Consider the following 72,089-nt stretch of genomic DNA (forward strand, 5'->3'; position numbering starts at 1 on the left):
GCCTTACGAGCATCGTGATTTTGACCAAGTTCAGCTCGATTTCCCGGAACTTGGGGGAGATTTTCCAGTCCGGGGGACTTTAAACTAACTCCTGATGGCCTTGGTTTGCAGTTAAATGCAGAAAGCGTAACTTTTTAAAGGGTCACTTTCGAGCTTCTGGGCCGAAATATAGCCCCACTTTACTTTAAGACTGAAAGAGTAGCCGAGACAGCCTTACGCGCATCGTGATTTTGACCAGCTTCCCTTCGATTTCCCGGAACTTCGGGGATATATTCCAGTCCCGGGGACTCTAGACCAATTCCTGATAGCCTTGGTTTGCAGAGAAAGAGACACAGCACATTTTTTTGAACGCTCACTTGCGAGCTTCTTGGCCGAAATATAGCCCTACTTCACTTTCAGACTGAAAGAGTAGCCGAGACCGCCTTACGCGCATCGTAATTTTGACCAACTTCGGCTCGATTTCCCGGAAGTTGGCGAATATTTTCAATTCCCGGGGAAGCTAAACTAACTTCCGATTGCTTTAGTTTGCAGTTAAATGGACACAGCAAAACTTTTTGAAGGCTCACTTTCCAGCTTATGGGTCGAAAAATAACCCCACTTAACTTTAAGACTGAAAGAGTAGCCGAGACCGCCTTACGCGCATCGTGATTTTGGGATACTTCGGCTCCATTTCCCGCAAATAGGGGGATATTTTCCAGTCCCGGTGACTCTAAACTAACTCCTGATGGCCTTGGTTTCCAGTGAAATGGACACAGCAACACTTTTTGAAGGCGCACTTTCGAGCTTGCTGGCCGAAATATAGCCCTACTTCTTCTTAAGACTGAAAGAGTAGGCGTGAGCGCCTTACGCGCATTGTGATTTTGAGGATCTTCGGCTCGATCTGGCGAAACTTGGGAGATATTTTCCAGTCCCAAGGTCTCTAAACTCACTCCTGATTGTCTAAGATGTGAGTGAAATAGACAAAAATTTTTGAACCCTTACTTTCGAGCTTCTGGAGTTAAATCTAAGCCCACTTTACCTTAAGACTGAAAGAGTAGCCGAGACCCCCTTAAGCGCATCGTTATTTTGACTTACTTCGGGTGGATTTCCCGTAACTTGGGGGATATTTCCAGTCCCTTGGACGCTAAACTAAGTCGTGATGGCCTTGTTTTGCAGTGAAATGGACACAGCAAAAGTTTTGAAACACTCAGTTTTGAGCTTCTGGGCCGAAATATTGCCCCACGTCACTTTAAGACTGAAAGAGTAACCGAGACCGTCGTACGCGCGTCGTGATTTTGACCAACTTCGGTTAAATTTCCCGGAACTTGGGGGATATTTTCCAGTCCCGGGGACTCTAAACTGACTCCCGACGTCCTTGGTCTGCAGTAAAATGGACACAGCAAAACTTTTTAAACGCTCACTTTCGAGCTTGTGGGCCTAAATATAGCCACATTTCACTTTAAGACTGAAACAGTAGTCGAGACCGCGTTACGCGCATCGTGATTTTGATGAGCTTCTGCTCGCTTTCCCGGAACTTGGGGAATATTTTCCAGTCCCAGGGACTCCAAACTAACTCCTGATGGCCATGGTTTGCAGTGAAATTCACACAGCACAAGTTTTTGAACGCACACTTTTGAGCTTCTGGGCCGAAATATAGCTCCACTTCACTTTAAGAGTGAAAGAGTAGCCGACACCGCCTTACGCCCATCGTAATTTTGACCAACTTCGGCTCGATTTCCCGGAACTTGGGGGATATATTCCAGTCCCGCGGACTCTAAAGTAACTCCTGATGGCCTTGCTCTGGAGTGAAATGGACACAGCACAACTTTTTGAACGCTCACTTTCCAGCTTCTAGGCGGAAATATTGCCCCAGTTCACTTTAAGAATGAAAGAGTAACCGGGACCGCCTTACGCGCATCGTGATTTTGACCAACTTTGGCTCGATTTCCCGGGAAATGGGGGATATTTTCCGGTATCGGGAACTCTAAACTAACTCCTGATTGCCTTGGTTTGCAGTGAAATGGACACAGCACAACTTTTTAAACGCTCACGTTTGAGCTTCTGGGCCGAAGCATAGCCCTACTTCACTTTAAGACTGAATGACTAGCCGACACCGCCTTACGCGCATCGCGATTTTGGGCTACTTCGGCTCGATTTCCCGGAACTTGGGAGATAATTCCCAGTCCCGGGCACTCTAAACTAATTACTAATGGCCTTGGATTTTCAGTGAAATGGACACAGCCAAACTCTTTGAACGTTCACTTTCGAGCTTCTGGGCCGAAATATAGCCCCACTTCACTTTAAGACTGAAAAAGTACCTGGGACCGCCTTACGCGCATGGTAATTTTGTCGAACTTCGGCTTGATTTCCTGGGACTTGGGGGATATTTTCCAGTCCCGGAATCTCTAAACTAACTCCTGAATGCCTTGGTTTTTAGTGAAATGTACACAGGTAAAAGGGGCGCACGCTGGGTTTCTAGGTTGTAGGCCGAAATATAGCCCCACTTTATTTTAAGACTGAAAGTGTACACGAAACCGCCTTAAGCGCATCGCAATTTTTAGCCACTATGGCTCGATCTGCCAAAACTTGGGGGATATTTTTCAGTCCCGGGGACTCTACCCTAACTCTTGATGGCCTTAGTTTTCAGTCAAATGGTTACAGGTAACAGGAGCGCACGCTCGGTGTCGAGCTTCTAGGCCGAAATGTAGCCCCAGTTCATTTTAAGACTGAAAGAGTAAACGAAACTGCCGTACGCTTGTCGTAATTTTAAGAAAGTATGGCTCAATTTGCCCAAACTTGGAGGATAGCTTCCAGTCTCGAGGATTCTAAACTATCTCCTGATGGACTTAGTTCTTAGGGAAATGGACACAGGTAAAAGGAGAGCACGCTCGGTGTCGAGCTTGTAGAACCGAAATATAGCCCCACTTCATTTTCGGAGTAAACGAGTAGCCGAGACCGCATTACGCGCATCGTGATTTTGAGCATCTTTGGCTCGATTTGCCGGAATTCGGGCAATATTTTAGAGTCCCGAGGACTCTATGTTAACTCCTGATGAACTTAGTTTTCAGTGATATGTACACAAGCAAAAGGAGCGCACGCTCGGTGTTGAGCTTGTCGGCCGAAATATAGCCCCGCTTCATTTTAAGACTGAAAGAGTAGCCGAGGCCGCCTTACGCGCATCGTGATTTTGAGCAACTTTGGCTCAATCTGTCAGAATTTGGGAAATATTTTCCAGTCCCAAGGACTCTAAACTAACTCCTGATGGCCTAAGATGTCAGTGAAATGGACACAGGTAAAATTAGCGCACGCCCGGTCTCGAGCTTCTAGGTCGAAATATAGCCCCCCTTAATTTTAAGACTGAAAGAGTAGCCGAGACCGCTTTACGCGCATCGTGATTTTGGGCCACTTTTGCTTGATTTCCCGGAAGTTGGCGAATAATTTAAAGTCCCGGGGACGCTAAACTAACTCCCGATGACCTTGGTTTGCAGTTTAATGAACACAGCAAAACATTCTGAACGCTCACCTTCGAGCTTCAGGGCCGAAATATAGCCCTACTTAAATTTAAGACTGAAAGAATAGCCGAGAGCCCGTTACGCGCATCGTAATTTTCATCAACTTCGGCGCCATTTCCTGGAACTTGGAGAATATTTTCCAGTCCCGGGGACTCTAAACTAACTCCTGATGGCCTTGGTTTGTAGTGAAATGGACACAGCAAAACTTTTTGAACGCTCACTTTCGAGCTTGTGGGCCTAAATATAGCCACACTTCACTTTAAGACTCAAACAGTAGCCGAGACCGCGTTACGCGCATCGTGATTTTGATCAACTTCTGCTCGCTTTCCTGGAACTTGGGGAATATTTTCCAGTCCTGGGGACTCTAAACTAACTCCTGATGGCCTTGGTTTGCAGTGAAATTCACACAGCACAAGGTTTTGAACGCACACTTTCGAGCTTCTAGGCCGAAATATAGTCCCACATCACTTACGACTTAAAGAGTAGCCGAGACCGGCGTGCGCGCATCGTGATTTTGACCAACTTCGGGTCGATATTCCGGAACTTGGGGGATATTTTCCAGTCCCAGGGACTCTAAACTAACTCTTGATGGCCTTGGTTTGCAGTGAAATGGAGACAGCAAAACTTTTTGAACGCTCACCTTCAAGCTTCTGGGCCCAAATATAGCCGACTTTACTTTATTACTGAAAAAGTAGCCGAGGCCGCCTTACGCACATCGTGATTTTGACAAACTTCGGGTGGATTTCCCGGAACTTGGGGGATATTTTCCAGTCCCTTGGACGCTAAACTAGGTGCCGATGGCCTTCTTTTGCAGTGAAATGGACACAGCAAAGCTTGTTGAACGCTCACTTTCGAGCTTGTGGGCCGAAATATAGCCATACTTCACTTTAAGACTGAAACAGTAGCCGAGACCACGTTTCGCGCATCGTGATTTTGATCAACTTCGGCTTGATTTCCCGGAACTTGCGAAATATTTTCCAGTCTCGGGGACTCTAAACTAACTCGTGCTGGTCTTGGTTTGCAATGAAACGGAAAGAGAAAAAAGTTTTTGAACGCATACTTTCGAGCTTCTGGACCGAAATAGAACCCCACTTCACTTGAAGACTGAAAGAGTAGCTGAGACCGCCTTACGTGCATCGTGATTTTGAGCAACTTCGGCTCGATTTGCCGGAACAAGGGGATATATTCCAGTTCTGAGGACTCTAAACTAATTCGTGATGGCCTTGGTTTGCGGTAAAATGGACCAAGTAAAACTTTTTCAATGCTCAATTTCGATCTTCTGGGCCAAAATATAGCCCCCCATTACTTTAACACTGAAAGAGTAGCCGAGACCGCCTTACGCGCATCGTGATTTTGACAAACTTCGGGTTGATTTCCCGGAACTTGGGGGATATTTTCCAGTGCCGGGGACTCTAAACTAACTCCTGCTTGTCTTGGTTTGCGGTGAAATGGACACAGCAAAAGTGTTTGAACGCTCACTCTCGAGCTTCTGGGCCGAAATAGAGCCCCATTTTACTTTAAGACTGAAAGAGTAGGCGAGACCGTCTTGAGCGAATCGTGATTTTGACCAATTTCGCGTTTATTTCCCGAAACTTGGGGGATATATTCCAGTCAAAAGGACTCTAAAGTAACTGCTGATGGCCTTGGTTTTCAGTGAAATGGACAGAGCACAACTTTGGAGCTTCTGGGCAGAAATATAGCCCCACTTTACTTTAAGACTGAAAGAGTAGATGAGACCGCCTTACGCGCATCGTAATTTTGACGAACTTCGAATGGATTTCCCGGAACTTGGGGGATATTTTGCAGTCCCTTGGACGCTAAACTAAGTCCTGATGGCCTTGTTTTGAAGTAAAATGAGAACAGCAAAACTTTTTGAACGCTCACTTTCGAGCTTGTGGGGCGAAATATAGCCACACTTCACTCTAGGCTGACACAGTAGCCGAGACCACGTTACGCGCATCATGAATTTGATCAACTTCGGCTCGATTTCCCGGGACTTGGGGGATATTCTCCAGTCCCAGGGACTCTAAACTAACTTCTGATGGCCTTGTTTTGCACTGAAAGTGACAGACCAAAACTTTTGAAACACTCATTTTCGAGTTTCTAGGCCGAAATATTGCCCCACTTCACTTTAAGACTGAAAGAGTAGCCGAGACCACCTTACGCACATCGTGATTTTTACCAACTTCGGCTCGATTTACCGGAACTTAGGGGATATTTTCCAGTCCCGAAGACTCTTAAGTAGCCCCTGATGGCCTTGGTTTGCATTGAAATGGATACAGCAAAACGTTTTGAACGCTCACTTTTGAGCTTCTGGGCCGAAATATAGCCCCACTTCACTTTAAGACTGAAAGAGTAGCCGAGAAGGTCTTACGCGCATCGTGATTTTGACCAACGTCTTCTCGATTTTCCGGAACTTGGGAAATACATTCCACTCCCGTGGACTCTAAACCAACTCCTGATAGCCTTGGTTTGCAGTGAAATAGACACAGTAATTTTTTTTGAGCTTTGAGCTTGTGGGCCGAAATAGAGCCCCACTTCACTTTAAGACTGAAGGAGTAGCCGACACCGCCTTAAGCGCACCGTGATTTTGACCAACTTCGGCTCGATTTGCCGGAACTTGGGGGATATTTTCCAGTCCTGGGGACTCTAAACTAACTCCTGATTGTCTTGTTTTTCTGTGAAATGGACACAGCGAAACTTTTTGAACGCTCACTCTCGAGCTTCTGGACCGAAATATAGCCCCACTTTTACTTTAAGACTGAAAGAGTAGCCGAGACCGTCTTGCGCAAATCGTGATTTTGACCAACTTCGGGTCGGTTTCCCGGAACTTGGGTGATAGATTCCATTTGCGCGGGCTCTAAACTAACTCCTGATGGCCTTGGTTTTCAGTGAAATGGACAAAGCAAACCTTTTTGAGCACTCTCTTTGTAGCTTCTGGGCCGAATTAGAATCCCACTTCACTTTCAGACTGAAATAGTAGCCGAGACCGCCTCACGCGCATCGTGAGTTAGACCAAGTTCAGCTCGATTTCACGCAACTTTTGGGATATTTTCCAGTCCGGGGGACTTTAAACTAACTCCGGATGGCCTTGGTTTGCACTGAAATGCGCACAGCATAACTTTTTGAACGCCCACATTGGAGCTTCTGGGCCGAAATATAGCCCCACTTCACTTTAAGACTGAAAGAGTAGCCGAGATCGGCTTACGCGCATTTTGATTTTGACCATTTTCGGATCGATTTCTCGGAACTTGGGGGATATTTTCCCGTCCAGGGGACTCTAAACTAACTCCTGATCGCCTTTCTTTGTATTGAAATGGACACAGCAAAACTTTTTGAACGCTCACTTTCGAGCTTGTGGGCCGAAATATAGCCACACTTTACTTTAAGACTGAAATAGTAGCCGCGACCGCATTTCGCGCATCGTGATTTTGATCAACTTCGGCTCGCTTTCCCGGAACTTGGGGAATATTTTCCAGTCCTGGGGACCCTAAACTAACTTTTGATAGCTTTGGTTTGCAGTGAAATGCACACAGCAAAACTTTTTGAACGCTCACTTTCGAGCTTCTGGACAGAAATATAGCCCGACTTTACTTTAAGACTGAAAGAGTAGCTGAAACCGCCTTACGTATATCGTAATTTTGACGAACTTCGAATGGATTTCCCGGAACTTGGGGTATATTTTCCAGTCCCTTGGACACTAAACTAAGTCCTGATGGCCTTCTTTTGAAGTGAAATGGACACAGCAAAACGTTTTGAAGGCTCACTTTTTAGCTTGTGGGCCGAAATATAGGCACACTTGACTTTAAGACTGAAAGACTAGCCAACACAGTCTTGCGCACATCCTGATTTTGACCAACGTCTTCTTCATTTTCCGGAACTTGGGAAATATATTGCAGTCCCGGGGACTCTAAACTAACTCCTGATAGCCTTGGTTTGGAGTGAAATGGACACAGCAAATTTTTTGCAGCGCTCACTTTGGAGCTTGTGGGCCGAAATAGAGCCCCACTTCAATTTAAGACTGAATGGGTAGCCGAGGCCACCTTAGGCGCATCGTGATTTTGACCAACTTCGGCTTGAGTTGCCAGAACTTAAAAGATATTTCCCAGTCCCAGGGACTCTAAACTAACTCATGATGGCCTTGGTTTTCAGTGAAATTGAGAGAGGAAAGCTTTTTACACGCTCACTCTAGACCGAAATATAGCCCTACTTCACTTTAAGACTGAAAGAGTAGCCGAGACCGCCTTACGCGAATCGTTATTTTGACCAACTTCGTCTCGATTTCGCGGAACTTGGGGGATATTTTCCAGTTCCGGAGACTGTAAACTACTCCCTGAGGACCTTGCTTTGCAGTGAAATGGGGACAGCATAACTTTTTGAACGCTCACTTTCGAGCTTCTGGGCCGAAATATAGCCCGAGTTCACTTTAAGAATGAAAGTAAAGCCGAGACCGCCTTACGCGCATCATGATTTTGACCAACTTCGGCTCAATTTCCCGGGAAATGGGGAATATTTTCCGGTATCGGGGACTCTAAAGTAACTCCTGATTGCCTTGGTTTGCATTGAAATGGAGAGAGCAAAACTTTTTCAACACTCCCCTTCGGGCTTCTGAGCCGAAATATAGCCCCACTTCAGTTTAAGACTGAAAGAGTAGCCGACACCGTCTTACGCGCATCGTGATTTTGACCATCTTCGACTCGCTTTCCCGAAAACTTCGGGGATATATTCAAGTCCCAAGGAATCTAAGCTAACCGCTGATGGCCTTGGTCTGCAGTGAAATGGACGCAGCAAATTTTTTTTGAACGCTTACTTTCGAAATTCTGGGCCGAAATATAGCCCCACTTTACTTTAACACTGAAATAGTAGCCGAGACCGCCTTAGACGCATCGTGATTTTGACCAACTTCGGCTTGAGTTGCCAGAACTTAAGGGATATTTTCCAGTCCCGTGGACTCTAAACTAACTCATGATGGCCTTGGTTTTCAGTTACATTGAGAGAGAAAAACGTTTTGAACGCTCACTTTCGAGCTTCTGGGCCGAAATATACAGCCACGTCACTTTAAGACTAAAAGAGTAGCCGAGACTGCTTTACGTGCATCGTGATTTTGACAAACTTCGGCTCGATTTCCCGGGACTTGGGGAATATTTTGATGTCCCGGAAACTGTAAACAATCTGCTGATGTGGCTTGGTTTGCGGTGAAATGGACACAGCAAAACCTTTTGGAACTTTCACTTTCTAGCTTCTGGGCCGAAATATAGCCCCAGTTCACTTCAAGAATGAAAGAGTAGCCGAGACCGCCTTACGCGCATCGTGATTTTGACAAAATTCGGCTCGATTTCCCCGAACTTGGGCGATATTTTCCAGTTCCGAGGACTCTAAACTAACTCCTGATGGCCTTGGTTTTCAGTGAAATGGACAAAGGAAAGCTTTCTGAACACTCTCTTTGTAGCTTCTGGGCCGAAATAGAATCCCACTTCACGCCCACTTAGACTGAAATAGTAGCCGAGACCGCCTCACGCGCATCGTGAGTTAGACCAAGTTCAGCTCGATTTCACGCAACTTTCGGGATATTTTCCAGTCCAGGGGACTCTAAACTAATTCCGGATGGCCTTGGTTTGCACTGAAATGCGCAGAGCATAACTTTTTGAACGGCTACTTTGGAGCTTCTGCGCCGAAATATAGCCCCACCTCACTTAAGACTGAAAGAGTAGCAGAGATCGCCTTACGCGCATCGTGATTTTGACCATTTTCGGACCGATTTCTCGCAACTTGGTGGATATTTTCCAGTCTCGGAGTTTCTAAACTAACTACTGATCGCCTTGCTTTGTTTTGAAATGGACAGAGCAAAAGTTTTTGAACGCTCACTTTCGAGCTTGTGGGCCGAAATATAGCTACACTTTACTTTAAGACTGAAACAGTAGCCGAGACCGCATTTCGCGCATCGTGATTTTGATCAACTTCGGCTCGATTTCCCGGAAGTTGGGGGATATTTTCCAGTCCCGGGGACTCTAAACTAGCTCCTGATGGTTTGGTTTGCAGTGAAATAAACACGGGGAAACTTTTCAAACGCTCACTTTCAAGCTCCTGGTCAGAAATAAAGCCTCATTTCACTTTAAGACTGAAACAGTAAGCGAGACCGCCTTACGCGCACCGTGATTTTGACCAATTTCGGCTAAATTTCCGTGAACTTGGGGGATATTTTCCAGTCCCGAAGACTCATAAGTAACCCCTGATGGTCTTCGTTTGCATTGAAATGGATACAGCAAAACTTTTTGAACGCTCACTTTTGAGCTTCTCAGCCGAAATATAGCCCCACTTCACTTTAAGACTGAAAGACTAGCCAAGACCGTCTTCCGCGCATAGTGGTTTTGACCAACGTCTTCTCCATTTTCCGGAACTTGGGAAATATATTGTAGTCCCGGGGACTCTAAACTAACTCCTGATGGCCTTGGTTTGCAGTGAAATGGACACAGCAAATTTTTTGCAGCGCTCACTTTGGAGCTTCTGGGCCGAAATAGAGCCCTAGTTCACTTTACGACTGAAAGAGTAGCCGAGGCCGCCTTAGGCGCATCGTGATTTTGACCAACTTCGGCTTGAGTTGCCAGAACTTAAAAGATATTTTCCAGTCCCGGGGACTCTAAACTAACTCATGATGGCCTTGGTTTTCAGTGAAATTCACAGAGGAAAACTGTTTGAACGCTCACTTTCGAGCTTCTGGACTGAAATATAGCCCTACTTCACTTTAAGACTGAAAGAGTAGCCAAGACCGCCTTACGCGAATCGTTATTTTGACCAACTTCGTCTCGATTTCCCGGAACTTGGGGGATATTTTCCAGTTCCGGGCACTGTAAACTACTTCCTGAGGGCCTTGCTTTGCAGTGAAATGGGCACAGCATAATTTTTGAACGCTCACTTTCGAGCTTATGGGCCGAAATATAAAGCCACGTCACTTTAAGACTAAAAGAGTAGCCGAGACTGCTTTACGCGCATCGTGATTTCGACAAACTTCGGCTCGATTTCCCTGGACTTGGGGGATATTTTGATGTCCCGGAGACTGTAAAAAATCTGCTGATGTGGTTTGGTTTGCGGTGAAATGGACACAGCAAAACTTTTTGAACTTTCACTTTCGAGCTTCTGGGCCGAAATATAGCCCGAGTTCACTTTAAGAATGAAAGTATAGCCGAGACCGCCTTACGCGCATCGTGATTTTGACAAAATTCGGCTGGATTTGCCCGAACTTGGGCGATATTTTCAAGTCCCCGGGACTCTAAGCCAACTCCTGATGGCCTTGGTTTGCAGTGAAAGGGACAAAGGAAAATTTTTTGAACGCTCAGTTTCGAGCTCCTGCGTCGAAATACAACCGTATTTCACTTTAAGCCTGAAATAGTAGCCGAGACCGCCTTACGAGCATCGTGATTTTGACCAAGTTCAGCTCGATTTCCCGGAACTTGGGGGAGATTTTCCAGTCCGGGGGACTTTAAACTAACTCCTGATGGCCTTGGTTTGCAGTTAAATGCAGAAAGCGTAACTTTTTAAAGGGTCACTTTCGAGCTTCTGGGCCGAAATATAGCCCCACTTTACTTTAAGACTGAAAGAGTAGCCGAGACAGCCTTACGCGCATCGTGATTTTGACCAGCTTCCCTTCGATTTCCCGGAACTTCGGGGATATATTCCAGTCCCGGGGACTCTAGACCAATTCCTGATAGCCTTGGTTTGCAGAGAAAGAGACACAGCACATTTTTTTGAACGCTCACTTGCGAGCTTCTTGGCCGAAATATAGCCCTACTTCACTTTCAGACTGAAAGAGTAGCCGAGACCGCCTTACGCGCATCGTAATTTTGACCAACTTCGGCTCGATTTCCCGGAAGTTGGCGAATATTTTCAATTCCCGGGGAAGCTAAACTAACTTCCGATTGCTTTAGTTTGCAGTTAAATGGACACAGCAAAACTTTTTGAAGGCTCACTTTCCAGCTTATGGGTCGAAAAATAACCCCACTTAACTTTAAGACTGAAAGAGTAGCCGAGACCGCCTTACGCGCATCGTGATTTTGGGATACTTCGGCTCCATTTCCCGCAAATAGGGGGATATTTTCCAGTCCCGGTGACTCTAAACTAACTCCTGATGGCCTTGGTTTCCAGTGAAATGGACACAGCAACACTTTTTGAAGGCGCACTTTCGAGCTTGCTGGCCGAAATATAGCCCTACTTCTTCTTAAGACTGAAAGAGTAGGCGTGAGCGCCTTACGCGCATTGTGATTTTGAGGATCTTCGGCTCGATCTGGCGAAACTTGGGAGATATTTTCCAGTCCCAAGGTCTCTAAACTCACTCCTGATTGTCTAAGATGTGAGTGAAATAGACAAAAATTTTTGAACCCTTACTTTCGAGCTTCTGGAGTTAAATCTAAGCCCACTTTACCTTAAGACTGAAAGAGTAGCCGAGACCCCCTTAAGCGCATCGTTATTTTGACTTACTTCGGGTGGATTTCCCGTAACTTGGGGGATATTTCCAGTCCCTTGGACGCTAAACTAAGTCGTGATGGCCTTGTTTTGCAGTGAAATGGACACAGCAAAAGTTTTGAAACACTCAGTTTTGAGCTTCTGGGCCGAAATATTGCCCCACGTCACTTTAAGACTGAAAGAGTAACCGAGACCGTCGTACGCGCGTCGTGATTTTGACCAACTTCGGTTAAATTTCCCGGAACTTGGGGGATATTTTCCAGTCCCGGGGACTCTAAACTGACTCCCGACGTCCTTGGTCTGCAGTAAAATGGACACAGCAAAACTTTTTAAACGCTCACTTTCGAGCTTGTGGGCCTAAATATAGCCACATTTCACTTTAAGACTGAAACAGTAGTCGAGACCGCGTTACGCGCATCGTGATTTTGATGAGCTTCTGCTCGCTTTCCCGGAACTTGGGGAATATTTTCCAGTCCCAGGGACTCCAAACTAACTCCTGATGGCCATGGTTTGCAGTGAAATTCACACAGCACAAGTTTTTGAACGCACACTTTTGAGCTTCTGGGCCGAAATATAGCTCCACTTCACTTTAAGAGTGAAAGAGTAGCCGACACCGCCTTACGCCCATCGTAATTTTGACCAACTTCGGCTCGATTTCCCGGAACTTGGGGGATATATTCCAGTCCCGCGGACTCTAAAGTAACTCCTGATGGCCTTGCTCTGGAGTGAAATGGACACAGCACAACTTTTTGAACGCTCACTTTCCAGCTTCTAGGCGGAAATATTGCCCCAGTTCACTTTAAGAATGAAAGAGTAACCGGGACCGCCTTACGCGCATCGTGATTTTGACCAACTTTGGCTCGATTTCCCGGGAAATGGGGGATATTTTCCGGTATCGGGAACTCTAAACTAACTCCTGATTGCCTTGGTTTGCAGTGAAATGGACACAGCACAACTTTTTAAACGCTCACGTTTGAGCTTCTGGGCCGAAGCATAGCCCTACTTCACTTTAAGACTGAATGACTAGCCGACACCGCCTTACGCGCATCGCGATTTTGGGCTACTTCGGCTCGATTTCCCGGAACTTGGGAGATAATTCCCAGTCCCGGGCACTCTAAACTAATTACTAATGGCCTTGGATTTTCAGTGAAATGGACACAGCCAAACTCTTTGAACGTTCACTTTCGAGCTTCTGGGCCGAAATATAGCCCCACTTCACTTTAAGACTGAAAAAGTACCTGGGACCGCCTTACGCGCATGGTAATTTTGTCGAACTTCGGCTTGATTTCCTGGGACTTGGGGGATATTTTCCAGTCCCGGAATCTCTAAACTAACTCCTGAATGCCTTGGTTTTTAGTGAAATGTACACAGGTAAAAGGGGCGCACGCTGGGTTTCTAGGTTGTAGGCCGAAATATAGCCCCACTTTATTTTAAGACTGAAAGTGTACACGAAACCGCCTTAAGCGCATCGCAATTTTTAGCCACTATGGCTCGATCTGCCAAAACTTGGGGGATATTTTTCAGTCCCGGGGACTCTACCCTAACTCTTGATGGCCTTAGTTTTCAGTCAAATGGTTACAGGTAACAGGAGCGCACGCTCGGTGTCGAGCTTCTAGGCCGAAATGTAGCCCCAGTTCATTTTAAGACTGAAAGAGTAAACGAAACTGCCGTACGCTTGTCGTAATTTTAAGAAAGTATGGCTCAATTTGCCCAAACTTGGAGGATAGCTTCCAGTCTCGAGGATTCTAAACTATCTCCTGATGGACTTAGTTCTTAGGGAAATGGACACAGGTAAAAGGAGAGCACGCTCGGTGTCGAGCTTGTAGAACCGAAATATAGCCCCACTTCATTTTCGGAGTAAACGAGTAGCCGAGACCGCATTACGCGCATCGTGATTTTGAGCATCTTTGGCTCGATTTGCCGGAATTCGGGCAATATTTTAGAGTCCCGAGGACTCTATGTTAACTCCTGATGAACTTAGTTTTCAGTGATATGTACACAAGCAAAAGGAGCGCACGCTCGGTGTTGAGCTTGTCGGCCGAAATATAGCCCCGCTTCATTTTAAGACTGAAAGAGTAGCCGAGGCCGCCTTACGCGCATCGTGATTTTGAGCAACTTTGGCTCAATCTGTCAGAATTTGGGAAATATTTTCCAGTCCCAAGGACTCTAAACTAACTCCTGATGGCCTAAGATGTCAGTGAAATGGACACAGGTAAAATTAGCGCACGCCCGGTCTCGAGCTTCTAGGTCGAAATATAGCCCCCCTTAATTTTAAGACTGAAAGAGTAGCCGAGACCGCTTTACGCGCATCGTGATTTTGGGCCACTTTTGCTTGATTTCCCGGAAGTTGGCGAATAATTTAAAGTCCCGGGGACGCTAAACTAACTCCCGATGACCTTGGTTTGCAGTTTAATGAACACAGCAAAACATTCTGAACGCTCACCTTCGAGCTTCAGGGCCGAAATATAGCCCTACTTAAATTTAAGACTGAAAGAATAGCCGAGAGCCCGTTACGCGCATCGTAATTTTCATCAACTTCGGCGCCATTTCCTGGAACTTGGAGAATATTTTCCAGTCCCGGGGACTCTAAACTAACTCCTGATGGCCTTGGTTTGTAGTGAAATGGACACAGCAAAACTTTTTGAAGGCTCACTTTCGAGCTTGTGGGCCTAAATATAGCCACACTTCACTTTAAGACTCAAACAGTAGCCGAGACCGCGTTACGCGCATCGTGATTTTGATCAACTTCTGCTCGCTTTCCTGGAACTTGGGGAATATTTTCCAGTCCTGGGGACTCTAAACTAACTCCTGATGGCCTTGGTTTGCAGTGAAATTCACACAGCACAAGGTTTTGAACGCACACTTTCGAGCTTCTAGGCCGAAATATAGTCCCACATCACTTACGACTTAAAGAGTAGCCGAGACCGGCGTGCGCGCATCGTGATTTTGACCAACTTCGGGTCGATATTCCGGAACTTGGGGGATATTTTCCAGTCCCAGGGACTCTAAACTAACTCTTGATGGCCTTGGTTTGCAGTGAAATGGAGACAGCAAAACTTTTTGAACGCTCACCTTCAAGCTTCTGGGCCCAAATATAGCCGACTTTACTTTATTACTGAAAAAGTAGCCGAGGCCGCCTTACGCACATCGTGATTTTGACAAACTTCGGGTGGATTTCCCGGAACTTGGGGGATATTTTCCAGTCCCTTGGACGCTAAACTAGGTGCCGATGGCCTTCTTTTGCAGTGAAATGGACACAGCAAAGCTTGTTGAACGCTCACTTTCGAGCTTGTGGGCCGAAATATAGCCATACTTCACTTTAAGACTGAAACAGTAGCCGAGACCACGTTTCGCGCATCGTGATTTTGATCAACTTCGGCTTGATTTCCCGGAACTTGCGAAATATTTTCCAGTCTCGGGGACTCTAAACTAACTCGTGCTGGTCTTGGTTTGCAATGAAACGGAAAGAGAAAAAAGTTTTTGAACGCATACTTTCGAGCTTCTGGACCGAAATAGAACCCCACTTCACTTGAAGACTGAAAGAGTAGCTGAGACCGCCTTACGTGCATCGTGATTTTGAGCAACTTCGGCTCGATTTGCCGGAACAAGGGGATATATTCCAGTTCTGAGGACTCTAAACTAATTCGTGATGGCCTTGGTTTGCGGTAAAATGGACCAAGTAAAACTTTTTCAATGCTCAATTTCGATCTTCTGGGCCAAAATATAGCCCCCCATTACTTTAACACTGAAAGAGTAGCCGAGACCGCCTTACGCGCATCGTGATTTTGACAAACTTCGGGTTGATTTCCCGGAACTTGGGGGATATTTTCCAGTGCCGGGGACTCTAAACTAACTCCTGCTTGTCTTGGTTTGCGGTGAAATGGACACAGCAAAAGTGTTTGAACGCTCACTCTCGAGCTTCTGGGCCGAAATAGAGCCCCATTTTACTTTAAGACTGAAAGAGTAGGCGAGACCGTCTTGAGCGAATCGTGATTTTGACCAATTTCGCGTTTATTTCCCGAAACTTGGGGGATATATTCCAGTCAAAAGGACTCTAAAGTAACTGCTGATGGCCTTGGTTTTCAGTGAAATGGACAGAGCACAACTTTGGAGCTTCTGGGCAGAAATATAGCCCCACTTTACTTTAAGACTGAAAGCGTAGATGAGACCGCCTTACGCGCATCGTAATTTTGACGAACTTCGAATGGATTTCCCGGAACTTGGGGGATATTTTGCAGTCCCTTGGACGCTAAACTAAGTCCTGATGGCCTTGTTTTGAAGTAAAATGAGAACAGCAAAACTTTTTGAACGCTCACTTTCGAGCTTGTGGGGCGAAATATAGCCACACTTCACTCTAGGCTGACACAGTAGCCGAGACCACGTTACGCGCATCATGAATTTGATCAACTTCGGCTCGATTTCCCGGGACTTGGGGGATATTCTCCAGTCCCAGGGACTCTAAACTAACTTCTGATGGCCTTGTTTTGCACTGAAAGTGACAGACCAAAACTTTTGAAACACTCATTTTCGAGTTTCTAGGCCGAAATATTGCCCCACTTCACTTTAAGACTGAAAGAGTAGCCGAGACCACCTTACGCACATCGTGATTTTTACCAACTTCGGCTCGATTTACCGGAACTTAGGGGATATTTTCCAGTCCCGAAGACTCTTAAGTAGCCCCTGATGGCCTTGGTTTGCATTGAAATGGATACAGCAAAACGTTTTGAACGCTCACTTTTGAGCTTCTGGGCCGAAATATAGCCCCACTTCACTTTAAGACTGAAAGAGTAGCCGAGAAGGTCTTACGCGCATCGTGATTTTGACCAACGTCTTCTCGATTTTCCGGAACTTGGGAAATACATTCCACTCCCGTGGACTCTAAACCAACTCCTGATAGCCTTGGTTTGCAGTGAAATAGACACAGTAATTTTTTTTGAGCTTTGAGCTTGTGGGCCGAAATAGAGCCCCACTTCACTTTAAGACTGAAGGAGTAGCCGACACCGCCTTAAGCGCACCGTGATTTTGACCAACTTCGGCTCGATTTGCCGGAACTTGGGGGATATTTTCCAGTCCTGGGGACTCTAAACTAACTCCTGATTGTCTTGTTTTTCTGTGAAATGGACACAGCGAAACTTTTTGAACGCTCACTCTCGAGCTTCTGGACCGAAATATAGCCCCACTTTTACTTTAAGACTGAAAGAGTAGCCGAGACCGTCTTGCGCAAATCGTGATTTTGACCAACTTCGGGTCGGTTTCCCGGAACTTGGGTGATAGATTCCATTTGCGCGGGCTCTAAACTAACTCCTGATGGCCTTGGTTTTCAGTGAAATGGACAAAGCAAACCTTTTTGAGCACTCTCTTTGTAGCTTCTGGGCCGAATTAGAATCCCACTTCACTTTCAGACTGAAATAGTAGCCGAGACCGCCTCACGCGCATCGTGAGTTAGACCAAGTTCAGCTCGATTTCACGCAACTTTTGGGATATTTTCCAGTCCGGGGGACTTTAAACTAACTCCGGATGGCCTTGGTTTGCACTGAAATGCGCACAGCATAACTTTTTGAACGCCCACATTGGAGCTTCTGGGCCGAAATATAGCCCCACTTCACTTTAAGACTGAAAGAGTAGCCGAGATCGGCTTACGCGCATTTTGATTTTGACCATTTTCGGATCGATTTCTCGGAACTTGGGGGATATTTTCCCGTCCAGGGGACTCTAAACTAACTCCTGATCGCCTTTCTTTGTATTGAAATGGACACAGCAAAACTTTTTGAACGCTCACTTTCGAGCTTGTGGGCCGAAATATAGCCACACTTTACTTTAAGACTGAAATAGTAGCCGCGACCGCATTTCGCGCATCGTGATTTTGATCAACTTCGGCTCGCTTTCCCGGAACTTGGGGAATATTTTCCAGTCCTGGGGACCCTAAACTAACTTTTGATAGCTTTGGTTTGCAGTGAAATGCACACAGCAAAACTTTTTGAACGCTCACTTTCGAGCTTCTGGACAGAAATATAGCCCGACTTTACTTTAAGACTGAAAGAGTAGCTGAAACCGCCTTACGTATATCGTAATTTTGACGAACTTCGAATGGATTTCCCGGAACTTGGGGTATATTTTCCAGTCCCTTGGACACTAAACTAAGTCCTGATGGCCTTCTTTTGAAGTGAAATGGACACAGCAAAACGTTTTGAAGGCTCACTTTTTAGCTTGTGGGCCGAAATATAGGCACACTTGACTTTAAGACTGAAAGACTAGCCAACACAGTCTTGCGCACATCCTGATTTTGACCAACGTCTTCTTCATTTTCCGGAACTTGGGAAATATATTGCAGTCCCGGGGACTCTAAACTAACTCCTGATAGCCTTGGTTTGGAGTGAAATGGACACAGCAAATTTTTTGCAGCGCTCACTTTGGAGCTTGTGGGCCGAAATAGAGCCCCACTTCAATTTAAGACTGAATGGGTAGCCGAGGCCACCTTAGGCGCATCGTGATTTTGACCAACTTCGGCTTGAGTTGCCAGAACTTAAAAGATATTTCCCAGTCCCAGGGACTCTAAACTAACTCATGATGGCCTTGGTTTTCAGTGAAATTGAGAGAGGAAAGCTTTTTACACGCTCACTCTAGACCGAAATATAGCCCTACTTCACTTTAAGACTGAAAGAGTAGCCGAGACCGCCTTACGCGAATCGTTATTTTGACCAACTTCGTCTCGATTTCGCGGAACTTGGGGGATATTTTCCAGTTCCGGAGACTGTAAACTACTCCCTGAGGACCTTGCTTTGCAGTGAAATGGGGACAGCATAACTTTTTGAACGCTCACTTTCGAGCTTCTGGGCCGAAATATAGCCCGAGTTCACTTTAAGAATGAAAGTAAAGCCGAGACCGCCTTACGCGCATCATGATTTTGACCAACTTCGGCTCAATTTCCCGGGAAATGGGGAATATTTTCCGGTATCGGGGACTCTAAAGTAACTCCTGATTGCCTTGGTTTGCATTGAAATGGAGAGAGCAAAACTTTTTCAACACTCCCCTTCGGGCTTCTGAGCCGAAATATAGCCCCACTTCAGTTTAAGACTGAAAGAGTAGCCGACACCGTCTTACGCGCATCGTGATTTTGACCATCTTCGACTCGCTTTCCCGAAAACTTCGGGGATATATTCAAGTCCCAAGGAATCTAAGCTAACCGCTGATGGCCTTGGTCTGCAGTGAAATGGACGCAGCAAATTTTTTTTGAACGCTTACTTTCGAAATTCTGGGCCGAAATATAGCCCCACTTTACTTTAACACTGAAATAGTAGCCGAGACCGCCTTAGACGCATCGTGATTTTGACCAACTTCGGCTTGAGTTGCCAGAACTTAAGGGATATTTTCCAGTCCCGTGGACTCTAAACTAACTCATGATGGCCTTGGTTTTCAGTTACATTGAGAGAGAAAAACGTTTTGAACGCTCACTTTCGAGCTTCTGGGCCGAAATATACAGCCACGTCACTTTAAGACTAAAAGAGTAGCCGAGACTGCTTTACGTGCATCGTGATTTTGACAAACTTCGGCTCGATTTCCCGGGACTTGGGGAATATTTTGATGTCCCGGAAACTGTAAACAATCTGCTGATGTGGCTTGGTTTGCGGTGAAATGGACACAGCAAAACCTTTTGGAACTTTCACTTTCTAGCTTCTGGGCCGAAATATAGCCCCAGTTCACTTCAAGAATGAAAGAGTAGCCGAGACCGCCTTACGCGCATCGTGATTTTGACAAAATTCGGCTCGATTTCCCCGAACTTGGGCGATATTTTCCAGTTCCGAGGAGTCTAAACTAACTCCTGATTGCCTTGGTTTGCAGTGAAATGAACACAGTAACACTTTTTGAAGGCTTATTTTCGAGCTTCTGGGACGAAATATAGCCCCACTTCACTTTAAAACTGAAAGAGTAGGCGAGACCGCCTTACGCGCATTGTGATTTTGAGCAACTTCCGCTCGATTTTCTAGAATTTTGGCGATATTTTCAAGTCCCGGGGACTCTAAACTAACTCCTGATTGCCTTGGTTTGCAGTGAAATGGACGCAGGAAAACTTTTTGAACGCTCAGTTTCGAGCTTCCGGGCCGAAATACAACCGTACTTCACTTTAAGACTGAAATAGTAGCCGAGACCGCCTTACGCGCATCGTGATTTTGACCAAGTTCAGCTCAATTTCCCGGAACTTGGGGGATATTTTCCAGTCCGGGGGACTTTAAACTAACTCCTGATGGCCTTGGTTTGCAGTTAAATGCAGAAAACGTAACTTTTTAAAGTGTCACTTTCGAGCTTCTGGGCCGAAATATAGCGCCACTTTACTTTAAGACTGAAAGAGTAGCCGAGACCGTCTTCCGCGCATCGTGATTTTGACCAACTTCCGTTCGATTTCCCGGAACTTCGGGGATATATTCCAGTCCCGGGAACTCTAAACTAACTGCTGATGGCTTTGGTTTGCAGTGAAATGGACACAGCAGATTTTTTTTGAACGCTCACTTTCGAGCTTCTCGGCCGAAATATAGCCCTACTTCACTTTAAGACTGAAAGAGTAGCCGAGACCGCCTTACGCGTATCGAAATTTTGACCAACTTCGGCTCGATTTCCCGGAAGTTGGTGAATATTTTCAATTCCCGGGGAAGCTAAACTAACTTCCGATGGCCTTAGTTTGCAGTTAAATGGACACAGCAAAACTTTTTGAACGCTCACTTTCGAGCTTATGGGTCGAAATATAGCCCCAGTTTACTTTAAGACTGAAAGGGTAGCCGAGACCACCTTACGCGCATCGTGATTTTGGGATACTTCGGCTCGACTTCCCGCAAATAGGGGGATATTTTCCAGTCCCCGGGACTCTAAACTAACTCCTGATGGCCTTGGTTTCCAGTGAAATGGACACAGGAACACTTTTTGAACGCGCACTAACGAGCTTCCTGGCCGAAATATAGCCCTACTTCTTTTTAAGACTAAAAGAGTAGGCTGGAGCGCCTTACGCGCATTGTGATTTTGAGGATCTTCAGCTCGATCTGGCGAAACTTGGGAGATATTTTCCAGTCCCAAAGTCTCTAAACTCACTCCTGATTGTCTAAGATGTGAGTGAAATAGAGACAAAAATTTTTGAACCCTTACTTTCGAGCTTCTGGAGTTCAATCTAAGCCCACTTTACCTTAAGACTGAAAGAGTAGCCGAGACCCCCTTAAGCGCATCGTTATTTTGACTAACTTCGGGTGGATTTCCCGTAACTTGGGGGATATTTCCAGTCCCTTGGACGCTAAACTAAGTCGTGATGGCCTTGTTTTGCAGTGAAATGGACACAGCGAAACTTTTTAAACACTCAGTTTCGAGCTTCTGGGCCTAAATATTACCGCACTTCATTTTAAGACTTAAAGAGTAGCCGAGACCGTCGTACGCGCGTCGTGATTTTGCCCAACTTCGGTTAAATTTCCCGGAACTTGGGAGACATTTTCCAGTCCCGGGGACTCTAAACTGACCCCCGAGGTCCTTGGTCTGCAGTAAAAAGGACACAACACAACTTTTTGAACGCTCACTTTTGAGCTTCTGGGCCGAAATATAGCTCCACTTCACTTTAAGAGTGAAAGAGTAGCCGAGACCGGCTTACGCCCATCGTAATTTTGACCAACTTCGTTTAAATTTCCCGGAACTTGGGGGATATTTTCCAGTCCCTTGGACGCTAAACTAAGTCGTGATGGCCTTGTTTTGTAGTAAAATGGACACAACACAACTTTTTGAAAGCTCACTTTTGAGCTTCTGGGCCTAAATATTGCCCCACTTCATTTTAAGACTGAAAGAGTAGCCGAGACCGCCGTACACGCGTCGTGATTTTGACCAACTTCGGTTAATTTCCCGGAACTTGGGGGATATTTTCCAGTCCCGCGGACTCTAAAGTAACTCCTGATGGCCTTGCTCTGGAGTGAAATGGACACAGCACAACTTTATTTCTGGGCCGAAATATATCCCTACTTCACTTTAAGAGTGAAAGAGTAGCCGGGACCGCCTTACGCGCATGGTAATTTTGTCGAACTTCGGCTTGATTTCCTGGGACTTGGGGGATATTTTCCACTCCCGGAAGCTCTAAACTAACTCCTGAATGCCTTGGTTTTTAGTGAAATGGACACAGGTAAAAGGGGCGCACGCTGGGTTTCCAGGTTGTAGGCCGAAATATAGCCCCACTTTATTTTAAGACTGAAAGTGTACACGAAACCGCCTTAAGCGCATCGAAATTTTTAGCCACTATGGCTCGATCTGCCAAAACTTGGGGGATATTTTTCAGTCCCGGGGACTCTACCCTAACTCTTGATGGCCTTAGTTTTCAGTCAAATGGTCACAGGTAACAGGAGCGCACGCTCGGTGTCGAGCTTCTAGGTCGAAATGTAGCCCCAGTTCATTTTAAGACTGAAAGGGTAAACGAAACTGCCGTACGCTTGTCGTAATTTTAAGAAAGTATGGCTCAATTTGCCCAAACTTGGAGGATAGCTTCCAGTCTCGAGGATTCTAAACTATCTCCTGATGGACTTAGTTCTTAGGGAAATGGACACAGGTAAAAGGAGAGCACGCTCGGTGTCGAGCTTGTAGAACCGAAATATAGCCCCACTTCATTTTCGGAGTAAACGAGTAGCCGAGACCGCCTTACGCGCATCGTGATTTTGAGCATCTTTGGCTCGATTTGCCGGAATTCGGGCAATATTTTCCAGTCCCGAGGACTTTATGTTAACTCCTGATGAACTTAGCTTTCAATGATATGTACACAGGCAAAAGGAGCGCACGCTCGGTGTTGAGCTTGTCGGCCGAAATATAGCCCCACTTCATTTTAAGACTGAAAGAGTAGCCGAGACCGCCTTACGCGCATCGTGATTTTGAGCAACTTTGGCTCGATCTGCCAGAATTTGGGAAATATTTTCCAGTCCCAAGGACTCTAAACTAACTCCTGATGGCCTAAGATGTCAGTGAAATGGACACAGGTAAAATTAGCGCACGCCCGGTCTCGAGCTTCTTGGTCGAAATATAGCCCCCCTTAATTTTAAGACTGAAAGAGTAGCCGAGACCGCTTTACGCGCATCGTGATTTTGGGCCACTTTTGCTCGATTTCCCGGAAGTTGGCGAATAATTTAAAGTCCCGGGGACGCTAAACTAACTCCCGATGACCTTGGTTTGCAGTTTAATGAACACAGCAAAACATTCTGAACGCTCACCTTCGAGCTTCAGGGCCGAAATATAGCCCTACTTAAATTTAAGACTGAAAGAATAGCCGAGAGCCCGTTACGCGCATCGTAATTTTCATCAACTTCGGCAGCATTTCCTGGAACTTGGAGAATATTTTCCAGTCCCGGGGACTCTAAACTAACTCCTGATGGCCTTGGTTTGCAGTGAAATGGACACAGCAAAACTTTTTGAAGGCTCACTTTCGAGCTTGTGGGCCTAAATATAGCCACACTTCACTTTAAGACTGAAACAGTAGCCGAGACCGCGTTACGCGCATCCTAATTTTGATCAACTTTTTCTCGCTTTCCCGGAACTTGGGGAATATTTTCCAGTCCCTGGGACTCTAAACTAACTCTTCATGGCCTTGGTTTGCAGTGAAATGGAGACAGCAAAACTTTTTTAACGCTCACCTTCAAGCTTCTGGGCCCAAATATAGCCGACTTTACTTTAATACTGAAAAAGTAGCCGAGACCGCCTTACGGGAAACGTGATTTTGACAAACTTCGGGTGGATTTCCCGGAACTTGGGGGATATTTTCCAGTCCCTTGGACGCTAAACTAGGTGCCGATGGCCTTGTTTTGCAGTGAAATGGACACAGCAAAGCTTTTTGAACGCTCACTTTCGAGCTTGTGGGACGAAATATAGCCATACTTCACTTTAAGATTGAAACAGTAGCCGACACCACGTTTCGCGCATCGTGATTTTGATCAACTTCGGGTCGATTTCCCCGAACTTGCGAAATATTTTCCAGTCCCGGGGACTCTAAACTAACCCGTGCTGGTCTTGGTTTGCAGTGAAACGGAAACAGAAAAAGTTTTTGAACGCTCATTCTCGAGCTTCTGGGCCGAAATAGAGCCCCATTTTACTTTAAGCCTGAAAGAGTAGGCGAGACCGTCTTGAGCGAATCGTGATTTTGACCAATTTCGCGTTTATTTCCCGAAACTTGGGGGATATATTCCAGTCAAAGGGACTCTAAAGTAACTGCTGATGGCCTTGGTTTTCAGTGAAATGGACAGAGCACAACTTTGGAGCTTCTGGGCAGAAATATAGCCCCACTTTACTTTAAGACTGAAAGAGTAGATGAGACCGCCTTACGCGCATCGTAATTTTGACGAACTTCGAATGGATTTCCCGCAACTTGGGAGATATTTTGCAGTCCCTTGGACGCTAAATTAAGTCCTGATGCCCTTGTTTTGAAGTAAAATGGCCACAGCAAAACTTTTTGAACGCTCACTTTCTAGCTTGTGGGCCGAAATATAGCCACACTTCACTTTAGGACTGACACAGTAGCCGAGACTACGTTACGCGCATCATGAATTTGATCAACTTCGGCTCGATTTCCCGGGACTTGGGGGATATTCTTCAGTCCCGGGGACTCTAAACTAACTTCTGATGGCCTTGGTTTGCACTGAAAGTGACAGAGCAAAACTTTTTAAACACTCACTTTCGAGCTTCTAGGCCGAAATATTGCCCCACTTCACTTTAAACCTGAAAGAGTAGCCGAGACCACCTTACGCACATCGTGATTTTGACCACCTTCGGCTCGATTTACCGGAACTTGGGGGATATTTTCCAGTCCCGAGGACTCTTAAGTAACCCCTGATGGCCCTGGTTTGCATTGAAATGGATACAGCAAAACTTTTTGAACGCTCAGTTTCGAGCTTCTGGGCCGAAATATAGCCCCACTTCACTTTAAGACTGAAAGAGTAGCCGAGAAGGTCTTACGCGCATCGTGATTTTGACCAACGTCTTCTCGATTTTCCGGAACTTGGGAAATACATTCCACTCCCGGGGACTCTAAACTAACTCGTGATAGCCTTGGTTTGCAGTGAAATAGACACAGTAATTTTTTTTGAGCTTTGAGCTTGTGGGCCGAAATAGAGCCCCACTTCACTTTAAGACTGAAGGAGTAGCCGACACCGCCTTAAGCGCACCCTGATTTTGACCAACTTCGGCTCGATTTGCCGGAACTTGGGGGATATTTTCCAGTCCCGGGGACTCTAAACTAACTCCTGATTGTCTTGGTTTTCAGTGAAATAGACACAGCGAAACTTTTTGAACGCTCACTCTCGCGCTTCTGGACCGAAATATAGCCCCACTTTACGTTAAGACTGAAAGAGTAGTCGAGATCGTCTTGCGCAAATCGTGATTTTGACCAACTTCGGGTCGGTTTCCCGGAACTTGGGGGATATTCTTCAGTCTCGGGGACTCTAAACTAACTTCTGATGGCCTTGGTTTGCACTGAAAGTGACAGAGCAAAACTTTTTGAACGCTCACTTTCGAGCTTCTGGACAGAAATATAGCCCGACTTTCCTTTAAGACTGAAAGAGAAGCCGAAACCGCCTTACGTATATCGTAATTTTGACGAACTTCGAATGGATTTCCCGGAACTTGGGGTATATTTTCCAGTCCCTTGGACGCTAAACTAAGTCCTTATGGCCTTGTTTTGAAGTGAAATGGACACAGGAAAACTTTTTGAACGCTCACTTTCTAGCTTTTGGGCCCAAATATAGGCACATTTGACTTTAAGACTGAAACAGTAGCCGAGACCACGTTACGCGCATCATGAATTTGATCAACTTCGGCTCCAATTCCCGGGACTTGGGGGATCTTTTCCAGTCCCGGGGACTCTAAACTAACTCTTGATGGCTTTGGGTTGCATTGAAATTGACACAGCACAATTTTTTGAACGCACACTTTCGAGATTCTGTGCCGAAATATAGCCCCACTTCACTTAAGACTGAAAGAGTAGCCGAGATCGTCTTGCGCAAATCGTGATTTTGACCAACTTCGGGTCGCTTTCCCGGAACTTGGGGGATATATTCCATTTCCGCGGGCTCTAAACTAACTCCTGATGGCCTTGGTTTTCAGTGAAATGGACAAAGGAAAGCTTTTTGAACACTCTCTTTGTAGCTTCTGGGCCGAAATAGAATCCCACTTCACTTTCAGACTGAAATAGTAGCCGAGACTGCCTCACGCGCATCGTGAGTTAGACCAAGTTCAGCTCGATTTCACGCAACTTTTGGGATATTTTCCAGTCCAGGGGACTCTAAACTAACTCCGGATGACCTTTGTTTGCACTGAAATGCGCACAGCATAACTTTTAGAACGCCCACTTTGGAGCTTCTGGGTCGAAATATAGCCCCACTTCACTTTAAGACTGAAAGAGTAGCCGAGATCGGCTTACGCGCATCGTGATTTTGACCATTTTCGGATCGACTTCTCGGAACTTGGGGGATATTTTCCAGTCCCGGGGACTCTAAACTAACTCCTGATCGCCTTGCTTTGTATTGAAATGGACAGAGCAAAACTTTTTGAACGCTCACTTTCGAGCTTGTGGGCCGAAAGATAGCCACACTTTACTTTAAGACTGAAACAGTAGCCGAGACCGCATTTCGCGCATCGTGATTTTGATCAACTTCGGCTCGCTTTCCCAGAACTTGGGGAATATTTTCCAGTCCCGGGGACCCTAAACTAACTTTTGATAGCTTTGGTTTGCAGTGAAATGCACACAGCAAATTTTTTTGAAAGCTCACTTTCGAGCTTCTGGACAGAAATATAGCCCCACTTCACTTTAAGACTGAAAGGGTAGCCGAGACCGCTTTGGGAGCATCGTGATTTTGATCAACTTCAGCTCGATTTACCGGAACTTGGGGAATATTTTCCAGTCCCAGGGACAATAAACTAAGTCGTGATGGCCTTGTTTTTCAGTCAAAGAACACAGCAAAACTTTTTGAATGCTCACTTTCGGGCTTCTGGCCCGAAATATAGCCCCACTTCACTTTAAGACTGAAACAGTAGCCGATACCGTATTTGGCGCATTGTGATTTTGATCAGCTTCGGTTCGATTCCCCGGAACTTGGGCAATATTTTTCAGTCCCGGGGACTCTAAACTAACCCCTGATTGCCTTGGTTTGCAGTGAAATGGACACAGGAAAACTTTTTGAACGCTCACTTTCGGGCTTCTGGCCCGAAATAGAGCCCCACTTCACTTTAAGACAGAAAGAGTAGCCGAGACCACTTTAGGGGCATCGTGATTTTGACCAACCTCGGCTCAATTTCCCGGACCTTGGGGCATATTTTCTTGTCCCGGGGACGCTAAACTAACTCCTGATGGCCTTGGTTTCCAGTGAAATGAACACAGCAAAACTTTTTGAACGCTCACTTTCGAGTTTCTGGCCCGAAATATAGCCCCACTTCACTTTAAGACTGAAAGAGTAGCCGAGACCGCCTTACGCGAATCGTGATTTTGACCAACTTCGGCTCGATTTCCCGGAAGTTGGGGGATATTTTCCAGGCCCGGGGACTCTAAACTAGCTCCTGATGGCTTTGGTTTGCAGTGAAATAAACACAGGTAAACTTTTTGAACGCTCACTTTCAAGCTTCTGGGCCGAAATATAGCCCGAGTTCACTTTAAGAATGAAAGAATAGCCGACACCGCCTTACGCACATCGTGATTTTGACCAACTTTGGCTCGATTTCCCGGGAATTGGGGAATATTTTCCGGTACCGAGGACTCTAAAGTAACTCCTGATTGCCTTGGTTTGCATTGAAATGGAGAGAGCAAAACTTTTTCAACGCTCCCCTTCGGGCTTCTGAGCCGAAATATAGCCCCACTTCAGTTTAAGACTGAAAGAGTAGCCGACACCGTCTTACGCGCATCGTGATTTTGACCAACTTCCGCTCGATTTCCCGAAACTTCGGGGATATATTCAAGTCCCAAGGAGTCTAAACTAAGCCCTGATGGCCTTGGTCTGCAGTTAAATGGACACAGCAATTTTTTTGAAGGCTTACTTTCGAAATTCTTCGCCGAAATATAGCCCCACTTCACTTTAAGACTGAAATAGTAGCCGAGACCACATAGACGCATCGTGAATTTGACCAACTTCGGCTTGAGTTTCCAGAACTTAAGGGATACTTTCCAGTCCCGTGGACTCTAAACTAACTCATGATGGCCTTGGTTTTCAGTTAAATTGAGAGAGCAAAACTTTTTGAACGCTCACTTTCGAGCTTCTGGGCCGAAATATACAGCCACGTCACTTTAAGACTAAAAGAGTAGCGGAGACTGCTTTACGCGCATCGTGATTTTGACAAACTTCGGCTCGATTTCCCGGGACTTGGGGGATATTTTGATGTCCCGGACACTGTAAACAATCTGCTGATGTGGCTTGGTTTGCGGTGAAATGGACATAGCAAAAGTTTTTGAACTTTCACTTTCTAGCTTCTGGGCCTAAATATAGCCCCAGTTCACTTTAAGAATGAAAGAGTAGCCGAGACCGCCTTACGCGCATCGTGATTTTGACAAAATTGGGCTCGATTTCCCCGAACTTAGGCGATATTTTCCAGTTTCGAGGAGTCTAAACTAACTCCCACTGGAAAAGTTGAAAATTTACATGGACATGTCAATTTTAATTTACAGCATGTAAATCTTGATTTACACTCTTTGTAAATTACAATTTACATGTTAGGGTTTTGTAAAATAAATTTACAGGAAATTTACAGTTTTTAGTACAGCATGTAAATGTTCTGTAAATAGTGATTTACATTGTCTTTGTCGACAATGATCATTTGAAGAACATGTAAAAACCTGTAAAATATTTTACGCACTTTTACAGTATCTGCCTTTGTAAAAAACATGTAAATTGCTTTGCTAAACCATGTAAGAAACGTGTAAATAATTCAAGCGAATGCTGTAAAAAGTCTGGAAATGTTATGTTTGTAACCCTGTAAAAACCATGTAAATGAAAAAGGGGGGCCTGTAAGAAACATGTAAAAACCATGTCAATGAAAAAAGGGGGCCTGTAAGAAACATATAAAAACCATGTAAATGAAAAAAAGGGGACCTGTAAGAAACATGTAAAAACAATGTAAATGAAAGAAAGGGAGCCTGTAAGAAACATGTAAAAACCATGTAAATGGAAAACCTAGAAGTTGCACGGGCGCAGTGGGGGGTTGTAAATAGCCTGTTAAAAACATGCAAATCAAAAAGGGGGACCTTGCAAAGGCTGTGAAAACAATTTAAATGAGATAATGGGGGCTTTTCGAAAAACTGTAAAGACCACGTTAATGTAAAATGGAGACTCTTAGAAAAAAAAAGATCTAAATTTAAGAGAAGGCCTGCCTAAACCCAGCAAAAACCATGTAATGGAAAAGTGGGCTTATTTAATATAACTCTGGTGTAACGGTTCAACTAACGGAGACTGTTCAAATGATGTAAATTCCAAGTTACCGACAGGTTCGCTATCCTCTTGTAAACGGTTGGTTGGATTTTGCAAAGAAATAAATGGAAAGTTACCCCGGCCAGGTTAAACTTGGGGGGACGGGGGGGAGAGAGAGGAAGGGCTGTCTCGGGTAACCGAGAACATATAAATGGGACCTTTTAAAGGCGCGTAAAGTTAAAATGTAACACCGCCCTAAAGCTCCGTAAACCTACCGTGAAGCCTCCATTAAGGTGCCTTTTACCTTGAAGCATTTGAACTTCTCTAAAGTCCAAGTGTGTGCTATAGTGTGCTTTAAATTGAAGTTGGGCTAGAAGGTATGCACCAAACTAAATCGCTGCATTGATCGACACCGCACTAAGCTGTCTTCTTGTGAACTTTCCGCGCATCCACAACGACAAAATAAAACTAGGATTGTTACTGCACATGCAGGCGTCCCAAGCTTACGTCTCTAGAAAAGAGAAAAATTAATTCTCGGACACGTACGTATTTATTCATGACGGACCATGAAAGCGTCACGTGTTGTGTGAGTTCAAGACGGAAAGAACCCTGGTGACCGAGTTTGAACTGACGCGAGTTAGGTTAGGCAGGGAACCATAAGGGACACGGCCGGCCCAACGACCGTTTTCTCTCGAATGCTTTGAAGCGTTGTTTTAGGCTATCTTGTGTACTTTCAAAGCTCTGTAGGTTAATTTTAGGTTGCGCAAAAAAAAAATTGGCTGTTCGGTTATTCTAGAGGAGCTTGAGTATCTCGTACTTATTAGGGCTTTTTCGTCCATTTCCCGAAAACGTTAGGACTTATCGCCTTTCCGAAAATGATAGCTGACTTTTTTTCGCAACCCAAAATGACATTTTGTTTTTCTTTTTTCTTTTGTTTTGTTTTGTTTTTTTTGGTGATTTCTACCGTTCTGTGCTTTCATTGCCGTCACTGTTATCCCAGTCCCTTTGTAAGAGCATACCAGCCTTGTGAATGCCCGATCTCCAACAAACAGGAATCAGCGGTCTTCATGTTAGGTACCAGGTCCTCTCGGTTCTCCCGCCATGTTTGGCAGTTCGTTAGAACTTGCATCGAACTCGGGCTCTGTTTTAGCGGGCCAAAATCCACTCTACCTTCGCTTCGTCATCGTGCACAGTTTCAAGGCAAAGTTTTCCGTTACCCAGAAGCTAAAGATAGCGATTACAGGCAACAACAACAACAGGTAAGCAAGTTTTGTATAAATTGAACGAGTAGAGTAAAGTAACGTCAAGATACGTATACATTTCGTTTTGCCTTTGGTTGTGAATGTGTCATTATCAAGGAGAAGTTACATTGCTTGTGGAATCGACTTTGTTGATGTTTACCTGCCGTGCATAAAGAGATTTATTATCTGTTATTATCTGTTCTCGATAACCGAGTAAGAGCATGCGACATTTGTTATTGGCTTATATGCACCTTATGATTCCTTCTGATGCATTCTCTTGTAAGGTTATGTTGCCCTCTGATGTGAATGCTAGTAAGCTAAAATGTAATGTGCCATCTTCAGCAGAGAAATTTCTCTTATGCTAGTGCAAGTATTCTGAAGTTACTCAAGTGTCTACAGTTGTACCTACATGCAAGTTACAATATGCTACACAACTGTACATGGACATTGCACCCACTGGTGCTGATAGTAAGTTAAACGTTGTGAAATTTTCTTTCACAAAAAAAACACTACGATACTTTATAAAGAGGTATACATGTACCTCAAACTGTCATGAAAACTACATAGGACTTGAAAAAAAAGGAAGAGTAACTTGCCCAGGCAGGAAAATCTACTTGTCTTGGACGACACGGTATAGTCAGTCGATTATTTCAGAACAATCAATAGGAATTAGTCAATGATATCAGAAATCAATAAAAGGATTTGCCATGAGTAATCGATTGTGATCAAATTTTCAATAAGCATTATCAATTTTGCTGATACTAGCTTATCTTTTAAGCAACATTTAATAAGAAAGAAATGAACAAAAGATATAAAGTGAAATATGAAATCATGAATACAATTGCATAAAAACATAACATTGTATCTTGTAAGCAGAATATTTTGCTGGCATACATGTATCAGGGACTATGTTTTGAGGGTCTTTGGTAGTGCCTTTGAAATCTACATAAAAAAGTTACAATCAAACCTTGTGTTGAGGGACACAATTTTTCTACAGTTTATGTGAACTAACAAAGAGAGGCCAACTTTCAATTGATTCTCTACTGACTGATAAATTTGGTAAAATCAAATCAATAACTTGAAACTTCTCTAGCATGTGAGTATGAATTTCTTTCAATTGATTGATAGCACTGATAACACTTACATTAATTTCAATTTATTGATTTATATCAATTTATGGATCATTTCAATCGATTGCCTTACCCTGGGATGACCAGACAGCACTTTAGAGCCCCATTACAGCTGTACATTTTACTTGTACGAAATTGGGCTCTTACCAAATACATGTAGGTTTCATGTGTCATGCATCTGTTCATTCATCTGTAGCAGGGCAGGAAAAAAAATTGTAAGTCACTTGCCCAGTGGGCCAGTCAATTTCAGTTTTCACTTGCCCCCATTTAAATATTAGTTGCCAGTGTGGTGGCCAGTAAGGAAATCAGAGGACAAATGCGAATGAAGTACGCTCGGATTCCTAACTAATTCTTGCTTTCAACCTAATAATTAACTAATCTTTAGGTCTTAAGTTTTGAAATGGAATGACTGGAAATTATCATTTATCAAGCTGGCATTTTTAGTCAGACTCACAAGACTACTGAGGCTACATTGTAATTTCACTTGCCACCAGGCCACTGAACTTCTATTTTCACTTGCCCAAGAGCAAAATTTACTTGGCTAAGGAAATCAGACCTGGGTTTTTCCTGCCCTGAGTAGATCACAGATAACACCAAAATTTGGTAAAAACAAAAAATATTCGCATTTCCATTACCAGAGTGTGTCGCAGAATCTGTGAATTTTTCAGGCGTGTGTCACTGATGTTCTTACCACATTTTGATGTCTTTTGTGATCTATTACCGAACAGATGCGCGACAACATAGAATCTATCTGCTTCGTAATACATAACAAGGAAACAAAAACAAACATTTATGATATCAGCTGTACCTTTGTCCACCGATAGAGCCTAAGTGCGCGTAAGAAACAATCAAATTGTGCCTGCAAATAACTTGACTTATTATTTAAACATTGTTTGATAGGAGTTTGATTTATTGTTCATGAATATTACAATGTAGATGATAGTGAACATTGAATATTTACTGTCACACATTTTGAGTTTAGTTCTTCTACATCCTCTGACATTCAGTGCCTTCCAATCAGAGATGCAAAGTTTTTGTCACACAGTAGCCACAGATGTAGATGTAAGATCTGTTTGACTGATGAGTATTCAGGACTCAAAATAATGGCCGGTCAACGGGCAATGTCTGGCCAGAATGGTGACTTGACTGGCCAAAAACTTCACTCGCCAGTCATGTTGACCAGTCATGTCATGTTGAGATGGTCATGTTGTTCATTCTTGAATAAACAATCAAATCCCCAACTGTAAATCTGAGAGTTTTTAATCTCTTTTTTATTATGACCTCTAATGAAAACATATACCTATGCATACATGTATCTGTTCGAACGGCTAAAGACCATTCGCTTGCTGTTTGTTCATGCGTTCAAGATCGATAGGAATGCCATTTGAGTGACTCGGGTTAAATCCGTTTGGAGAAATATTAAGTCAATTTTTAAATGGTCTAGCAGTGACTGGAACAAACAAACTATATTTGTGGGTTTAATTTGGCTCACATTACATGTACTTGATTTTTGCGTAAATATCCTGACCAGTCGGAAAGGAGACATGACCGAGCTAAAATTACTTTGGCTAGTCAACATGACCGGCTACAGTCCGATTTCAAAGGTCACAGTATAAATTGGAATGATAAGAAACAAAATAATAACTCCAGTGTAAAATTCACTGATTGATGTCATACACAGAATTTACTGATTCATACTCAGACATAACTTATTTAACGAAATGTTTTATGTTACTTGTAGGATGAAGTAAAATTGAGAGTGGTCAATACATGCATATTCCTTGGCATTGATGCTTGATCAGAAAAAAATCAGCCACTGAGAAGTCTACAGTACTTATGACTCTATAAGGGGTCCAAGGCCCATTTCTTGAAGGTCCTGGAAACTTTTCGGGCCCACAAAGCCATCTTTAATTGAGCTGTGTCTAAAAACTAAGAGCTGTATATGCCTGAAACTTCTTGTGTGAAGGAAACCTCTGTTCATATTGAGAATAAGCAATTAAAACAGCTCTGTAAGCGTAAGATTTCAGATTTTGGCATGGCTTTCTGGGTGCAAAAACTTTTTGGGACCTTCGAGAAATGGGCCCCTGGTGCATTACAGTCTAACATGGTGACCTTCAACACTTTGATATGCTCTGGCAGCTTTCTGGCATAAATTCAACCACTTTAAACATTATTTTTTAATGCTTTGAAGTATCACCTACACTGTACCTGTGTTAGTGAATTAGCATCAAATTTAAATATCTTAGATTGCTAGGTTGATACTTATTGTTCAATACAGCAGCTATAAGATTTCATCATAAAAAGATTTAAGGCTATGTTTACATACATGTAGTACCAGAACAATAATTTATTAACTTATGATGTGTTATGGGAACTATGGTACTAGATAGGCCTTTCAATTTCAACCGGACCCTATGAATTTTTTTTACAGTACAGTTTTTTTATCACAAAAAGAAAAAGTAAAATTTTGAATATTGTTTACAGTGAATGTTTTGTCAGGGGTCCAAAATGTTTGTACTGTTTGGATTCCGTACAGTTTTGGAAAAAGATGGAAACTGTGGCTTTGTAAACATAGCCTAAAAGATGTCAGAAGCCTTGTTTTATGTTATGTAAAGTAGTATTCCTTTGGCATGAATGTTTTTATGATGAATTTAAAATGTCAATCTCTATCTTGTGGTAAATGTTTTTTCTCCCTATTTTCTGTTATTTCAACAGAACAATTCACTCTATGAAAAAAAGTTGATCAATACTTCACACTTAAATTGCAGTAATTTTCATAATAAGGTAAAGGTAAAGTCTGCGTACGAGCCACGTGGCCCAACAGGCTGGAGCTCATCCCGCTTTCTGTAGCAGGAAGCGACTAGGACTATTTCTACTCCCCCTGGATGAGATGCCAGTCCATTGCAGGGTTACCCCACCATTAAATTCGCTGGTACCCACTTATACACCTGGGTGGAGAGGCACTGAGAGTTAAGTGTGTTGCCCAACAACACAACAGAATGTACCCGCCTAGGGCTTGAACCCGGATCGTTCGATCAGGAGTTGAGCGCACTACATGTAACTACGAGGCCATCGTGCCTCCCCCATTTTTCATGATAATTATTAAGGCTAATTTAATCCTACATGAATTACTTAGTAAGAAAAAACAGTTTATTCATTCATTTTATGACAAAGGTATTATCATTATGTTACATTTGACTTTGTGGATTTAGTATATATTTAAGACAGGTATCCATTCGCAAACAATTTTAATTTAGTAATACACCTAAATTGCAAAATTTTTACTAGTTGTAGCTGACAACAGTATAGTTCTTAATCATTTTATTATTTATGAATTAAATAGAGCTGAATATGACATGGTTTCGCACAATCTTGAAAAGGTCTTGAATTTTAGTAGTCTTCTTGAAAAGTGCTTGAATTCGGTTAAAGGGGCTCAGTCATGGTATTTTAGAATATTTTGGCCATGCACAAAATTACATTTAACTCGTGACTCTTGTTATGGATAGATAGAAAAGAAAACATGTTTTATTTATTGCAATGTATACATTGTAAACCTTAGTCATGGCATATAAAAACTATTTGAATTTTACTGAGTTTGTTCTGATTGCAATAAATTTCTGATTCTGTATAAATTTGCATATTTTCTACTATTATAATTAAGGTCAACAGATTTGATTACAATAAAACTACATTCCATGCATTTTTCTTCAAGTTATTATTTACAAGTCATTTATCGTACAGGGTTTCTGCCTCCCTTTTTCGATTTCCATGTTATTTACAGGCTCCCTTTTTCCATTTCCAGGTAATTTACAGGCTCCCTTTTTCAATTTACAGGTTATTTGCAGGCTCCCCTTTTCAATTTACAGGTTATTTACAGGTTCCCTTTTTCGATTTCCATGTTATTTACAGGCTCCCTTTTTCCATTTCCATATTATTTACGGGCTCCGTTTTTCGATTTTATGTTATTTACAGGCTCCCTTTTTCGATTTCCATGTTATCTACAGGCTCTCTTTTCACATTTACATGTTATTTACAGGCTCCCTTTTTCGATTCACATGTTATTTACAGGCTCCCTTTTTCGATTTACATGTTACAGGCTCCCTTTATTGATTTACATGTTATTTACAAGCTCCCTTTTTCGATTTACATGTTCTTTATGGGCTCCTTTTTTGATTTCCATGTTATTTACAGACTCCCTTTTTCGATTTACACGTTATTTACAGGCTCCCTTTTTCGATTTACATGTTATTTACAGGCTCCCTTTTTTGATTTACACGTTATTTACAGGCTCCTGTTTTCATTTTCCATGTTATTTACAGCCTCCCTTTTTTTTATTTACATGTTGTTTACAGCCTCCCCTTTTTTATTTACATGTTATTTACAGTATTATGGCAGCCTCCCTGTATTAAATTTACATGTTATTTACGGGTTTCCAGGTAGAATCACAAGAAATTTACAGGCTATTTACAGTATTTGCAGGAACGGTTTACATGTTATTTACATGATCTTAGCCCTTTGCTTTGAAACATTTACAGTGTTTTCTTCATCATTTACATGTTTCACTTAAAATATTTACATGTTTTTTACATGAAACCTCCAAAACATGTAAAAGGGGAAAAATCATGTAAATTATTCTTTACAGTCTCTTTTTGATTATTTACATGCTAATTACATGTTATTTACATACTCTGTAAATTTTCAACTTTTCCAGTGTCCTGATTGCCTTGGTTTGCAGTGAAATGAACACAGTAAAACTTTTTGAAGCCTTATTTTCGAGCTTCTGGGATGAAATATAGCCCAACTTCACTTTAAGACTGAAAGAGTAGGCGAGACCGCCTCACGCGCATCGTGATTTTGAGCAACTTCCGCTCGATTTTCTAGAATTTTGGCGATATTTTCAAGTTCCGGGGACTCTAAACTAACTCCTGATTGCCTTGGTTTGCAGTGAAATGGACGCAGGAAAACTTTTTGAACGGTCAGTTTCGAGCTTCTGGGCCGAAATACAGCCGTATTTCACTTTAAGACTGAAATAGTAGCCGAGACCGCCCTACGCGCATCGTGATTTTGACCAAGTTCAGCTCGATTTCCCGGAACTTGGGGGATATTTTCCAGTCCGGGGGACTTTAAACTAACTCCTGTTGGCCTTGGTTTGCAGTTAAATGCAGAAGGCGTATCTTTTTAAAGTGTCACTTTCGAGCTTCTGGGCCGAAATATAGCCCTACTTCTTTTTAAGACTGAAAGAGTAGGCGGGAGCGCCTTACACGCATTATCTTTTTGAGGATCTTCGGCTCGATCTGGCGAAACTTGGGAGATATTTTCCAGTCCCAAAGTCTCTAAACTCACTCCTGATTGTCTAAGATGTGAGTGAAATAGAGACAAAAAGTTTTGAACCCTTACTTTCGAGCTTCTGGAGTTAAATCTAAGCCCACTTTACCTTAAGACTGAAAGAGTAGCCGAGATCCCCTTAAGCGCATCGTGATTTTGACTAACTTCGGGTGGATTTGCCGTAACTTGGGGGATATTTCCAGTCCCTTGGACGCTAAACTAAGTTGTGATGGCCTTGTTTTGCAGTGAAATGGACACAGCGAAAATTTTAAAACACTCAGTTTCGAGCTTCTGGGCCGATATATTGCCCCACTTCACTTTAACACTCAAAGAGTAGCCGAGACCGCCGTACGCGCGTCGTGATTTTGACCAACTTCGGTTAAATTTCCCGGAACTTGGGGGATATTTTCCAGTCCCGGGGACTCTAAACTGACTCCCGACGTCCTTGGTCTGCAGTAAAATGGACACAGCAAAACTTTTTGAACGCTCACTTTTGAGCTTCTGGGCCGAAATATAGCTCCACTTCACTTTAAGAGTGAAAGAGTAGCCGAGACCGCCTTACGCCCATCGTAATTTTGACCAACTTCAGCTCGATTTCCCGGAACTTGGAGCATATTTTCCAGTCCCGCGGACTCTAAAGTAACTCCTGATGGCCTTGCTCTTGAGTGAAATGGACACAGCACAAATTTTTGAACGCTCACTTTCGAGCCTCTGGGCGGAAATATTGCCCCAGTTCACTTTAAGAATGAAAGAGTAACCGGGAACGCCTTACGCGCATCGTGATTTTGACCAACTTTGGCTCGATTTCCCGGGAAATGGGGGATATTTTCCGGTACCGGGGACTCTAAACTAACTCCTGATTGCCTTAGTTTGCAGAGAAATGGACACAGCACAACTTTTTGAACGCTCACTTTTGAGCTTCTGGGCCGAAGCATAGCCCTACTTCACTTTAAGACTGAATGACTAGCCGACACCGCCTTACGCGCATCGTGATTTTGGGCTACTTCGGCTCGAATTCCCGGAACTTGGGAGATAATTCCCATTCCCGGGCACTCTAAACTAATTCCTGATAGCTTTGGTTTTCAGTGAAATGGACAAAGCCAAACTCTTTGAACGTTCACTTTGGAGCTTCTGGGCCGAAATATAGCCCCAGTTCACTTTAAGACTGAAAGAGTAGCCGAGACCGCCTTACGCGCATTGTGTTTTTGGGCTACTTCGGCTCGAATTCCCGGAACTTGGGAGATAATTCCCATTCCCGGGCACTCTAAACTAATTCCTGATAGCTTTGGTTTTCAGTGAAATGGACAAAGCCAAACTCTTTGAACGTTCACTTTGGAGCTTCTGGGCCGAAATATAGCCCCAGTTCACTTTAAGACTGAAAGAGTAGCCGAGACCGCCTTACGCGCATCGTGTTTTTGGGCTACTTCGGCTCGAATTCCCGGAACTTGGGAGATAATTCCCATTCCCGGGCACTCTAAACTAATTCCTGATGGCCTTGGTTTTCAGTGAAATGGACACAGCCAAACTCTTTGAACGTTCACTTTGGAGCTTCTGGGCCGAAATATAGCACCACTTCACTTTAAGACTGAAAGAGTAGCCGGGACCGCCTTACGCGCATGGTAATTTTGTCGAACTTCGGCTTGATTTCCTGGGACTTGGGGGATATTTTCCACTCCCGGAAGCTCTAAACTAACTCCTGAATGCCTTGGTTTTTAGTGAAATGTACACAGGTAAAAGGGGCGCACGCTATGTTTCCAGGTTGTACCCCGAAATATAGCCCCACTTTATTTTAAGACTGAAAGTGTACACGAAACCGCCTTAAGCGCATCGAAATTTTTAGCCACTATGGCTCGATCTGCCAAAACTTGGGGGACATTTTCCAGTCCCGGGGACTCTACCCTAACTCTTGATGGCCTTAGTTTTCAGTCAAATAGTTACAGATAACAGGAGCGCACGCTCGGTGTCGAGCTTCTAGGCCGAAATGTAGCCCCAGTTCATTTTAAGACTGAAAGAGTAAACGAAACTGCCGTACGCTTGTCGTAATTTTAAGAAAGTATGGCTCAATTTGCCCAAACTTGGAGGATAGCTTCCAGTCTCGAGGATTCTAAACTATCTCCTGATGGACTTAGTTCTTAGGGAAATGGACACAGGTAAAAGGAGAGCACGCTCGGTGTCGAGCTTGTAGAACCGAAATATAGCCCCACTTCATTTTCGGAGTAAACGAGTAGCCGAGACCGCCTTACGCGCATCGTGATTTTGAGCATCTTTGGCTCGATTTGCCGGAATTCGGGCAATATTTTCCAGTCCCGAGGACTCTATGTTAACTCCTGATGAACTTAGCTTTCAGTGATATGTACACAGACAAAAGGAGCGCACGCTCGGTGTTGAGCTTGTCGGCCGAAATATAGCCCCACTTCATTTTAAGACTGAAAGAGTAGCCGAGACCGCCTTACGCGCATCGTGATTTTGAGCAACTTTGGCTCGATCTGCCAGAAGTTGGGAAATATTTTCCAGTCTCAAGGACTCTAAACTAACTCCTGATGGCCTAAGATGTCAGTGAAATGGACACAGGTAAAATTAGCGCACGCCCGGTCTCAAGCTTCTAGGTCGAAATATAGCCCCCCTTAATTTTAAGACTGAAAGAGTAGCCGAGACCGCTTTACGCGCATCGTGATTTTGGGCCACTTTTGCTCGATTTCCCGGAAGTTGGCGAATAATTTAAAGACCCGGGGACGCTAAAATAACTCCCGATGACCTTGGTTTGCAGTTTAATGAACACAGCAAATCATTCTGAACACTCACCTTCGAGCCTCAGGGCCTAAATATGGCCCTACTTAAATTTAAGACTGAAAGAACCGCCGAGAGCTCGTTACGCGCATCGTAATTTTCATCAACTTCGGCGCCATTTCCTGGAACTTGGAGAATATTTTCCAGCCCGGGGACTCTAAACTAACTCCTGATCGCCTTGCTTTGCATTGAAATGGACAGAGCAAAACTTTTTGAACGCTCACTTTCGAGCTTGTGGGCCGAAACATAGCCACACTTTACTTTAAGACTGAAACAGTAGCCGAGACCGCATTTCGCGCATCGTGATTTTGATCAACTTCGGCTCGCTTTCCCGGAACTTGGGGAATATTTTCCAGTCCCGGGGACCCTAAACTAACTTTGATAGCTTTGGTTTGCAGTGAAATGTACACAGCAAAACGTTTTGAACGCTCACTTTCGAGCTTCTGGACAGAAATATAGCCCGACTTTACTTTAAGACTGAAAGAGTAGTAGAAACCGCCTTACGTATATCGTAATTTTGACGAACTTCGAACGGATTTCCCGGAACTTGGGGGATATTTTCCAGTCCCGTGGACGCTAAACTAAGTCCTGATGGCCTTGTCTTGAAGTGAAATGGACACAGCAAAACTTTTTGAACGCTCACTTTCTAGCTTGTGGGCCGAAATATAGGCACACTTGACTTTAAGACTGAAACAGTAGCCGAGACCACGTTACGGGCATCATGAATTTGATCAACTTCGGCTCCAATTCCCGGGACTTGGGGGATATTTTCCAGTCCCGGGGACTCTCAACTAACTCCTGATGGCCTTGGTTTGCATTGAAATGGACAGCACAATTTTTTGAACGCACACTTTCGAGGTTCTGGGCCGAAATATAGCCCCACTTCACTTAAGACTGAAAGAGTAGCCGAGACCGCCTTGCTCCCATCGTCAGTTTGACAAACTTCGGGTCGATATTCCGGAACTTGGGGGATATTTTCCAGTCCCAGTAACTCTAAACTAACTCCTGATGGCCTTGGTTTGCAGTGAAATGGACAGAGCAAAACTTTTTGAACGCTCACCTTCGAGCTTCCTGGCCGAATTAAAGCCCCACTTTACTTTAAGACTTAAAGAGTAACCGAGACCACCTTACGCGCATTGTGATTTTGACAAACTTTGGGTGGATCTCCCGGAACTTGGGGAACATTTTCCAGTCCCTTGGACGCTAACCGAAGTCCTGATGGGCTTGTTTTGCAGTGAAATAGACACAGCAAAACTTTTTGAACGCTCACTTTCGAGCTTGTGGGCCGAAATATAGCCACACTTTACTTTAAGACTGGAACAGTAGCCGAGACCGTATTTCGCGCATCGTGATTTTGATCAACTTCGGCTCGCTTTCCCAGAACTTGGGAAATATTTTCCAGTCCCGGGGACCCTAAACTAACTTTTGATAGCTTTGGTTTGCAGTGAAGAGCACACCGGAGAACTTTTTGAACGCTCACTTTCGAGCTTCTGGACAGAAATATAGCCCGACTTTACTTTAAGACTGAAAGAGTAGCCGAAACCGCCTTACGTATATCGTAATTTTGACGAACTTCGAATGGATTTCCCGGAACTTGGGATATATTTCCCAGTCCCTTGGACGCTAAACTAAGTCCTGATGGCCTTCTTTTGAAGTGAAATGGACACAGCAAAACTTTTTGAACGCTCACTTTCTAACTTTTAAGCCGAAATATAGGCACACTTGACTTTAACACTGAAACAGTAGCCGAGACCACGTTACGCGCATCATGAAGTTGATCAACATCAGCCCCAATTACCGGGACTTGGGGGATCTTTTCCAGTCCCGGGGACTCTAAACTAACTCCTGATAGCCTTGGTTTGCATTGAAATGGAAACAGCACAATTTTTTGAAAGCACACTTTGGAGATTCTGGGCCAAAATATAGCCCCACTTCACTTAAGACTGAAAGAGTAGCCGAGACCGCCTTGCTCGCATCGTGAGTTTGACAAACTTCGGGTCGATATTCCGGAACTTGGGGGATATTTTCCAGTCCCAGGAGCTCTAAACTAAGTCCTGATGGCCTTGGTTTGCACTGCAATGAACACAGTAACACTTTTAGAACGCTTATTTTTGAGCTTCTGGGATGAAATATAGCCCCACTTCACTTTAAGACTGAAAGAGTAGGCGAGACCTCTTTACGCGCATCGTGATTTTGAGCAACTTCCGCTCGATTTTCTAGAATTTTGGCGATATTTTCAAGTTCCGGGGACTCTAAACTAACTCTTGATGGCCTTGGTTTGCAGTGAAATGGACGCAGGAAAACTTTATGAACGCTCAGTTTCGAGTTTCTGGGCCGAAATACAACCGTATTTCATGTTAAGACTGAAATAGTAGCCGAGACCGCCTTACGAGCATCGTGATTTTGACCAAGTTCAGCTCTTTTTCCCGGAACTTGGGGGATATTTTCCAGTCCGGGGGACTTTAAACTAACTCCTGTTGGCCTTGGTTTGCAGTTAAATGCAGAAAGGGCAACTTTTTAAAGGGTCACTTTCGAGCTTCTGGGCCGAAATATAGCCCCACTTTGACAAACTTTGGGTGGATCTCCCGGAACTTGGGGAACATTTTCCAGTCCCTTGGACGCTAACCGAAGTCCTGATGGGCTTGTTTTGCAGTGAAATAGACACAGCAAAACTTTTTGAACGCTCACTTTCGAGCTTGTGGGCCGAAATATAGCCACACTTTACTTTAAGACTGGAACAGTAGCCGAGACCGTATTTCGCGCATCGTGATTTTGATCAACTTCGGCTCGCTTTCCCAGAACTTGGGAAATATTTTCCAGTCCCGGGGACCCTAAACTAACTTTTGATAGCTTTGGTTTGCAGTGAAGAGCACACCGGAAAACTTTTTGAACGCTCACTTTCGAGCTTCTGGACAGAAATATAGCCCGACTTTACTTTAAGACTGAAAGAGTAGCCGAAACCGCCTTACGTATATCGTAATTTTGACGAACTTCGAATGGATTTCCCGGAACTTGGGATATATTTCCCAGTCCCTTGGACGCTAAACTAAGTCCTGATGGCCTTCTTTTGAAGTGAAATGGACACAGCAAAACTTTTTGAACGCTCACTTTCTAACTTTTGGGCCGAAATATAGGCACACTTGACTTTAACACTGAAACAGTAGCCGAGACCACGTTACGCGCATCATGAAGTTGATCAACATCAGCCCCAATTACCGGGACTTGGGGGATCTTTTCCAGTCCCGGGGACTCTAAACTAACTCCTGATAGCCTTGGTTTGCATTGAAATGGAAACAGCACAATTTTTTGAAAGCACACTTTGGAGATTCTGGGCCAAAATATAGCCCCACTTCACTTAAGACTGAAAGAGTAGCCGAGACCGCCTTGCTCGCATCGTGAGTTTGACAAACTTCGGGTCGATATTCCGGAACTTGGGGGATATTTTCCAGTCCCAGGAGCTCTAAACTAACTCCTGATGGCCTTGGTTTGCAGTGAAATTGAGAGAGGAAAACTTTTTGAACGCTCACTTTCGAGCTTCTGGACCAAAATATACCCCTACTTAACTTTAAGACTGAAAGAGTAGCCGAGACCGCCTTACGCGAATCGTTATTTTGACCAACTTCGTCTCGATTTCGCGGAACTTGGGGGATATTTTCCAGTTCCGGCCACTGTAAACTACTTCCTGAGGGCCTTGCTTTGCAGTGAAATGGGCACAGCATAACTTTTTGAACACTCACTTTCGAGCTTCTGGGCCGAAATATAGCCCGAGTTCACTTTAAGAATGAAAGAATAGCCGACACCGCCTTACGCGCATCGTGATTTTGACCAACTTTGGCTCGATTTCCCGGCAAATGGGGAATATTTTCCGGTACTGGGGACTCTAAAGTAACTCCTGATTGCCTTGGTTTGCATTGAAATAGAGAGAGCAAAACTTTTTCAACGCTCCCCTTCGGGCTTCTGAGCCGAAATATAGCCCCACTTCAGTTTAAGACTGAAAGAGTAGCCGACACCGTCTTACGCGCATCGTGATTTTGACCAACTTCGGCTCGATTTCCCGAAACTTCGGGGATATATTCAAGTCCTAAGGACTCTAAACTAACCCCTGATGGCCTTGGTCTGCAGTGAAATGGACACAGCAATTTTTTTTTGAAGGCTTACTTTCGAAATTCTTCGCCGAAATATAGCCCCACTTCACTTTAAGACTGAAATAGTAGCCGAGACCGCCTTAGACGCATCGTAATTTGACCAACTTCGGCTTGAGTTGCCAGAACTTAAGGGATATTTTCCAGTCCCGTGGACTCTAAACTAACTCATGATGGCCTTGGTTTTCAGTTAAATTGAGAGAGAAAAACTTTTTGAACGCTCACTTTCGAGCTTCTGGGCCGAAATATACAGCCACGTCACTTTAAGACTAAAAGAGTAGCCGAGAGTGCTTTACGCGCATCGTGATTTTGACAAAATTCGGCTCGATTTCCCCGAACTTGGGCGATATTTTCCAGTCCCGAGGAGTCTAAACTAAGTCCTGATGGCCTTGGTTTGCACTGCAATGAACACAGTAACACTTTTAGAACGCTTATTTTTGAGCTTCTGGGATGAAATATAGCCCCACTTCACTTTAAGACTGAAAGAGTAGGCGAGACCTCTTTACGCGCATCGTGATTTTGAGCAACTTCCGCTCGATTTTCTAGAATTTTGGCGATATTTTCAAGTCCCGGGGACTCTAAACTAACTCTTGATGGCCTTGGTTTGCAGTGAAATGGACGCAGGAAAACTTTATGAACGCTCAGTTTCGAGTTTCTGGGCCGAAATACAACCGTATTTCATGTTAAGACTGAAATAGTAGCCGAGACCGCCTTACGAGCATCGTGATTTTGACCAAGTTCAGCTCGTTTTCCCGGAACTTGGGGGATATTTTCCAGTCCGGGGGACTTTAAACTAACTCCTGTTGGCCTTGGTTTGCAGTTAAATGCAGAAAGGGCAACTTTTTAAAGGGTCACTTTCGAGCTTCTGGGCCGAAATATAGCCCCACTTTACTTTAAGACTGAAAGAGTACCCGAGACTACCTTACGCAAATCGTGATTTTGACCAACTTCCGTTCGATTTCCCGGAACTTCGGGGATATATTCCAGTCCCGGGGACTCTAAACCAACTGCTGATGGCCTTGGTTTGCAGTGAAATGGACAGAGCACATTTTTTTGAACGCTCACTTTCAAGCTCCTGGGCAGGAATAAAGCCTGACTTCACTTTAAGACTGAAACAGTAAGCGAGACCGCCTAACGCGCACCGTGATTTTGACCAACTTCGGCTAAATTTCCCTGAACATGGGGGATATTTTCCAGTCCCGAAGACTCTTAAGTAGCCCCTGATGGTCTTCGTTTGCATTGAAATGGATACAGCAAAACTTTTTGAAGCTCACTTTTGAGCTTCTGGGCCGAAATATAGCCCCACTTCATTTTAAGACTGAAAGACTAGCCAAGACCGTCTTGCGCGCATCGTGATTTTGACCAAAGTCTTCTCGATTTTCCGGAACTTGGGAAATATATTGCAGTCCCGGGGACTGTAAACTAACTCCTGATGGCCTTGGTTTCCAGTGAAATGGACAGAGCAAAACTTTTTGAACGCTCACCTTCGAGCTTCCTGGCCGAAATAAAGCCCCACTTTACTTTAACACTTAAAGAGTAACCGAGACCACCTTACGCGCATTGTGATTTTGACAAACTTCGGGTGGATCTCCCGGAACTTGGGGAACATTTTCCAGTGCCTTGGACGCTAAACTAAGTATTGATGGCCTTGTTTTGCAGTGAAATGGACACAGCAAAACTTTTTGAACGCTCACTTTCGAGCTTGTGGACCGAAATATAGCCCTACTTAACTTTAAGACTCAAAGAGTAGCCGAGACCGCCTTACGCGAATCGTTATTTTGGCCAACTTCGTCTCGATTTCGCGGAACTTGGGGGATATTTTCCAGTTCCGGCCACTGTAAATTACTTCCAGAGGGCCTTGCTTTGCAGTGAAATGGGCACAGCAAAACCCTTTGAACTTTCACTTTTGAGCTTCTGGTCCGAAATATAGCCCGAGTTCACTTTAAGAATGAAAGAATAGCCGAGAGCGTCTTACGCGCATCGTGATTTTGACCAACTTTGGCTCGATTTCCCGGCAAATGGGGAATATTTTCCGGTACCGGGGACTCTAAAGTAACTCCTGATTGCCATGGTTTGCATTGAAATGGAGAGAGCAAAACTTTTTCAACGCTCCCCTTCGGGCTTCTGAGCCGAAATATAGCCCCACTTCAGTTTAAGACTGAAAGAGTAGCCGACACCGTCTTACGCGCATCGTGATTTTGACCAACTTCGGCTCGATTTCCCGAAACTTCGGGTATATATTCAAGTCCCAAGGACTCTAAACTAACTCCTGATGGCCTTGGTGTGCAGTGAAATGGACACAGCAAATTTTTTTGAACGCTTACTTTCGAAACTCTGGGCCGAAATATAGCCCCTCTTCACCTTAAGACTGAAATAGTACCCGAGACCGCCTTAGAAGCATCGTGATTTTGACAAAATTCGGCTCGATTTCCCCGAACTTGGGCGATATTTTCCATTCCCGAGGAGTCTAAACTAACTCCTTATGGCCTTGGTTTGCAGCGAAATGAACACAGTAACGCTATTTGAAGGCTTATTTTCGAGCTTCTGGGATGAAATATAGCCCCACTTCACTTTAAGACTGAAAGAGCAGGCGAGCCCGCCTTAGGCGCATCGTGATTTTGCGCAACTTCCGCTCGATTTTCTAGAGTTTTGGCGATATTTTCAAGTCCCGGGGACTCTAAACTAACTCTTGATGGCCTTGGTTTGCAGTGAAATGGACGCAGGAAAACTTTTTGAACTTTCACTTTCTAGCTTCTCGGCCGAAATATAGCCCCAGTTCACTTTAAGAATGAAAGAGTAGCTGAGACCGCCTTACGCGCATCGTGATTTTGACAAAATTTGGCTCGATTTCCCCGAACTTGGGCGATATTTTCCATTCCCGAGGAGTCTAAACTAACTCCTTATGGCCTTGGTTTGCAGCGAAATGAACACAGTAACGCTATTTGAAGGCTTATTTTCGAGCTTCTGGGATGAAATATAGCCCCACTTCACTTTAAGACTGAAAGAGTAGGCGAGACCGCCTTACGCGCATCGTGATTTTGAGCAACTTCCGCTCGATTTTCTAGAATTTTGGCGATATTTTCAAGTCCCGGGGACTCTAAACTAACTCTTGATGGCCTTGGTTTGCAGTGAAATGGACGCAGGAAAACTTTTTGAACTTTCACTTTCTAGCTTCTCGGCCGAAATATAGCCCCAGTTCACTTTAAGACTGAAAGAGTAGGCGAGACCGCCTTACGCGCATCGTGATTTTGAGCAACTTCCGCTCGATTTTCTAGAATTTTGGCGATATTTTCAAGTCCCGGGGACTCTAAACTAACTCTTGATGGCCTTGGTTTGCAGTGAAATGGACGCACGAAAACTTTTTGAACGCTCAGTTTCGAGCTTCTGGGCCGAAATACAACCGTACTTCACTTTAAGACTGAAATTGTAGCCTAGACCGCCTTACGAGCATCGTGATTTTGACCAAGTTCAGCTCGATTTCCCGGAACTTGGGGGATATTTTCCAGTCCGGGGGACTTTAAACTAACTCCTGACGGCCTTGGTTTTTAGTTAAATGCAGAAAGCGTAACTTTTTAAAGGGTCACTTTCGAGCTTCTGGGCCGAAATATAGCCGCACTTTACTTTAAGACTGAAAGAGTAGCCGAGACCGCCTGACGCGCATCGTGATTTTGGGTTACTTCGGCTCGATTTCCCGCAAATAGGGGGATATTTTCCAGTCCCGGGGACTCTAAACTAACTCCTGATGGCCTTGGTTTCCAGTGAAATGGACACAGGAACACTGTTTGAACGCGCACTTTGGAGCTTGCTGGCCGAAATATAGCCCTACTTCATTTTAAGACTGAAAGAGTAGGCGGGAGCGCCTTACGCGCATTGTGATTTTGAGGATCTTCGGCTCGATCTTGCGAAACTTAGGAGATATTTTCCAGTCCCAAAGTCTCTAAACTCACTCCTGATTGTCTAAGATGTGAGTGAAATAGAGAGCTTCCGGAGTTAAATCTAAGCCCACTTTACCTTAAGACTGAAAGAGTAGCCGAGACCCCCTTAAGCGCATCGTGATTTTGACTAACTTCGGGGGGATTTGCCGTAACTTGGGGGATATTTCCAGTCCCTTGGACGCTAAACTAAGTCGTGATGGCCTTGTTTTGCAGTGAAATGGACACAGCAAAACTTTTTAAACACTCAGTTTCGAGCTTCTGGGCCGAAATATTGCCCCACTTCACTTTAAGACTCAAAGAGTAGCCGAGACCGCCGTACGCGCGTCGTGATTTTGACCAACTTCGGTTAAATTTCCCGGAACTTGGGGGATATTTTCCAGTCCCGGGGACTCTAAACTGACCCCCGACGTCCTTGGTCTGCAGTAAAATGGACACAGCAAAAGTTTTTGAACGCTCACTTTTGAGCTTCTGCGCCGAAATAAAGCTCCACTTCACTTAAAGAGTGAAAGAGTAAACGAGACCGCCTTACGCGCATCGTAATTTTGACCAACTTCGGCTCGATTTCACGGAACTTGGGGGATATTTTCCAGTCTCGCGGACTCTAAAGTAACTCCTGATGGCCTTGCTCTGGAGTGAAATGGACACAGCACAACTTTGTGAACGCTCACTTTGGAGCTTCTGGGCGGAAATATTGCCCCAGTTCACTTTAAGAATGAAAGAGTAACCGGGACCGCCTTACGCGCATCGTGATTTTGACCAACTTTGGCTCGATTTCCCGGGAAATGGGGGATATTTCCCGGTACCGGGGACTCTCAACTAACTCCTGATTGCCTAGGCCGAAATGTAGCCACAGCTCATTTTAAGACTGAAAGAGTAAACGAAACTGCCGTACGCTTATCCTAATTTTAAGAAAGTATGGCTCAATTTGCCCAAACTTGGAGGATAGCTTCCAGTCTCGAGGATTCTAAACTATCTCCTGATGGACTTAGTTCGTAGTGAAATGGACACAGGTAAAAGGAGAGCACGCTCGATGTCGAGCTTGTAGAACCGAAATATAGCCCCACTTCATTTTCGGAGTAAACGAGTAGCCGAGACCGCCTTACGCGCATCGTGATTTTGAGCATCTTTGGCTCGATTTTCCGGGATTCGGGGAATATTTTCCAATCCCGAGGACTCTATGCTAACTTCTGATGAACTTAGTTTTCAGTGATATGTACACAGGCAAAAGGAGCCCACGCTCGGTGTTGAGCTTGTCGGCCGAAATATAGCCCCACTTCATTTTAAGACTGAAAGAGTAGCCGAGACCGCCTTACGCGCATCGTGGTTTTGAGCATCTTTGGCTCGATCTGCCAGAATTTGGGAAATATTTTCCAGTCCCAAGGACTCTAAACTAACTCCTGATGGCCTAAGATGTCAGTGAAATGGACACAGGTAAAATTAGCGCACGCCCGGTCTCGAGCTTCTAGGTCGAAATATAGCGCCCCTTAACTTTAAGACTGAAAGAGTAGCAGGGACCGCCTTACGCGCATCGTGATTTTGGGCCACTTTTGATCGATTTCCCGGAAGTTGGCCAATAATTTAAAGTCCAGGGGACGCTAAACTAACTCCCGATGACCTTGGTTTGCAGTTTAATGAACACAGCAAAACATTCTGAACGCTCACCTGCGAGCTTCAGGGGCGAAATATAGCCCTACTTAAATTTAAGACTGAAAGAATAGCCGAGAGCCCGTTACGCGCATCGTAATTTTCATCAACTTCGGCGCCATTTCCTGGAACTTGGAGAATATTTTCCAGTCCCGGGGACTCTAAACTAACTCCTGATGGCCTTGGTTTGGACTGAAATGGACACAGCAAAACTTTTTGAAGGCTCACTCCCGAGCTTGTGGGCCTAAATATAGCCTCATTTCAATTTAAGACTGAAACAGTAGCCGAGCCCGCTTTACGCGCATCGTGATTTTGATCAACTTCTGCTCGCTTTCCTGGAACTTGGGGAATATTTTCCAGTCCCGGGGACTCTAAACTAACTCGTGATGGCCATGGTTTGCAGTGAAATTCACACAGCACAAGTCTTTGAACGCACACTTTCGAGCTTCTAGGCCGAAATATAGTCCCACATCACTTACGCTTAAAGAGTAGCCGAGACCGGCGTACGCGCATCGTGATTTTGACCAACTTCGGGTCGATATTCCGGCACACGGGGGATATTTTCCAGTCCCAGAGACTCTAAACTAACTCTTGATGGCCTTGGTTTGCAGTGAAATGGAGACAGCAAAACTTTTTGAACGCTCACCTTCAAGGTTCTGGGCCGAAATATAGCCCACTTTGCTTTAATAGTGAAAAAGTAGCCGAGACCGCCTTACGCGCATCGTGATTTTGAGAAACTTCGGGTGCATTTCCGGGAACTTGGGGGATATTTTGCAGTCCCTTGGACGCTAAACTAGGTGCCGATGGCCTTGTTTTGCCGTGAAATGGACACAGCAAAGCTTTTTGAGCTTCTAGGCTGAAATATAGTCCCACATCACTTACGACTTAAAGAGTAGCCGAGACCGCCTTACGCGCATCGTGATTTTGACAAACTTCGGGTTGATTTCCCGGAACTTGGAGGATATTTTCCAGTCCCGGGGACTCTCAGCTAACTCCTGCTTGTCTTGGTTTGCAGTGAAATGGACACAGCGAAGGTTTTTGAACCCTCACTCTCGAGCTTCTGGGCCGAAATAGAGCCCCATTTTACTTTAAGACTGAAAGAGTAGGCGAGACCGCCTTACGCGCATCGTGATTTTGACCAATTTCGCGTTTATTTCCCGAAACTTGGGGAATCTTTTCCAGTCACTTGGACGCTAAACTAGGTGCGGATGGCCTTGTTTTGCAGTGAAATGGACACAGCAAAGCTTTTTGAACGCTCACTTTCGAGCTTGTGGGCCGAAGTATAGCCATACTTCACTTTAAGACTGAAACAGTAGCCGAGAGCACGTTTCGCGCATCGTGATTTTGATCAACTTCGGTTCGATTTCCCGGAACTTGCGAAATATTTTCCAGTCCCGGGGACTCTAAACTAACTCGTGCTCGTCTTGGTTTGCAGTGAAACGGAAACAGAAAAAGTTTTTGAACGCATACTTTCGAGCTTCTGGACCGAAATAGAACCCCACTTCACTTGAAGACTGAAGGAGTAGCCGAGACCGCCTTACGTGCATCGTGATTTTGAGCAACTTCGGCTGGATTTGCCGGAACTAAGGGGATATATTCCAGTTCTGAGGACTCTAAACTAATTCCTGATGGCCTTGGTTTGCAGTAAAATGGACCCAGCAAAACTTTTTGAACGCTCAATTTCGAGCTTCTGGGCCAAAATATAGCCCCCCATTACTTTAACACTGAAAGAGTAGCCGAGACCGCCTTACGAGCATCGTGATTTTGACAAACTTCGGGTTGATATCCCGGAACTTGGGGGATATTTTCCAGTGCCGGGGACTCTCAACTAACTCCTGCTTGTCTTTGTTTGCAGTGAAATGGACACAGCGAAAGTTTTTGAACGCTCACTCTCGAGCTTCTGGGCCGAAATAGAGCCCCATTTTACTTTAAGACTGAAAGAGTAGGCGAGACCGTCTTGAGCGAATCGTGATTTTGACCAATTTCGCGTTTATTTCCCGAAACTTGGGGGATATATTCCAGTCAAAGGGACTCTTAAGTAACTCCTGATGGGCTTGGTTTTCAGTGAAATGGACAGAGCACAACTTTGGAGCTTCTGGGCAGAAATATAGCCCCACTTTACTTTAAGACTGAAAGAGTAGATGAGACCGCGTTACGCGCATCGTAATTTTGACGAACTTCGAATGGATTTCCCGCAACTTCGGGGATATTTTCAAGTCCCTTGGACGCTAAACTAAGTCCTGATGGCCTTGTTTTCAAGTAAAATGGACACAACAAAGCTTTTTGAACGCTCAATTTCTAGCTTGTGGGACGAAATATAGGCACACTTGACTTTAAGACTGACGCAGTAGCCGAGACCACGTTACGCGCATCATGAATTTGATCAACTTCGGCTCGATTTCCCGGGACTTGGGGGATATTCTCCAGTCCCAGGGACTCTAAACTAACTTCTGATGGCCTCGGTTTGCACTGAAAGTGAGAGAGCAAAACTTTTTAAACACTCACTTTCGAGCTTCTGGGCCGAAATATTGCCCCACTTCACTTTAAGACTGAAAGAGTAGCCGAGACCGCCTTACGCGAATCGTTATTTTGACCAACTTCGTCTCGATTTCGTGGAACTTGGGGGATATTTTTCAGTTCCGGGCACTGTAAACTACTTCCTGAGGGCCTTGCTTTGCAGTGAAATGGGCACAGCGTAACTTTTTGAACGCTCACTTTCGAGCTTCTGGGCCGAAATATACAGCCACGTCACTTTAAGACTCAAAGAGTAGCCAAGACTGCTTTACGCGCATCGTGATTTTGACAAACTTCGGCTCGATTTCCCGGAACTTGGGGGATACTTTGACGTCCCGGAGACTGTAAACTATCTCCTGATGTGGCTTGGTTTGCGGTGAAATGGACACAGCAAAACTTTTCGAACTTTCACGTTCGAGCTTCCGGGCCAAAATATAGCCCGAGTTCACTTTAAGAATGAAAGAATAGCCGAGACCGCCTTACGCGCATCGTGATTCTGACCAACTTCGGCTCGATTTCCCGAAACTTCGGGTATATATTCATCTCCCCAGGACTCTAAACTAACCCCTGATGGCCTCTGTCTGCAGTGAAATGGACACAGCAAATTTTTTTGAACGCTTACTTTCGAAATTCTGGGCCGAAATATAGCCCCACTTCACTTTAAGACTGAAATAGTAGCCGAGACCGCCTTAGACGCATCGTGATCTTGATCAACTTCGGCTTGAGTTGCCAGAATTTAAGGGATATTTTCCAGTCCCGTGGACTCTAAGCTAACTCATGATGGCCTTGGTTTTCAGTTAAATTGAGAGAGGAAAACTTTTTGAACGCTCACTTTCGAGCTTCTGGGCCGAAATATACAGCCACGTCACTTTAAGACTAAAAGAGTAGCCGAGACTGCTTTACGCGCATCGTGATTTTGAGAAACTTCGGCTCGATTTCCCGGGACTTGGGGGATATTTTGATGTCCCGGAAACTGTAAACAATCTGCTGATGTGGCTTGGTTTGCGGTGAAATGGACACAGCAAAACTTTTTGAACTTTCACTTTCTAGCTTCTGGGCCGAAATTTAGCCCCACTTCACTTTAAGAATGAAAGAGTAGCCCAGACCGCCTTACGCGCATCGTGATTTTGACAAAATTCGGCTCGATTTCCCCGAACTTGGGCGATATTTTCCAGTCCCGAGGAGTCTAAACTAACTCCTGATTGCCTTGGTTTGCAGTGAAATGAACACAGCAAAACTTTTCGAACTTTCACTTTCTAGCTTCTCGGCCGAAATATAGCCCCAGTTCACTTTAAGAATGAGAGAGTAGCCGAGACCGCCTTACGCGCATCGTGATTTTGACAAAATTGGGCTCGATTTCCCCGAACTTGGGCGATATTTTCAAGTCCCGGGGACTCTAAACTAACTCATGATGGCCTTGCTTTGCAGTGAAATGGACGCAGGAAAACTTTTTGAACGCTCAGTTTCGAGCTTCTGGGACGAAATACAACCGTATTTCACGTTAAGACTGAAATAGTAGCCGAGACCCCCTTACGAGCATCGTGATTTTGACCAAGTTCAGCTCGATTTCCCGGAACTTGGGGGATATTTTGCAGTCCGGGGGACTTTCAACTAACTCCTGATGGCCTTGGTTTGCAGTTAAATGCAAAAAGCGTAACTTTTTAAAGGGTCACTTTCGAGCTTCTGGGCCGAAATATAGCCCCACTTTACTTTAAGACTGAAAGAGTAGCCGAGACCGTCTTACGCGCATCGTGATTTTGAGCAACTTCCGTTGGATTTCCCGGAACTTCGGGGATATATTCCAGTCCCGGGGACTCTAAACTAACTGCTGATGGCCTTGGTTTGCAGTGAAGTGGACACAGCACATCTTTTTGAACGCTCACTTTCGAGCTTCTCGGCCGAAATATAGCCCTACTTCACTTTAAGACTGAAAGAGTAGCCGAGACCGGCGTACGCGCATCGTAATTTTGACCAACTTCGGCTCGATTTCCCGGAAGTTGGCGAATATTTTCAATTCCCGGGGAAGCTAAACTAACTTCCGATGGCCTTACTTTGCAGTTAAATGGACACAGCAAAACTTTTTTAACGCTCACTTTCGAGCTTATGGGTCGAAATATAGCCCCACTTAACTATAAGACTGAAAGAGTAGCCGAGACCGCGTTACGCGCATTGTGATTTTGAGGATCTTCGGCTCGATCTGGCGACAGTTGGGAGATATGTTCCAGTCCCAAAGTCTCTAAACTCACTTCTGATTGTCTAAGATGTGAGTGAAACAGAGACAAAAATTTTTGAACCCTTACTTTCGAGCTTCTGGAGTAAAATCTCAGCCCACTTTACCTTAAGACTCAAAGAGAAGCCGAGACCCCCTTAAGCGCATCGTGATTTTGACTAACTTCGGGTGGATTTCTCGTAACTTGGGGGATATTTCCAGTCCCTTGGACGCTAAACTAAGTCGTGATGGCCTTGGTTTCCAGTGAAATGGACACAGCAAAACTTTTGAAACACTCAGTTTCGAGCTTCTGGGCCGAAATATTGCCCCACTTCCCTTTAAGACTGAAAGAGTAGCCAAGACCGCCGTACGCGCGTCGTGATTTTGACCAACTTCGGTTAAATTTCCCGGAACTTGGGGGATATTTTCCAGTCCCTGGGACTCTAAGCTGACCCCCGACGTCCTTGGTCTGCAGTAAAATGGACACAGCAAAGCTTTTTGAACGCTCACTTTCGAGCTTGTGGGCCGAAATATAGCCATACTTCACTTTAAGACTGACACAGTAGCCGACACCGCGTTTCGCGCATCGTGATTTTGATCAACTTCGGCTCGATTTTCCGGAACTTGCGAATTATTTTCCAGTCCCGGGGACTCTAAACTAACTCGTGCTGGTCTTGGTTTGCAGTGAAACGGAAACAGAAAAAGTTTTTGAACGCATACTTTCGAGCTTCTGGACCGAAATAGAACCCCACTTGACTTGAACACTGAAGGAGTAGCCGAGACCGCCTTACGTGCATCGTGATTTTGAGCAACTTCGGCTGGATTTGCCGGAACTAAGGCGATATATTCCAGTTCTGAGGACTCTAAACTAATTCCTGATGGCCTTGGTTTGCAGTAAAATGGACCCAGCAAAACTTTTTGAACGCTCAATTTCAAGCTTCTGGGCCAAAATATAGCCCCCCATTACTTTAACACTGAAAGAGTAGCCGAGACCGCCTTACGAGCATCGTGATTTTGACAAACTTCGGGTTGATTTCCCGGAACTTGGGGGATATTTTCCAGTGCCGGGGACTCTCAACTAACTCCTGCTTGTCTTTGTTTGCAGTGAAATGGACACAGCGAAAGTTTTTGAACGCTCACTCTCGAGCTTCTGGGCCGAAATAGAGCCCCATTTTACTTTAAGACTGAAAGAGTAGGCGAGACCGTCTTGAGCGAATCGTGATTTTGACCAATTTCGCGTTTATTTCCCGAAACTTGGGGGATATATTCCAGTCAAAGGGACTCTTAAGTAACTCCTGATGGGCTTGGTTTTCAGTGAAATGGACAGAGCACAACTTTGGAGCTTCTGGGCAGAAATATAGCCCCACTCTACTTTAAGACTGAAAGAGTAGATGACACCGCGTTACGCGCATCGTAATTTTCACGAACTTCCAATGGATTTCCCGGAACTCGGGGGATATTTTGCAGTCCCTTGGACGCTAAACTAAGTCCTGATGGCCTTGTTTTGAAGTAAAATGGACACAACAAAACTTTTTGAACGCTCACTTTCTAGCTTGTGGGCCGAAATATAGCCACAGTTCACTTTAGGAGTGACACAGTAGCCGAGACTACGTTACGCGCATCATGAATTTGATCAACTTCGGCTCGATTTCCCGGGACGGGGGATATTCTCCAGTCCCGGGGACTCTAAAGTAACTTGTGATGGCCTTGGTTTGCACTGAAAGTGACAGAGCAAAACTTTTTAAACACTCACTTTCGAGCTTCTAGGCCGAAATATTGCCCCACTTCACTTTAAGACTGAAAGAGTAGCTGAGACCACCTTACGCACATCGTGATTTTGACCAACTTCGGCTCGATTTACCGGAACTTGGCGGATATTTTCCAGTCCCGAGGACTCTGAAGTAACCCCTGATGGCCTTGGTTTGCATTGAAATGGATACAGCAAAACCTTTTGAACGCTCGCTTTTGAGCTTGTGGGCCGAAATATAGCCCCACTTCACTTTAAGAATGAAAGAGTAGCCGAGACCGTCTTACGCGCATCGTGATTTTGACCAACGTCTTCTCGATTTTGCGGAACCCTGGAAATACATTCCACTCCCGGGGACTCTAAACGAACTCCTGATAGCCTTGGTTTGCAGTGAAATAGACACATTAATTTATTTTGAGCTTTGAGCTTGTGGGCCGAAATAGAGCCCCACTTTTACTTTAAGACTGAAGGAGTAGCCGACACCGCCTTAAGCGCACCGTGATTTTGACCAACTTCGGCTCGATTTGCCGGAACTTGGGGGATATATTCCATTTCCGCGGGCTCTAAACTAACTCGTGATGGCCTTGGTTTTCAGTGAAATGGACAAAGGAAAGCTTTTTGAACACTCTCTTTGTAGCTTCTGGGCCGAAATAGAATCCCACTTCACTTTCAGACTGAAATAGTAGCCGAGACCGCCTCACGCGCATCGTGAGTTAGACCAAGTTTAGCTCGATTTCAAGCAACTTTTGGGATATTTTCCAGTCAGGGGGACTCTAAACTAACTCCGGATGGCCTTGGTTTGCACTGAAATGCGCACAGCATAACTTTTTCAACGCCCACTTTGGAGCTTCTGGGCCGAAATATAGCCCCACTTCACTTGACTGAAAGAGTAGCCGAGATCGCCTTAGGCGCATCGTGATTTTGACCATTTTCGGATCGATTTCTCGGAACTTGGGGGATATTTTCCAGTCCGGGGGACTCTAAACTAACTCCTGATCGCCTTGCTTTGCATTGAAATGGACAGAGCAAAACTTTTTGAACGCTCACTTTCGAGCTTGTGGGCCGAAATATAGCCACACTCTACTTTAAGACTGAAACAGTAGCCGAGACCGCATTTCGCGCATCGTGAGTTTCATCAACTTCGGTTCGCTTTCCCGGAACTTGGGAAATATTTTCCAGTCCCGGGGACCCTAAACTAACTTTTGATAGCTTTGGTTTGCAGTGAAATGCACACAGCAAAACTTTTTGAACGCTCACTTTCGAGCTTCTGGACAGAAATATAGCCCGACTTTACTTTAAGACTGAAAGAGTAGCCGAAACCGCCTTACCTATATCGTAATTTTGACGAACTTCGAATGGATTTCCCGAAACTTGGGATATATTTCCCAGTCCCTTGGACGTAAACTAAGTCCTGATGGCCTTGTTTTGAAGTGAAATGGACACAGCAAAACTTTTTGAACGCTCACTTTCTAGCTTGTGGGCCGAAATATAGGCACACTTGACTTTAAGACTGAAACAGTAGCCGAGACCACGTTACGCGCATCATGAATTTGATGAACTTCGGCTCCAATTGCCGGGACTTGGGGGATAAATTCCAGTCCCGGGGACTCTAAACTAACTCCTGATGGCCTTGGTTTGCATTGAAATGGACACAACACAATTTTTTGAACGCACACCTTCGAGATTGTGGGCCGAAATATAGCCCCACTTCACTTTAAGACTGAAAGAGTAGCCGAGACCGCCTTGCTCCCATCGTCAGTTTGACAAACTTCGGGTCCATATTCCGGACATTGAGGGAATATTTTCCAGTCCCAGGAACTCTAAACTGACTCCTGATGGCCTTGGTTTGCAGTGAAATGGACAGAGCAAAACTTTTTGAACGCTCACCTTCGAGCTTCCTGGCCGAAATAAAGCCCCACTCTACTTTAAGACTTAAAGAGTAACCGAGATCGCCTTACGCGCATTGTGATTTTGACAAACTTCGGGTGGATCTCCCGGACCTTGGGGAACATTTTCCAGTCCCTTGGACGCTAAACTAAGTCCTGATGGCCTTGCTTTCCAGGGAAATGGACAGAGCAAAAGTTTTTGAACGCTCACTTTCGAGCTTGTGGGCCGAAATATAGCCACACTTTACTTTAAGACTGAAACAGTAGCCGAGACCGCATTTCGCGCATCGTGATTTTGATCAACTTCGGCTCGCTTTCCCGGAACTTGGGGAATATTTTCCAGTCCCGGGGACCCTAAACTACCTTTTGATAGCTTTGGTTTCCAGTGAAATGCACACAGCAAAACTGTTTGAACGCTCACTTTCGAGCTTCTGGACAGAAATATAGCCCCACTTCACTTTAAGACTGAAAGAGTAGCCGAGACCGCTTTGGGAGCATCGTGATTTTGACCAACTTCAGCTCGATTTACCGGAACTTGGGTAATGTTTTCTAGTCCCAGGGACACTAAACTAATTCGTGATGGCCTTGGTTTTCAGTGAAATTCAGAGAGCAAAACTTTTTGAACGCTCACTTTCGGGCTTCTGGGCCGAAATATAGCCCCACTTCACTTTAAGACTGAAACAGTAGCCGATACCGCATTTTGCGCATCGTGATTTTGATCAACTTCGGTTCGATTCCCCGGAACTTGGGCAATATTTTTCAGTCGCGGGGACTCTAAACTAACCGCCGATGGCCTTGGTTTGCAGTGAAATGGACACAGCAAAACTTTTTGAACGCTCACTTTCGGGCTTCTGGCCCGAAATATAGCCCCACTTCACTTTAAGACAGAAAGAGTAGCCGTGACCACTTTACGGGCATCTTGATTTTGACCAACCTCGGCTCAATTTCCCGGACCTTGGGGCATATTTTCTTGTCCCGGGGACGCTAAACGAACTCCTGATGGCCTTGGTTTGCAGTGAAATGAACACAGCAAAACTTTTTGAACGCTCACTTTCGGGCTTCTGGCCCGAAATATAGCCCCACTTCACTTTAAGACTGAAAGGGTAGCCGAGACTACCTTACGCGAATCGTGATTTTGACCAACTTCGGCTCGATTTCCCGGAAGTTGGGGGATATTTTCCAGTCCCGGGGACTCTAAGCTAGCTCCTGATGGCTTTGGTTTGCAGTGAAATAAACACAGGGAAACTTTCTGAACGCTCGCTTTCAAGCTCCTGGGCAGGAATAAAGCCTCACTTCACTTTAAGACTGAAACAGTAAGCGAGACCGCCTAACGCGCACCGTGATTTTGACCAACTTCGGCTAAATTTCCCTGAACTTGGGGGATATTTTACAGTCCTGAAGACTCTTAAGTAACCCCTAATGGCCTTCGTTTGCATTGAAATGGATACAGCAAAACTTTTTGAAGCTCACTTTTGAGCTTCTGGGCCGAAATATAGCCCCACTTCACTTTAAGACTGAAAGACTAGCCAAGACCGTCTTGCGCGCATCGTGATTTTGACCAACGTCTTCTCCATTTTCCGGAACTTCGGAAATATATTGCAGTCCCGGGGACTCTAAACTAACTCCTGATGGCCTTGGTTTGCAGTGAAATGGACACAGCAAATTTTTTGCAGCTCTCACTTTGGAGCTTCTAGGCCGAAATAGAGCCCCACTTCACTTTAAGACTTAAAGACTAGCCGAGGCCGCCTTAGGCGCATCGTGATTTTGACCAACTTCGGCTTGAGTTGCCAGAACTTAAAAGATATTTTCCAGTCCCGAGAACTCTAAATTAACACATGATGGCTTTGGTTTGCAGTGAAATAAACACAGGGAAACTTTTCGAACGCTCACTTTCAAGCTCCTGGGCAGGAATAAAGCCCCACTTCACTTTAAGACTGAAAGAGGAGCCGAGGCCGCCTTAGGCGCATCGTAATTTTGACCAACTTCGGCTTGAGTTGCCAGAACTTAAAAGATATTTTCCAGTCCCGGGGACTCTAAACTAACTCATGATGTCCTTGGTTTTCATTGAAATTCAGAGAGCAAAACTTTTTGAATGCTCACTTTCGAGCGTCTGGACCGAGATATAGCCCTACTTCACTTTAAGACTGAAAGAGTAGCCGAGACCACCTTACGCGAATCGTTATTTTGACCAACTTCGTCTCGATTTCGCGGAACTTGGGGGATATTTTCCAGTTCCGGGCACCATAAACTACTTCCTGAGGGCCTTGCTTTGCAGTGAAATTGGCACAGCATAACTTTTTGAACGCTCACTTTCGAGCTTCTGGGCCGAAATATACAGCCACGTCACTTTAAGACTCAAAGAGTAGCCGAGACTGCTTTACGCGCATCGTGATTTTGACAAACTTCGGCTCGATTTCCCGCAACTTGGGGCATATTTTGTTGTCCCGGTGACTGTAAACTATCTCCGGATGTGGCTTTGTTCGCGGTGAAATGCACACAGCAAAACTTTTTGAACTTTCACTTTCTAGCTTCTGGGCCGAAATATAGTCCGAGTTCACTTTAAGAATGAAAGAATAGCCGAGACCGCCTTACGCGCATCGTGATTTTGACCAACTTTGGCTCGATTTCCCGGCAAATGGGGAATATTTTCCGGTACCGGGGACTCTAAAGTAACTCCTGATTGCCTTGGTTTGCATTGAAATGGAGAGAGCAAAACTTTTTCAACGCTCCCCTTCGGGCTTCTGAGCCGAAATATAGCCCCACTTCAGTTTAAGACTGAAAGAGTAGCCGAGACCGTCTTACGCGGATCGTGATTTTGACCAACTTCGGCTCGATTTCCCGAAACTTCGGGGATATATTCAACTCCCCATTACTCTAAACTAACCCCTGATGGCCTCTGTCTGCAGTGAAATGGACACAGCACATTTTTTTGAACGCTTACTTTCGAAATTCTGGGCCGAAATATAGCCCCACTTCACTTTAAGACTGAAATAGTAGCCGAGACCGCCTTAGACGCATCGTGATTTTGACCAACTTCGGCTTGAGTTGCCAGAACTTAAGGGATATTTTCCAGTCCCGTGGACTCTAAGATAACTCATGATGGCCTTGGCTTTCAGTTAAATTGAGAGAGCAAAACTTTTTGAACGCTCACTTTCGAGCTTCTGGGCCGAAATATACAGCCACGTCACTTTAAGACTAAAAGAGTAGCCGAGACTGCTTTACGCGCATCGTGATTTTGAGAAACTTCGGCTCGATTTCCCGGGACTTGGGGGATATTTTGATGTCCCGGAGACTGTAAACTATCTCCTGATGTGGCTTGGTTTGCGGTGAAATGGACACAGCAAAACTTTTTGAACTTTCACTTTCTAGCTTCTGGGCCGAAATATAGCCTCAGTTCACTTTAAGAATGAAAGAGTAGCCCAGACCGCCTTACGCGCATCGTGATTTTGACAAAATTCGGCTCGATTTCCCCGAACTTAGGCGATATTTTCCAGTCCCGAGGAGTCTAAACTAACTCCTGATGGCCTTGGTTTGCAGTGAAATGAACACAGCAAAACTTTTTGAACTTTCACTTTCTAGCTTCTCGGCCGAAATATAGCCCCAGTTTACTTTAAGAATGAAAGAGTAGCCGAGAGCGCCTTACGCGCATCGTGATTTTGACAAAATTGGGCTCGATTTCCCCGAACTTGGGCGATATTTTCAAGTCCCGGGGACTCTAAACCAACTCTTGATGGCCTTGCTTTGCAGTGAAATGGACGGAGGAAAACTTTTTGAACGCTCAGTTTCGAGTTTCTGGGCCGAAATACAACCGTATTTCACTTTACGACTGAAATAGTAGCCGAGACCGCATTACGAGCATCGTGATTTTGACCAAGTTCAGCTCGATTTCCCGGAACTTGGGGGATAGTTTGGAGTCCGGGGGACTTTAAACTAACTCCTGATGGCCTTGGTTTGCAGTTAAATGCAGAAAGCGTAACTTTTTAAAGGGTCACTTTCGAGCTTCTGGGCCGAAATATAGACCCACTTTACTTTAAGACTGAAAGAGTAGCCGAGACCGTTTTAGGCGCATCGTGATTTTGACCAACTTCCGTTCGATTTCTCGGAACTTCGTGGATATATTCCAGTCCCGGGGACGCTAAACTAACTGCTGATGGCCTTGGTTTGCAGTGAAGTGGACACAGCACATCTTTTTGAACGCTCACTTTCGAGCTTCTCGGCCGAAATATAGCCCTACTTCACTTTAAGAGTGAAATAGTAGCCGAGACCGCCTTACGCGCATCGTGATTTTGGGATACTTCGCCTCGATTTACCGCAAATAGGGGGATATTTTCCAGTCCCGGGGACACTAAACTAACTCCTGAAGGCCTTGGTTTCCAGTGAAATGGACACAGGAACAGTTTTTGAACGCGCACTTTCGAGCTTGCTGGCCGAAATATAGCCCTACTTCTTTTTAAGACTGAAAGAGTAGGCGGGAGCGCCTTACGCGCATTGTGATTTTGAGGATCCTCGGCTCGATCTGGCGAAACTTGGGAGATATGTTCCAGTGCCAAAGTCTCTAAACTCACTCCTGATTGTCTAAGACGTGAGTGAAATAGAGACAAAAATTTTTGAACCCTTACTTTCGAGCTTCTGGAGTTAAATCTAAGCCCACTTTACCTTAAGACTGAAAGAGTAGCCGAGACCCCCTTAAGCGCATCGTGATTTTGACTAACTTCGGGTGGATTTCCCATAACTTGGGGGATATTTCCGGTCCCTTGGACGCTAAACTAAGTCGTGACGGCCTTGTTTTGCAGTGAAATGGACACAGCAAAACTTTCGTAATTTTGACCAACTTTGGCTCGATTTCCCGGGAAATTGGGGATATTTTCCGGTACCGGGGACTCCAATCTAACTCCTGGTTGCCTTGGTTTGCGGTGAAATGGACACAGCCAAACTCTTTGAACGTTCACTTTGGAGCTTCTGGGCCGAAATATAGCACCACTTCACTTTAAGACTGAAAGAGTAGCCGGGACCGCCTTACACGCATGGTAATTTTGTCGAACTTCGGCTTGATTTCCTGGGACTTGGGGGATATTGTCCAGTCCCGGAAGCTCTAAAGTAACTCCTGAATGCCTTGGTTTTTAGTGAAATGGACACAGGTAAAAGGGGCGCACGCTAGGTTTCCAGGTTGTAGGCCGAAATATAGCCCCACTTTATTTTAAGACTGAAAGTGTACACGAAACCGCCTTAAGCGCATCGAAATTTTTAGCCACTATTGCTCGATCTGCCAAAACTTGGGGGATATTTTCCAGTCCCGGGGACTCTACCCTAACTCTTGATGGCCTTAGTTTTCAGTCAAATGGTCACAGGTAACAGGAGCGCACGCTCGGTGTCGAGCTTCTAGGCCGAAATGTAGCCCCAGTTCATTTTAAGACTGAAAGAGTAAACGAAACTGCCGTACGCTTATCGTAATTTTAAGAAAGTATGGCTCAATTTGCCCAAACTTGGAGGATAGCTTCCAGTCTCGAGGATTCTAAACTATCTCCTGATGGACTTAGTTCTTAGGGAAATGGACACAGGTAAAAGGAGAGTACGCTCGGTGTCGAGCTTGTAGAACCGAGAAATAGCCCCACTTCATTTTCGGAGTAAACGAGTAGCCGAGACCGCCTTACGCGCATCGTGATTTTGAGCATCTTTGGCTCGATTTGCCGGAATGCGGGGAATATTTTCCAGTCCCGAGGACTCTATGCTAACTCCTGATGAACTTAGTTTTCAGTGATATGTACACAGGCAAAAGGAGCGCACGCTCGGTGTTGAGCTTGTCGGCCGAAATATAGCCCCACTTCATTTTAAGACTGAAAGAGTAGCCGAGACCGCGTTACGCGCATCGTGATTTTGAGCCACATTGGCTCGATCTGCCAGAATTTGGGAAATATTTTCCAGTCCCAAGGACTCCAAACTAACTCCTGATGGCCTAAGATGTCAGTGAAATGGACACAGGTAAAATTAGCGCACGCCCGGTCTCGAGCTTCTAGGTCGAAATATAGCCCCCCTTATTTTTAAGACTGAAAGAGTAGCCGAGACCGCCTTACGCGCATCGTGATTTTGGGCCACTATTGCTCGATTTCCTTGAAGTTGGCGAATAATTTATAGTCCCGGGGACGCTAAACTAACTCCCGATGACCTTGGTTTGCAGTTTAATGAACACAGCAAAACATTCTGAACGCTCACCTTCGAGCTTCAGGGCCGAAATAGAGCCCTAATTAAATTTAAGACTGAAAGAACCGCCGAGAGCCCGTTACGCGCATCGTAATTTTCATCAACTTCGGCGCAATTTCCTGGAACTTGGAGAATATTTTCCAGTCCCGGAGACTCTAAACTAAGTCCTGATGGCCTTGGTTTGCAGTGAAATGGACACAGCAAAACTTTTTGAAGGCTCACTTTCGAGCTTGTGGACCTAAATATAGCCCCACTTCACTTTAAGACTGAAACAGTAGCCGAGACCGCGTTACGCGCATCGTGATTTTGATCAACTTCTGCTCGCTTTCCTGGAACTTGGGGAATATTTTCCAGTCCTGGGGACTCTAAACTAACTCCTGATGGCCATGGTTTGCAGTGAAATTAACACAGCACAAGTTTTTGAACGCACACTTTCGAGCTTCTAGGCCGAAATATAGTCCCACATCACTTACGACTTAAAGAGTAGCCGAGACCGGCGTGCGCGCATCGTGATTTTGACCAACTTCGGGTCGATATTCCGGAACTTGGGGGATATTTTCCAGTCCCGGGGACTCTAAACTAACTCTTGATTGCCTTGGTTTGCAGCGAAATGGAGACAGCAAAACTTTTTGATCGCTCACCTTCAAGCTTCTGGGCCGAAATATAGTCCCACATCACTTACGACTTAAAGAGTAGCCGAAACCGCCTTACGCGCATCGTGATTTTGACAAACTTCGGGTGGATTTCCCAGAACTTGGGGGATATTTTCCAGTCTCTTGGACGCTAAACAAGGTGCCGATGGCCTTGTTTTGCAGTGAAATGGACACAGCAAAGCTTTTTGAACGCTCACTTTCGAGCTTGTGGGCCGAAATATAGCCATACTTCACTTTAAGACTGAAACATTAGCCGAGAGCACGTTTCGCGCATCGTGATTTTGATCAACTTCGGTTCGATTTCCCGGAACTTGCGAAATATTTTCCAGTCCCGGGGACTCTAAACTAACTCGTGCTCGTCTTGGTTTGCAGTGAAACGGAAACAGAAAAAGTTTTCGAACGCATACTTTCGAGCTTCTGGACCGAAATAGAACCCCACTTCACTTGAAGACTGAAAGAGTAGCCGAGACCGCCTTACGCGCATCGTGATTTTGAGCAACTTCGGCTGGATTTGCCGGAACTAAGGGGATATATTCCAGTTCTGAGGACTCTAAACTAATTCCTGATGGCCTTGGTTTGCAGTAAAATGGACCCAGCAAAACTTTTTGAACACTCAATTTCGAGCTTCTGGGCCAAAATATAGCCCCCCATTTCTTTAACACTGAAAGAGTAGCCGAGACCGCCTTACGCGCATCGTGACTTTGACAAACTTCGGGTTGATATCCCGGAACTTGGGGAATAATTTCCAGTGCCGGGGACTCTCAACTAACTCCTGCTTGTCTTGGTTTGCAGTGAAATGGACACAGCGAAAGTTTTTGAACGTTCACTCTCGAGCTTCTGGGCCGAAATAGAGCCCCATTTTACTTTAAGACTGAAAGAGTAGGCGAGACCGTCTTGAGCGAATCGTGATTTTGACCAATTTCGCGTTTATTTCCCGAAACTTGGGGGATATATTCCAGTCAAAGGGACTGTAAAGTAACTCCTGATGGCCTTGGTTTTCAGTGAAATGGACAGAGCACAACTTTGGAGCTTCTGGGCAGAAATATAGCCCCACTTTACTTTAAGACTGAAAGAGTAGATGAGACCGCCTTACGCGCATCGTAATTTTGACGAACTTCGAATGGATTTCCCGGAACTCGGGGGATATTTTGCAGTCCCTTGGACGCTAAACTAAACCCTGATGACCTTGTTTTGAAGTAAAATGGACACAACAAAACTTTTTGAACGCTCACTTTCTAGCTTGTGGGCCGAAATATAGCCACACTTCACTTTAGGACTGACACGGTAGCCGAGACCACGTTACGCGCATCATGAATTTGATCAACTTCGGCTCGATTTCCCGGGACTTGGGGAATATTTTCCAGTTTCGGGCACTTTAAACAACTTCCTGAGGACCTTGCTTTGCAGTGAAATGGGCACACCATAACTTTTTGAACGCTCATTTTCGAGCTTCTGGGCCGAAATATACAGCCAAGTCACTTTAAGACTCAAAGAGTAGCCGAGACTGCTTTACGCGCATCGTGATTTTGACAAACTTCGGCTCGATTTCCCGCAACTTGGGGCATATTTTGATGTCCCGGAGACTGTAAACTATCTCCGGATGTGGCTTGGTTCGCGGTGAAATGGACACAGCAAAAGTTTTTGAACTTTCACTTTCTAGCTTCTGGGCCGAATTATAGTCCGAGTTCACTTTAAGAATGAAAGAATAGCCGAGACCGGCGTACGCGCATCGTGATTTTGACCAACTTTGGCTCGATTTCCCGGCAAATGGGGAATATTTTCCGGTACCGGGGACTCTAAAGTAACTCCTGATTGCCTTGGTTTGCATTGAAATGGAGAGAGCTGAACTTTTTCAAGGCTCCCCTTCGGGCTTCTAAACCGAAATATAGCCCCACTTCAGTTTAAGACTGAAAGAGTAGCCGAGACCGTCTTACGCGCATCGTGATTTTGACCAACTTCGGCTCGATTTCCCGAAACTTCGGGGATATATTCAAGTCCCAAGGACTCTAAACTAACCCCTGATGGCCTTGGTCTGCAGTGAAATGGACACAGCACATTTTTTTGAACGCTTACTTTCGAAATTCTGGGCCGAAATATAGCCCCACTTCACTTTAAGACTGAAATAGTAGCCGAGACTGCCTTAGACGCATCGTGATTTTGACCAACTTCGGCTTGAGTTGCCAGAACTTAAGGGATATTTTCCAGTCCCGTGGACTCTAAGCTAACTCATGATGGCCTTGGTTTTCAGTTAAATTGAGAGAGCAGAACTTTTTGAACGCTCACTTTCGAGCTTCTGGGCCGAAATATACAGCCAAGTCACTTTAAGACTAAAAGAGTAGCCGAGACTCCTTTACGTGCATCGTGATTTTGAGAAACTTCGGCTCGATTTCCCGGGACTTGGGGGATATTTTGATGTCCCGGACACTGTAAACAATCTGCTGATGTGGCTTGGTTTGCGGTGAAATGGACACAGCAAAACTTTTTGAACTTTCACTTTCTAGCTTCTGCGCCGAAATATAGCCCGAGTTCACTTTAAGAATGACAGAGTAGCCGAGACCGCCTTACGCGAATCATGATTTTGACAAAATTCGGCTCGATTTCTCCGAACTTGGCGATATTTTCCAGTCCCGAGGACTCTAAACTAACTCCCGATATCCTTGGTTTGCAGTGAAATGGACACAGCAAAACTTTTGAAACACTCAGTTTCGAGCTTCTGGGCCGAAATATTGCCCCACTTCCCTTTAAGACTGAAAGAGTAGCCAAGACCGCCGTACGCGCGTCGTGATTTTGACCAACTTCGGCTAAATTTCCCGGAACTTGGGGGATATTTTCCAGTCCCTGGGACTCTAAGCTGACCCCCGACGTCATTGGTCTGCAGTAAAATGGACACAGCAAAGCTTTTTGAACGCCCACTTTCGAGCTTGTGGGCCGAAATATAGCCATACTTCACTTTAAGACTGACACAGTAGCCGACACCGCGTTTCGCGCATCGTGATTTTGATCAACTTCGGCTCGATTTTCCGGAACTTGCGAAATATTTTCCAGTCCCGGGGACTCTAAACTAACTCGTGCTGGTCTTGGTTTGCAGTGAAACGGAAACAGAAAAAGTTTTTGAACGCATACTTTCGAGCTTCTGGACCGAAATAGAACCCCACTTGACTTGAACACTGAAGGAGTAGCCGAGACCGCCTTACGTGCATCGTGATTTTGAGCAACTTCGGCTGGATTTGCCGGAACTAAGGGGATATATTCCAGTTCTGAGGACTCTAAACTAATTCCTGATGGCCTTGGTTTGTAGTAAAATGGACCCAGCAAAACTTTTTGAACACTCAATTTCGAGCTTCTGGGCCAAAATATAGCCCCCCATTACTTTAACACTGAAAGAGTAGCCGAGACCGCCTTACGCGCATCGTGATTTTGACAAACTTCGGGTTGATTTCCCGGAACTTGGGGGATATTTTCCAGTGCCGGGGACTCTCAACTAACTCCTGCTTGTCTTGGTTTGCAGTGAAATGGACACAGCGAAAGTTTTTGAACGCTCACTCTCGAGCTTCTGGGCCGAAATAGAGCCCCATTTTACTTTAAGACTGAAAGAGTAGGCGAGACCGTCTTGAGCGAATCGTGATTTTGACCAAGTTCACGTTTATTTCCCGAAACTTGGGGGATATATTCCAGTCAAAGGGACTGTAAAGTAACTCCTCATGGCCTTGGTTTTCAGTGAAATGGACAGAGCACAACTTTGGAGCTTCTGGGCAGAAATATAGCCCCACTTTACTTTAAGACTGAAAGAGTAGATGAGACCGCCTTACGTGCATCGTAATTTTGACGAACTTCGAATGGATTTCCCGAAATTCGGGGTATATTTTGCAGTCCCTTGGACGCTAAACTAAGTCCTGATGGCCTTGTTTTGAAGTAAAATGGACACAACAAAACTTTTTGAACGCTCACTTTCTAGCTTGTGGGCCGAAATATAGCCACACTTCACTTTAGGACTGACACAGTAGCCGAGACCACGTTACGCGCATCATGAATTTGATCAACTTCGGCTCGATTTCCCGGGACGGGGGATATTCTCCAGTCCCGGGGACTCTAAAGTAACTTGTGATGGCCTTGGTTTGCACTGAAAGTGACAGAGCAAAACTTTTTAAACACTCACTTTCGAGCTTCTGGGACGAAATATTGCCCCACTTCACTTTAAGACTGAAAGAGTAGCTGAGACCACCTTACGCACATCGTGATTTTGACCAACTTCGGCTCGATTTACCGGAACTTGGGGGATATTTTCCAGTCCCGAGGACTCTTAAGTAACCCCTGATGGCCTTGGTTTGCATTGAAATGGATACAGCAAAACCTTTTGAACGCTCACTTTTGAGCTTGTGGGCCGAAATATAGCCCCACTTCACTTTAAGACTGAAAGAGTAGCCGAGACCGTCTTACGCGCGTCGTGATTTTGACCAACGTCTCCTCGATTTTGCGGAACTTGGAAAATACATTCCACTCCCGGGGACTCTAAACGAACTCCTGATAGCCTTGGTTTGCAGTGAAATAGACACAGTAATTTTTTTTGAGCTTTGAGCTTGTGGGCCGAAATAGAGCCGCACTTTTACTTTAAGACTGAAGGAGTAGCCGACACCGCCTTAAGCGCACCGTGATTTTGACCAACTTCGGCTCGATTTGCCGGAACTTGGGGGATATATTCCATTTCCGCGGGCTCTAAACTAACTCGTGATGGCCTTGGTTTTCAGTGAAATGGACAAAGGAAAGCTTTTTGAACACTCTCTTTGTAGCTTCTGGGCCGAAATAGAATCCCATTTCACTTTCAGACTGAAATAGTAGCCGAGACCGCCTCACGCGCATCGTGAGTTAGACCAAGTTCAGCTCGATTTCACGCAACTTTTGGGATATTTTCCAGTCAGGGGGACTCTAAACTAATTCCGGATGGCCTTGGTTTGCACTGAAATGCGCACAGCATAACTTTTTGAACGCCCACTTTGTAGCTTCTGGGCCGAAATAGAATCCCACTTCACTTTCAGACTGAAAGAGTAGCCGAGATCACCTTACGCGCATCGTGATTTTGACCATTTTCGGATCGATTTCTCGGAACTTGGGGGATATTTTCCAGTCCCGGGGACTCTAAACTAACTCCTTATCGCCTTGCTTTGCATTGAAATGGACAGAGCAAAACTTTTAGAACACTCACTTTCGTGCTTGTGGGCCGAAATATAGCCACACTTAAGTTAAGACTGAAACATTAGCCGAGACCGCATTTCGCGCATCGTGAGTTTCATCAACTTCGGTTCGCTTTCCCGGAACTTGGGGAATATTTTCCAGTCCCGGGGACCCTAAACTAACTTTGGATAGCTTTGGTTTGCAGTGAAATGCACACAGGAAAACTTTTTGAACGCTCACTTTCGAGCTTCTGGACAGAAATATAGCCCCACTTCACTTTAAGACTGAAAGGGTAGCCGAGACCGCTTTGGGAGCATCGTGATTTTGACCAACTTCAGCTCTATTTACCGGAACTTGGGGAATATTTTCCAGTCCCAGGGATGCTAAACTAACTCGTGATGGCCTTGTTTTTCAGTCAAAGAACACAGCAAAACTTTTTGAACGCTCACTTTCGGGCTTCTGGGCCGAAATATAGCCCCACTTTACTTTAAGACTGAAACGGTAGCCGATACCGCATTTCGCGCATCGTGATTTTGATCAACTTCCGTTCGATTCCCCGGAACTTGGGCAATATTTTTCAGTCTCGGGGACTCTAAACTAACCCCTGATGGCCTTGGTTTGCAGTGAAATGGATACAGAAAAAGTTTTTGAACGCATACTTTCGAGCTTCGGGACCGAAATAGAACCCCACTTGACTTGAAGACTGAAAGTGTAGCCGAGACCGCCTTACGTGCATCGTGATTTTGAGCAACTTCGGCTTGATTTGCCGGAACTAAGGGGATATATTCCAGTTCTGAAGACTCTAAACAAATTCCTGATGGCCTTGGTTTGCAGTAAAATGGACCCAGCAAAACTTTTTGAACGCTCAATTTCGAGCTTCTGGGCCAAAATATAGCCCCCCATTTCTTTAACACTGAAAGAGTAGCCGAGACCGCCTTACGCGCATCGTGATTTTGACAAACTTCGGGTTGACTTCCCGGAACTTGGGGGATATTTTCCAGTGCCGGGGACTCTCAACTAACTCCTGCTTGTCTTGGTTTGCAGTGAAATGGACACAGCGAAAGTTTTTGAACGCTCACTCTCGAGCTTCTGGGCCGAAATAGAGCCCCATTTTACTTTAAGACTGAAAGAGTAGGCGAGACCGTCTTGAGCGAATCGTGATTTTGACCAATTTCGCGTTTATTTCCCGAAACTTGGGGGATATATTCCAGTCAAAGGGACTCTTAAGTAACTCCTGATGGGCTTGGTTTTCAGTGAAATGGACAGAGCACAACTTTGGAGCTTCTGGGCAGAAATATAGCCCCACTTTACTTTAAGACTGAAAGAGTAGATGAGACCGCGTTACGCGCATCGTAATTTTGACGAACTTCCAATGGATTTCCCGGAACTCGGGGGATATTTTGCAGTCCCTTGGACGCTAAACTAAGTCCTGATGGCCTTGTTTTGAAGTCAAATGGACACAACAAAACTTTTTGAACGCTCACTTTCTAGCTTGTGGGCCGAAATATAGCCACACTTCACTTTAGGACTGACACAGTAGCCGAGACTACGTTACGCGCATCATGAATTTGATCAACTTCGGCTCGATTTCCCGGGACGGGGGATATTCTCCAGTCCCGGGGATTCTAAAGTAACTTGTGATGGCCTTGGTTTGCACTGAAAGTGACAGAGCAAAACTTTTTAAACACTCACTTTCGAGCTTCTAGGCCGAAATATTGCCCCACTTCACTTTAAGACTGAAAGAGTAGCTGAGACCACCTTACGCACATCGTGATTTTGACCAACTTCGGCTCGATTTACCGGAACTTGGCGGATATTTTCCAGTCCCGAGGACTCTGAAGTAACCCCTGATGGCCTTGGTTTGCATTGAAATGGATACAGCAAAACCTTTTGAACGCTCACTTTTGAGCTTGTGGGCCGAAATATAGCCCCACTTCACTTTAAGACTGAAAGAGTAGCCGAGACCGTCTTACGCGCATCGTGATTTTGACCAACGTCTTCTCGATTTTGCGGAACCCTGGAAATACATTCCACTCCCGGGGACTCTAAACGAACTCCTGATAGCCTTGGTTTGCAGTGAAATAGACACAGTAATTTTTTTTGAGCTTTGAGCTTGTGGGCCGAAATAGAGCCGCACTTTTACTTTAAGACTGAAGGAGTAGCCGACACCGCCTTAAGCG

General features: G+C 44.9%; 1 long non-coding RNA gene across 1 annotated transcript; it reads left to right on the plus strand.

Moving 5' to 3' along the window:
* Positions 1 to 30,225: 30,225 nt before the first annotated feature.
* Positions 30,226 to 35,400, plus strand: LOC149117627 (uncharacterized). Its single transcript, XR_016205713.1, has 2 exons — positions 30,226 to 30,588; positions 33,442 to 35,400. It is a non-coding gene; the product is annotated as an uncharacterized LOC149117627 (long non-coding RNA).
* Positions 35,401 to 72,089: the final 36,689 nt, after the last annotated feature.

The sequence above is a fragment of the Orbicella faveolata genome, unplaced genomic scaffold (genome assembly GCF_042242905.1).
Source record: "Orbicella faveolata isolate gen_17 unplaced genomic scaffold, um_ofav_v1 contig_12, whole genome shotgun sequence".
Lineage (NCBI taxonomy): Eukaryota > Metazoa > Cnidaria > Anthozoa > Scleractinia > Merulinidae > Orbicella > Orbicella faveolata.